The sequence below is a fragment of the Eublepharis macularius genome, chromosome 6, assembly GCF_028583425.1.
Source record: "Eublepharis macularius isolate TG4126 chromosome 6, MPM_Emac_v1.0, whole genome shotgun sequence".
In the NCBI taxonomy this organism is placed as follows: Eukaryota; Metazoa; Chordata; class Lepidosauria; order Squamata; family Eublepharidae; genus Eublepharis; species Eublepharis macularius.
This window is the reverse complement of record NC_072795.1, coordinates 100594837-100655588: the sequence shown is the minus strand read 5'-3', so window position 1 is coordinate 100655588 and position 60752 is coordinate 100594837. Positions and strand designations below refer to the sequence as shown.

The following is a 60752-nucleotide window of genomic DNA, read 5'->3' as shown; positions in this document are numbered from 1 at the left end:
TAAAACAAAAATTCATAGTTAAAAATCCAAACTATCTGAAATTTCTAAAACAGAATCAAAAAGAAAAAAAACTTCAACTCTTATATATTCTTGATTAAAAATCCCCAAGGGAAATCTTTAACTACATCTAAAGATATAGCCCAAACATTCTATGATTTTTATCAAAAATTATATAGATCTGAAACTCCAAAAGGAACTTTAATAACTGAATATCTAAATAAAATAAATTTCAAAACTCAACTCACATCAGAACATCTAGAATATCTTGACTAGCCTTTTAATAACACAGAAGTAGCCAGAGCAATCCAAAATCTTAAGCACAATAAAATGCCAGGCAAAGATGGCTTACCCATTGAGTTTTATTTTAAAAAATTCAAGTTACAGTTAATAGAACAGATAACAGCAACTTGTAATTATTTGATATTAAATGGGAAAATGCCAAATACTTGAAGAGAAGCAAACATTATTGTAATCCCTAAGGAGGGTACAGATCTCGCTTTAACAGAATCTTATAGGCCCATATCTATCCTTAATCATGATTTGAAAATATTTTCTACAATCATAGCAACTAGACTGAACAAAATCATAGCCCAATACATGCACAACGACCAATCAGGCTTTATTCCTGGCAGAACTTTCACAGACAATATTAGAAAATGATTGAATATCATTAACCCACTATAGAATCAACCAAATAGAATAATTACTTTTGGCCTTGGATGCTGAAAAAGCATTCGATAAATTAGAAATTTTATTTTTGAATCAAAAAGAGTCCAGTAGCACCTTTAAGACTAACCAATTTTATTGTAGCATAAGCTTTCGAGAATCAAGTTCTCTTCGTCTTAAATTTCTTAAGAACCATTGATGTGTTATATCAATCTCCTATAGCCCAGCTATGTTTTAATAATTATAAAACAGACAATTTATTACAGACGAGAAGTACAAGACAAGGCTGTCCCCTCTTACACATTTTGTTTGCGATTTCAGTTGAACCTCTAGCACATGCAATTTGTCAGGATCAAAATATAAAGGGAATCTCTATTGCTGCAATACCACATAAACTAAGCTTATTTGCAGACAATGTTGTCATTTACTTAAGTGATCCAACAGAGTCTTTAAGTAATCTTGTCCAAAACATCAAACTCTTCAGTGCTATTTCAGGATTTACCGTTAATTACTCAAAAACTGAAATTTATCCTATATTCTCCCAAATACCAAAAAAGCAATCACAGACAATTACCAGTTTAAATGGGTTTTGAAATCTTGGAGACACCTAGGTGTTACTATTCCAACCAACTTAAAAGACTTATCTGAATGTAATTTTAAACCCCTTAACAAACAAATACAAAATCTTTTAATGATTGATCAAAATCACAATTAACTTGGTTGGAGAAAATTGAACTAATAAAGGCCATAATTTTACTCAAATATTTATTTTTGTTCCCGAATATCGCTATCAAAATAAGTCCAAAGGAAATAAAGGTCCAACAATCAGAACTAAATAAATTCATTTGGTCAAATAAAAAGCCTAGAATAAATTTTAATTTATTGACAGGACCCACCAAATTAGGGGGTTTAGGTTTTCCAAATTTATTAAAATATTATGAGGCAGCACAACACAAAAACCTAATATTGTATATCACTCAGAACAAAAAACAAGCTTGGATACAGATTGAACAATTGTGTAGCTCCTAAAAATCTGCAGGAAATTATTTGGAACAAACCTCAAAAAATACCAAAGGGAATCTGGGATAGCTTTTTTTGAGAGATATGGGACATACATGGGACAACCATAGACACTTGTTAGTACCTGGTACCTCTCCTATAACGGCATTCTTAGGACAAAAATGGTTTATACCAGGTGACAACCCAGATACCTTTAAAATCTGGAGAAATAATAGGCATTTATAGATTTTGCTACATATATGGTAAGAAGCAAATATGTTCAAAAGCTTATCTAGAGATAAAATATAAGGTAGAACTTCCTCAGTTTCAATATCAACAAATCCACAATTTGATTAACAAAACTGGTATTAACACTCTATTGGACAGAACCTTAACACCATTTGAAACGCCAATAAGCAAAGACCAGAAAGGTGTTAAAGGATCAATCTATTCTTTACAAATGATTGATTCAAAATATCTGGTCAACAGCAAACCCACCACAAAAAGCTTGGCAAAAAGATTGTGGTAGGGATATAAGTGAAAATCAATGTAATCAGGCATGATCTTCCAAAATATACAGTACCAATGCTTTAAATATCAAACTGCAGACATACAAAATCTTTTCAGTTTTGTGTGCACAGGAACGTCTTCTGCATTGGTTTCTTTCCGTCAAGATATCGAAATAGCGCAATAAGACTTGCCTGTTTTTTTAAAAAAACTTAGAATCGTTCATCCCAAGGCGACCGCAGTGCTTTTGGGAGTCTTGGGTGGGAAAATCTCTTCCAAATGATCAAAAACTTTACAAAGGGGTGGATGGGTAAAGTCAGACATTGCTGTTTTGGCATTGGAAATTGCCGGTAATCGTTCCCGGACATTCACATGTAAGCCTTGAAAACAGAAAACAAGGATCACAAAGCGTAACAATTGGGAAATGAGCAAAATGCTAAGAGAATGGTTTTTCGCAGAAGGAGGTGAAATTCTTACAGAAATTACGCGGAATACAGTGCTAATTTGGCACTAAACTTGAGATGTGTGAAAACGGCCCAAGACTGCATTAGCTCAAAATTGGAAGACAGACAAGATCCCTACTGTCCATCAGTGGTTGCTGAAGGTTTGGGACCTGTTGATAATGGAGAAGATAACTGATCAGATAATGTCTATGAATAATCCCAATTATCAATCTTCATATATAGAAAAATGGTCCCCATTTCTTGAATATGTAACCAACTATGCAACAACTGACAACTCTGTACCAAAAAAAAAATAATAATTTTCTTTTATATTAATTGTATATAGTATAAAAATCTGTATATTGGGTTGTTTAGCTGAATATCTTAAATGTTGTTATATAAATCACTCATTTGGTGTTAAAAGTTTATATTTTGTTAATGCTGAAAAAAATTATAAAATAAAAATAGTTATTTTTTAAAAAAATAGTGACTCAGCAGGCATAGAAAAATCCTCCAGCTATGTTAGTGTGTCACACTAGGATCTGGGAGACTCAGGATCAAATCCCCACTCTGTCATCAAAGCTTGCTGGATGACTGTGGTCCAGTCAAACACCCCCAGCCTAACCTACCCCATAGGGTTGCTGAGAAGCTAAATTAGATGAGAGGAAAATGATGTAAGTTGCTGTAGCGGGACCTACTGCCCCTGGCCCCTAGGGCCGGATCTAGTGCTCCCAGCGCCCGGGGCAACACTTGCCGGCCCTCACGCGCACGCACAGCGCGCGCACGCTCCTGACGCGGTGTGATGATGTCATTTTGACATCAGAAGCGAATGGCGCGGTCGGCTTTGCAGCCCCCCACGCTGTCTTTTGCCTGCCCTGTGGGACAGGGGGCGACCGGCTTGCTGCGCGCCCTCTGTCCTGCGGAGCAAGCAAAAGACAGTGCGGGGGGCTGCGAGGCTGCCCGCACCATGCACCTGCCCCGCGGGACAGGGGGCGGCCGGCTGCCCCCTCTCCTGCAGGGCAAGTGAATGGCGTGGGCGGCTGTGCTGCCCTTTTCCTGCCCTGCAGGACAGGGGGTGCGCGGCAAGCCAGCCGCCCCCTGTCCTGCGGGGCAAGCAAAAGGCAGCGCGGCTGCCCATGCTGCCGCCTGCATGCTCTGGGAGCTGCTTCCGGTGCCCCCTCCCTGGCGGGGCCGGGGGCAGACTACCCCCCTGCCCCCCCTCTAGATCCGACCCTGCCCACCACTTGCAAATGGATGGAAATAGAGCCAATTTGGTGTAGTGGTAAAGAGTGGCAGGACTCTAATCTGGAGAGCCAGGTCTGATTCCCCACTCTTCCACTTGAAGCCAGCTGGGAGACCTTGAGTCAGTCAGAGCTCTCTCAGCCCCACCCACTTCACAAAGTGATTATCAGGAAGATAATAACACACTTCGTAAAACCACTCTGAGTGTGGCATTAAGTTGTCCTGAAGGGTGGTATATAAATTGAATGTTGTTGTTGTTATTAAATATGTTACACAGTTTCTTCATAAAGGCTGCCCTGAACAGGGTACCCTGACCCATCAAAATTTTCAGCAGCAAACCCACCTGGGCAAAGAAGTACAGTAAGGCTTTAGCCATCCCCGCAGTACGCATGTTGTGCAGTGGGATATTTTCAGGGTTCTGAGTGACATAGTTCATTATCAGGAGCAAGTATCAGAAACCTTTTGGCATTTGAGACATTGATGCAATGAAATCCATTGCAGTTAGTTCAAAGGATGCCTGCATTAGTGGCAAAGGGGAGATGGGTGCCCTTGGAGGGGGTTGAACCCTTTCACGTCCTGGTATACTGTAGGCCGGAAGAAGTGATCCAATATGCAGGCCAAGATGTTTTTGATCTCCTGGTGGCATGCCCAGGAGTGATCATGCATGAACATCAAGACCTCTACTTGGTAGCTGTAAGGGAACAGTAACTGTCTTTCCTCCTTGTCCTGAATCTTGGCCTCAATTGATCCCCTACCACATCCCTAGCCGTATGGATTATGCAAGGTACCTGGCCAGCCTTCCTGCTACCCTGCCAGCACCCACTGATGCATCCTTCAAGAATCGCTCCAGAGAAACACACATTTTAGACATCCAGAAACACCAGGGTTTTGCCCCACATCGGTCAGTGCCGTGCTCTCCCTGATCCTGGACATCGATGCTTGTTGGGGCTCATCTACATGGGGCTCTTTGGTCAGCAAAACCTGTAGGGTTGCTGTGACATTGTACATGGTGCACTGGTAGGGCAATTGGGCATCTGCACTAGTTCCATATCTTTTGTGAGCTCTTGGATACAAAAGCTCTTGGTCATTAGGACTCTGACAACTGTCAAGTGTATATACATGCCACAGTTGCAGTGCACCCAATGGGGAGGTCCAGGGCGCCAGGTGCATACAGATCATTACTTCTAGAATCCAATAACATTGATCTGTACAGCCAGTTCCAGCACCACCTGGTCCATAATGCAGATTTCTTTTTTTAATAATATCTTTTATTGGAAATTTCAACATAATTATAAAACATAAAAAAGGAGATGGAAATAACTAAACGGAAGTATACAAAACAGAAAGAGGAATAGAAAAAACAGAGAATAAAAGAAAAAAGAGAAGGAAAAACTAATTAGTAGGAATATATACCAATTTTCTATTTGAAGCAATCAAAAGTTGATACTTATTCTAGACTAAATTTAACTTTTAACACTTAACTATCTCTTCTTTCTTCCTAATCTTCAAAAGCGCATATCATTCTTCTCATTCTGTTTCAAGCATAAACTCAGTAAGAGGTTTCCATGTGATTAAATATTTATCCAAAGTCTTTTCTATAATCAAAGATGTTAGTTTAGCCAGCACAGCGTAGTCCATAATTTTCTCCCATCATTTTTCCACTGTAAGCAATGTTGAAGTCTTCCATTTCTGAGCATACAGCAATCTCGCTGCTGTTAACCATGTACAGAAACAATGTACCATATGTACTTTCCAACTGTTTGTTCATTAAACCCAGCAAAAACGTCTCTGGTTTCATTTGTATGTTGATCTTCAAGATTTTCTGAACAGTTAAATGGATTTGCTTCCCAAAATTTCTTAGCTTTATTGCATGTCCACCATAAATGGTAAAATGTCCCTCTTTCTTGTTGACACGTCCAACACCTGTTCGAAATATTCTTATACATTTTGGATAGTTTCTCTGGTGAAATATACCATCTATACATCATTTTATAAAAGTTCTCTTTCAGGACCCTTCAACCACATATTCTCCCATTGTTCCATAGTATTCACAGGGTCCACAATGCAGATTTCATTTTCCATGATGGGCTTCAGTCACTGGAAAGTTGCATCTTTCGTGGCTGCCACTAAGCGAATTGCACCATTTATACATGGTGGCTCAGAAGCAATGCAGATAGGTATTGTCTGAGATTTCATAGCAGTCAGGAATTGCTGAGTTTAGCTTGTTGTAATCAGCTGCCTCAGCCTCTGGCAATGCCTTTAACACTGCCTCAGCCTCTCCAGTGAGCTAGGGTCCTAGGATGAATGCCCACTGCTGCTGGGACCAATGCACAACCTCAGCAAATCTCAAAAATATTTTAAAGAAGGCAGAAATATCTTCTTCTACCACAAGTTCTGCCAATGGGAACCAAGAAGCACATGGTGCAGGTGGATCCCATGGTTTTGCTGGGTTTGGAGGCTTGGGAGGCATGGCAATCTGGCTGCTCTCTAAAGTCCAGCAAAAGTCCCAAATCAAAGCTACACAATTCTTGTGTTGTTACTGGCTAACCCATTCTTCATGTCCATCAGCCATTGTCTAAATTGGCTCAAATCCATGCTAGTGACTGCTGTCTTGAGGTTGGACACCACAGGACTCAGATGAACAAGCTCTGCTCTCATGAGTGTGGGGCTGGCCCACGAGGAGGGCATGAATAGCTACTGCTGCTGCTGCTGCTGTTGCTGCTGCTGCTGCTGCTGCTCCCTCCTCTGATTAATGTCTCCCCCCCGGGGGGGCTCTAAACAGCATCAACTACAACATCTGCCTTGCTTCTGGGTTCAATTTAAAGAACCAGTGGGATGCCCCGCCCTCTTGACTCTTTCCACCCTGTGTTAAGGGCTATGGAAGCTTCTTTTCAGTCCCGGGGAAACAATGTACTAATTATGCAAGTTTTCTACACTCCCAAGTGTATGGTCTCATTCCAGAATATTGTTTTTCAATCCCTTCTTTCCCATGTGCTAGAAACTTCCAGGGCAAAAGTGCCATTTTTCTTGTGGGGATAGAGACTATTGGAGACATATGCCACTTTTGTGATATTTGTTTCTTTACAATGCCCAACTTGAGACAAACACCCAGGTACATAATGTAAAATGTTAATGTAATTAAAGTGTTGTGTGTGTGTTATGTGCCATCAAGTCTCCTCCAACCTCCGATCCTATCTGAGAGGTATTTACTAGTAGCTACTTTCTTGCTTTAATTGGTAAATTGCTGTATTATAAAGCATAAAGGGTGACTGATATCTTCAACTTCTTTTTTCCTTCTGTATTATTTTTACTATACTAAAAAGGGAAGTGTAAACACCAAAAGCTGAAGTATCAGGAAGTAATTGTTTTTTTTAAAAAAAAATCACCTCCCATTGCCTCTATATAGTATACTGAAATTACTTTATTAACTGGCTACAGAATAAGTTAGGATTGCCCCCCCCTCCCCAAATCCACTTCAGATAGTGCTACTGTTCAGAATGTTACTCCATGGACTATATGTGTGTGTGATTGTGTATGTATACATACATTATTTTGATTGATTGCCTGGGCAGTTTCTTGTTTGAGTACTTTAAATTGTAGATCAGATACAAAACCCTAGTTTGTGTAGCCTAGATTCAAAGATTAAAGGAAAGCTGTATTTAGCCATAAGCACCCATATAGGTTTACCAGGTCACATGTGTTGTCTTTTTCCAGCTCTGCAACAGAGGATGATCGTACTGCTGTGGCTTTTCTTATCTGGCTACTCCTCTCTGCCCCCATATCCAGTGGCAGCTGGTATCTATTGGAACTAGTGGTGGTGTAGGTTGGACAGTGGTAGGTAAAGGTGGTGTAGGGTGGACTGTGGTAGGAGGAGCCAATTAATTCCAGCTTTGGTCCCATCCTCCTCCAGTGCAACACTGTAGAAGATAACGTCTTTAAAAAACATTTAGAAACATTTCTCTGTTGCATATAAAGGAAACACAGATCTGCATGGAGGTGCCAACCTAATACAGCCTCCCCCTTTGCAGCTGTTTACACCAACCATAGGCATAACCAGTACAGGAGAAAAATCCTGCTGCATGCTCACATTTCCTAAAACCTACTACTTAAAACATTATCAGAAGGTTAATATGTATGAGTCAGAAAAGGATATAAGAGCCAGTTTGGTATAATGGTTAGAAGTGGCAAGACTCTAATATGGAGAACTGGGTTTGATTCCCCACTCCTCTGCTTGAAGCCAGCTTGGTGAACTGGGTCAATCTCAGCTTTTCGGAGCTCTCTCAGCCCTACCCACCTCGCAGGGTGATTGTTGTGAGGATAATAATGACACATTTTGTAAACTGCTCTGAGTGGGTATTAAGTTGTCCTGAAGGGCAGAATACAAATCGAATATTATATGAGCACTGCAGGTCTCAGTATGATCAACTGTATACATTCCTAGGCCCAGAACTCATTGTCCATGTTGTACTGTAGCACGAAGCAAGGAGACCCCTCTATTCTGCACCAGGAAGTTTTCATTGTGAGACATTTACCTGTGTGAATCCTCTTCTCCATGCTTTCCCCTCTTACTAACAGAAAATGACTGCCTCTTTCTTGGTTTGAAGGGGAAACTGAAATGTCCTGAATAAAATGGGCATGTGTTAAAAAACAACATGGATTCATTCTCTTGTATTGGCCTGAATAAAGTCTTTAAAAAGACAGCACTAGGGTTGCCAGCCTAGTAGCTGGGGTGGGAGTGGGGACAGGAGGAATGTGGTGGCTACTGAAGCCTCAATGAACTAGTGTACTGTCTAGGGAGACCAGGTCTCCCACCAGTGTGCCATTGATGCAACACTAGGATTTAGGAAAAGCAGAGCATCACATAAGCAGCATGGCAGTGATGTGACATCTCTTCTGGGTGATTTGGCAAAAATGATATTCAACAGTGCAGCGCCATTTTTAAACCTTTTTCCTCAGTGGGCTAGCAGACAATGGAAAGGGAGAATAGGAGATCTCCCTAGACAGTGCACTAGTTCATTGGGATTCAGTAATAACATTTCTCCATATGAGAGAGGTCCTGATTGATCAATTTCCCCCCTCCTTTCTGGAAAAGAAGATAGACAATCCTGGTCAATGGTTCTTATGGATCCATTGACCAATCAGGGTTTCAGAGGAAGCCATGCCTTCCTGCCCAGTTTGGATGCCCTGGTTTAAAGGAGAAGAAAAGCCCTTTGCAGCTAGGTATTTGCATGTTGTGTTGAATTAAATGAAGACAACACAGAGACTGAGGCACTGTGCATTTGCCATCATGGACCAGACGCTGTCCATTTCTCTGTCCTCTGATCCCTTTTTGCTTGTGATGGAACAAAAGTGGAGTCCTGTTAGGTACAGCCACAGAAGTGCCCTCTTCTCCCCAAACTCCACCCTCCCCAGCCACCCCTCAAGTTGGAGTTGGCAACCCTTTCTGAACTTCACACTGGTAGTCATACTTGTTAATGCACTACACGAAATACCAGCACCATACCAAAGACCAGCTGTTTGTGGATTTTGGTCATTTCTACTTCTGTTGTTCAATGAAATATGAGTGTGGATTTATTTATAATTAGAGATGGGCACGAACCAGGAAAAACACTGAACCATGCAGTTCGTAGTTCATCATGTTTCACAAACCACGAACTTTCACAAACCTGCCTCAGTTCACGAACCGGTTTATTTGTTTGGTGAAAACGTTACTTCCAAGCCAGCAAATCACCACTTCTGGGTCAGCATAAGGTCTGCAGAAAGCCCAACCCCCATTGTCTAGAAAACTGATTGGCACCAGGCTGTCTGCAGTGACAAACCAAAAAACGAACCAAACGAACCACCCTAAAGTTCATGGCGGTTTGTCAGAAATGGACTCTGATGAATGGCTGGTTCGCGAACCACAAACCGGCCTGGTTCATGATGAACTTTGGTTTGTATTTTGGTTCATGCCCATCTCTATTTATAATCATTAGATATGTTCAACCAGAATTTACTAACATGCATGACATGGATGGATGTTTTTGTCCCCAAATGCCGCTGTGATGCTTTGAGCAAAGGAGGGTATCATTCACTTTGTTGCTGAAAATCTTTGAGAAGGAAATGGCATTGGAGTCCTCTAAGGGAAGACAGCTCTAGCTATCCTCCTGCAGGATGCCTTCAGAAGGCCAGAGACGAGTGCATACACCAACCTCACATTTGGAATATTCCTGTGCATTCAGGGGCATGATTTCTGGGGAAGAGATGTTCTCTTGTTGGCAAAGGATTATGGTGGTGAGACAAGCATGTAACTTGGGCTAGTCAATGAAGTTCCAAATGGCTCTGGCACATTTCCTCTTGTCTCATCTCAGTCTTAAGCCAATAGGCTGATCTACCAGAAGACAGCAATATAACTAAATATAAAAGCAATATAACTTCTGTCCCTCCCTTGTAAATGCTATGGCAGACCAGTGTTGGCTAGTATATCCCTGTTGTATAGCTTCTACTATTGATGTTGCTATGGTTTCAAATCCTCTCAACTCCAGCCTTTTTTCTCTCTGCATTTCTGTTGGTTTCTTTTTCCCATTCACTCCCACTTCTGTATTTCCTGGCTTTGCCTTATTGTTGATAAAATGGAGACAAATAGGGTGGATGATAAACCTTGAGAGCCCAGTTTGGGGTATTTTCCCAGGTTGCATCCTATTTAATTTGTCTTGTACAACACAGAAGCCTCTGAGAATCAAGCCATTGATTTAGGTTCATAGGCCCAGCTGTACAGCCCCAGCATGGATTAAGTTTCATAATCATGCCCATGTGATGTTACAGCAGGAGTCCAGAGAATTGTTGTTTACAAATATGATTTGTGTTGACTATGGCTGATGTAGTTGGTGAGAGCTGGACAGTTGCTATAGCTGGAGTGAGATTGGCTGTCACAGTTACTACAGATATGATGCTTATAATTTTGATACTATGTTTTTGAGTTGTTGCTTGTCATGCCTTTGAATGTGTTTTGGGTTTTTCCTCCCTAGGTGCTGTATAATGTACTTGAAAAAACCTACAGAAAGGATTTGATCAGTGACTACAGTGGGACAGAGACAATAAATGTATAACACCAATGAAACTTCTACAAGTGCATCATAGAAAAAACAGAATTTAAATTCAAAAATGAAAGGAAACTCCTGATAACATTGTTCAGATGGAGTATTAATAGAAAAGTCTTTTCCAAATGTGATAGATTCCATTTTGAAACAATGATTACCTTCATGCTTTAAGAGGAAATAGTAAGAAATTCAAATTGCTATCAGCAAATGAATCAGTCATATTACCAGAACTATTTATTGTCATATTTATGGTAAAACCTATATTTCATAGTGAAAGTCTATTGAAAGCAGTCTTTAAATTGTTTATTACAAGTTTGTAAACTTAAATTATATACATTTCAAAACAGGAGAGGGGGAACACAGCTTCCATTGTGTCATGCTATGGCCCTCCAATTTTACTAAAAGTAACCACTTTTTTTTTCAGATTATGTTAAACATTTGTATACACATACACTTAACAAATGTAGAAATTACCTAGATGTAAAAAAAACAAAACATTTGCAGAAACTAGTCTTATTAGGCTTTTCTAGTTAGTGAAAAAGTTTTGGTCCACACACAATAAAGAAAATAGGTGAAGTAGGCATGCAAACTCTTGTTTAGTTCAATTCCAAATGCAACGTTCTCTTGAAGGTAAATCATACTGTGCTCTATCATCCTCTTCAGATGTATAGTCTAAAGGCAAGCCATAATTGTAATCAATTGTTACAACTGGTACTCTTTTCTCTCGATCCATTTCTCTTGAAATTTCATGTTGAGGTTCCCTTCCACAGTCTGCTGAAACTGAACTTACTTTCTGGTGTGCAGATGAAAGCTGATGCGAGGGATACGGTGCAAATCTACTTTTCTCTCCTCTGTTAATTTCATCTGAAAGGCGGATTCTCCTGTAACCTTCAGAACAATTATTCCTTCAATATGAAAAAACAAACAGTTAACTTCAGAAACTGGTCAGGGATTTATTAATGATGGGGAGACATACTAAAAAAAGGCTGCTTTCTACAAAAAGAAGTACAAATGTAAGTTGGAAACACAGGAAACAATACATTGTCCTTTATTATTTCTCTTCATAAAACAGGGCTGCACTTACCTGTAACTTTTGTTCACCGAAGCCTGCATAACAAACAAAAAGTTGGACATCTGATCTAAATGATGCCATGCAGTTTAAATAAAAGAGTATAGCCTTACTCCTATCTAGAGTATGTAGTGTCCTTTCTACCTTGGATGTCGGAGAAAGGAAAAATATAGGCAGTATTAACTCCTGTGCGATGTGAAATTTGTTAACTACCTTCTGTAAGAATTCACTTACTCTCCTGGCAGAGGTGATGGCTTCCAGGAATGCTATTTTAATGGAAAGATGAAGAGAGCCCAACATGTTTAAGACTCAAAAGATATTCCAGGACAGAGGCTAAATGGCACATATACAGGTTAAGGCCTCTACTCTTAGACTATTCTACAAATTTATCCCATTTATGGGCAGAAGATCTCCTACTATTAGGCTTTCTAGTATTCAGTATAACTTCTGCTACCTCCTGAGGGAGACCGCCTACTGCAGAATCAACCATGCCGTCAGTCTGAGTTTGGGTATGTCGTGATATCTCACACCTCGGCATAGTAGGAGATCTGTTACCAACAGTGTGTCAAAATTTGCTATTAGAAACAATCTGTGAAACCATGCTTGACATGGCCAGAATGGTGCTATTATTTATGCAATCTGTTTTTTCCATCTGGATTTTGCCAATGGTGTGAGCTATGAGGGGTTTGGGTGGGAAGGTGTAAAAAAGATACCCTGACCATGTTAACTGAAAAGCATTCCAAGGGATCCTGAGTCCATGCCCCCTCTGGAACAGAACAATGGAGCCTTTCTGTTTTCCTCTGTCGCAAACAGGTAAATGTTCAGAAATCCTCGTTGCTGGAAAATCAGCCATATACATGATTCCTTCAGTGACTACTCATGAGTAGAAAAATCTAGCCTGCTCAGTCAGTCTGCAATTAGAATAGATGTTCCCAGAGCATGGATGGCCTAGAGGGAGACATTGTGTCGCACTGCCCAATCTCGGATCAACATGATTCCAGATAAAGAGTCCCAAAAGCAGCGTCTCTCTGTTTATTTATGTAGAACATGGTGGTACAGTTGTCCGTAAATATTTGGACATGTTTGTTTTGCATGATATCTGCAAAGGAGATAAGCATGTAATGAACTGCCTTCATTTCTAACACATTGATAGGTAAACTTCTCTCACCCTTCAGCCCAGTGAAGTGGGATGTGAGATGGTCACAGTGCGCCCTCCAACCTTCCATCAAAGCATTTGTAGTAACTGTGGCTTTGATTTTTGGAGAACCAAACAACCTCTCTAAATAGATGTGGATCTAGCAACCACTAGCATAGCGACTTAACCACCACTCTGGGAATGGAATACTTTCTATTCTGTGAGTGTATCAAGGGGTTGTGAACAGATAGAAACCATTGTTGTAAGCCCCTTATATGCAGTCTTGCTAGGGAAATCACTGCTGTAGTTGCAGCCAGTAGTCCAAGAAGTACCTGAATTTTCAGAGCTGATTGGAATCTATAGTTTATTACAGATTTGACTATGGTCTTTAGTTTTCGTGCTCTCTCCAGTGGAAGAAAAGCCTTATTTAAAGAGAAGTCTACTAATTGACCAATAAATAGCAGTTTTTTAGAGGGGCTGAGGTTAGATTTTTAAAAATTAATCATTAACCCCAAGTATTGACACATCTCTAAAACCAGGTTTATGTGCTCTTGTAAGGCCTCTTTATAATCGGCGGAAATCAACCAGTTGTCCAGATACAGGGAAATTGAACAACCTCTAGTTCTCAGGTGTGCAACTACTACAGTCATGCACTTGGTAAATACCCTCAGGGTCATGGCTAGTCCAAATGGTAGGAGATGGTATTGATATGTGGTCTCCCCAAAAAATTTTCTGTGATATGTATGGATAGAAATATGAAAATAAGCATCTTTATAGTCCAAGACAGCAAACCAAGAATCATGGGGTAGCAAATGCAGTACCATATTGAGTGTTACTATTCTAAGTCTAATATGGGTCGAAAACTCCTGTCCTCCTCCTGAGTTAAGAAGAACCTTGAGTAAAATCTCAGTCTAGGTTTGGATATTGGTACTCGTTATACCACTCTCTTCTCTAGCAGCGCTGACAACTTTTTCACCAGGCCAGATAATGTATCTCAAATAAGTTTAAGAGGAAGACTCAGACATGGAGAACTGCTAAACTCAAATTTATAACCACTGTTGGTAACTTCTAATACCCAAACATCTGTGGTGATGGATGCCCAGGCTGTGTAAAAAGTGAGTTAATTTATCACCAAAAACAATAGGTTTCTCCTACGTTAGTCAGAATTGTTTCTGACTTTGTCTCAGATCCTTGCTCCCTGTTAATGAGATACCTTGTCTTATGAGTGGGTTTATGCTTCTGATATTTCCCTTGACCGGTAGATGTTGGCCAATTGTGAGGATACTGATGTTGGTAAGGTTGTTATCTGGTATAGTGACTAGAGATGGGCATGAACTGGAAAAAACCCTGAACCATGCGGTTCGTGGTTCGTTGCATTTCATGAACCACAAACTTTCACGAACCTGCCCCGGTTCACGAACAGGTTCGTTTGGTTCATGAAAACGTCACATCCAGGTCAGCAAATTGTCACTTCCAGGTCAGCAGAGGGCCACTTCCAGGCCAGCAGAAAGCCACTTCCGGGTCAACAAAAGGTCTGCAAGAAGTCCATCCTCTGTTGCCTAGGAAACTGATTGATCGGCACCAGGCTGTCTGCAGTGACAAACCAAAAAATGAACCAAACGAACCAGCCTAAAGATTGTGGCGGTTGGTCAGAAATGAGCTCTGATGAACCGCTGGTTTGTGAACCACGAACTGGCCTGGTTTGTCACAAACTTTGGTTCGTGTTTTGGTTCATGCCCATCTCTAATAATGACTTCTTACTGTTGTTGTTGCTGCTGCTTGCAGAAAAGTCAAGAATTTGATTGCTGAGAGAGTGGTAACACTCCATAGAATTTTGCAGTTTGCCAATCATTCTGCATTTGAGATAAATTAAATATTCATCAATTTTTGAAGAGAATAATGTCTCTCCCTTGAATGGTAAATCTTCCACCATGCCTCTCGTCTTAATAGGTGGATCAGAGGCATGCATGCATCTGAAGAACTACTGCTAATGCTAGAGCCCTGGTGGAAGAATTGGCCACATGCCTTCTGACATTTATCTGCTGCTTTGAAAGCCTGATCGCCTCCTCTTGGATCACTCTGACTAGGACCTTCTGGTCCTCTGGCAGATTCTCATTATAAGCCACTATCTTATTCCAAAGGAATATCTGTTAAGCTCCCATAACAGCAGCATAATTCGCTATTTTTACGATGAGGGCTGCAGACATATAGACCTTTCACACACACACACACACCCTGGTCTATCCAGCTTCTTTCCTTCTCTGTCAGCAGGTGTAGAATGGTGACCTTGCCTGTATCTTCATTGCATCTCCTCTGTAACTAATGATGGTGGAGGAGGATTGGTAAATAGAAAGGGACATTTGTCTTTCTTGGTGTTCTAAAGCCCTTTGGCCTTCTTGAGGGGAATAGAAGCTGGCTTCTGACAATGTGTAGACAGCAAATCTATGAACCCCTCAACCACGGGGATTGCGCTGATGGCCGGGTTCCCAGAATAGAGGTAGAAGTGTCTTTGAGTCTTGGCTCAGAAGAGGCCATGTCTGAGGGTTTTGCCATTCGGAACATCTGCTCAGCATAGAGTCGAAAGTCATCTGTGGAAGAAACAGGTTGTCTATCTCCCACAGCCTCATCTGGTGACTCTTCAGATGGTGACACTTGGGCTCCGCTCCCCCAGGTAGGACTCCAGGTCTGATTCAGGTAGATGAAATGCCATGGATGACTTTGGACTGGTGTATTGTCAATGGTGCACTCTAGGTTGTCGGATGCAGATCCTACAGATTTTGCTCTGTAGGGTTCACTAAAGTTGACTCCCGAAGGTGGAAGTACTTTCTGATACCACATTGGATATTTGTGTGCCCAGCAGCTCTGGTGTGAAATTTGTTCATGCCCTCTGAGGGCCGTGTAAGAGGGTTTTTGAGGTAATTCCCCTTCCTCTTCTGAGGAATAAGCCAAGTGGTAACCTGAGTGAGGAGAGGAGGTAGGTGGGGTCTCCACTACTTCTAGATCTCTGACCTACATTCTATGAGAACTCTTATGTTTGTAGTGCTTTGATTTAGATTTGGTCTTCTTTCTAGGTGGTTGCAGAGACTCTGGAGTTGGCCCTTAAGCTCCTTCAGATCTATGCCCTATTGGGCTCAAAGCTGAATGTGGATCTGAATGCGGGTGTTACAGACACGGCTCATATCCTCTGATCTGATGGCTCTCTGGATTCAGAGTGCTGTTGGATCTGAGGAGCTGTTGAAGCCAATGGGCTACAAGTGCTTGAAGCTTGGTGTTGTTGTCGGATCTGTGACATTTCCGGATCCGGAGGGCTTGGGGTGCCCAAAACCAATTGAGGAGTCTGAGATAGAGTCTGATCCCATGAGCTCGGCACACTTGAGGCTGGGCCATGTTTCCAGATCCGAGATGTGTGGTCATATCTGAGAGGCTTGGGCTTCTAAGAGCAAGATGACTGATTGGGTCAGATCTGGTTGATCAGCAAGCTCTGCGAGGGCAGAGAACTTGGCCAATTTAGTAGATAGGCTAGCTGTGGCCGTCAATGCCTATTTTCATAAAGTGGCCTTGAGCCTGGTAGCTCTTTCTGCTCTGGCCTTAGGGGTGAAGCTCTGACAGTGTTTGCATGAGCTAACATTATGCCCCTCTTCTAAGCAGATGAGGCAAAGAGAGTGCCCATCCGTTTTAGTCATTTTTGAATTGCACTGAGTGCATTTTTTAAAATAAGGCTTTTCCAGCCATTCTGTTTCTCTCTCTTTCCTATTGTCTAGGAAAAAAAGGAAATTGATGGAAGATCGCCAAGAAGAACCTCTCCAACTGGCAGCAAAAGGGGTACTTAGGGTTGGAGGGGTTGCTCCTCCCAGAGAGCCAGTTGTATCAGCAGGAAATAAGCCATGTCTGTGTTCTGGAAAGGTGCAGGAATTTTAGCTATAGAACCTACCGATCAGCAGGCATGCACATTTGGAAAGAAGCTTGTTAAATTAAGTTTATAAAAGTAACATTTCTCCAAATTATACTTATATTCTGGTATTTGAGCAAGTGCCATTAAAAAGGAATTTAAGTGAGAAAATGAACAATGTTTAAGTTTCAACACATTTAATAGGATAAGGTTACTGGATGGATGTCTGCAGATGGCTCAGCCTCCAACCATGCAGTAATTTCTCCAAACCCTGATTTCTCTGATGGAGTAAGTTCTACAGATGTAAAGGGGGAAAAAACCAGAACATAGAATGGAAGATTTGAATCTCACTTATCGTGAAGCTTCCTTTCTAGGTGGTCTGGGAGTGGAGCAGTCCTCACTGTTAGGATGTAGCTCCTCCTCTCCAAAGCAGGGTCAGTTGACTTGATTGATTCTGGAGGGGAGGGGCTCATCCCTTGCTCACCAGTTCGTTTCCAAGCCATGATTCTCCGCGTGAGCCTCCATGTCGATACTAAGGTATTTTCCCCCTCCACCTTTGTATCTTGCAACTAGTAAACCTTATCTGTAACTCTAACTGTTACAGTTATTAACTGTTACAAAACTGTTATTGTTTGTGTTAACTATTTAGATTATTCTATGTATTCTGTCCAGTCTGACAACCTTGTTGCCTGGTGTAGTTTGTCAATAAACCTGGAGTTTGGGTACTTCTGGCACATCCCTTTTCCATAGATACCGAGTGTTGGTAGGACTGCCCCACTTCCGGACCATAGAGAAAGAAAGCTTCATGATAAGTGAGATTCTAATCTTCCATTGTCCGGTGGTCCTGGGAATGAGGCAGTCCTCACTGTTGGGACATATAAAAGCAGTGTATCCCGGGTGGGTTGTTTGGCTCCTGGATTCAAAGAATGTGTTGTAGTACTTTCCTCTGAAATGCCACCTCAGCGGAGGCTATTTTGTCTGTCTTATAATGTTTGGTAAAGAAGTGTACCGACTTCCAGGTTGCAGCTTTGAATATCATCTCCAGGGAAGGAAATGATCTATATGCTGCCCTGAGAGAGTGACCCGTGATATCTATTGGAGGTTCCAGTTCTTTAGCTTTGTATGTTTATGCACTCCCTGATCCACCTGCTTAAGGTGGATGTGGACATTCTGCCCCAGGGAACATTTCCTGAAGGACACAAACATGTTTTCTGACTTACGTACCTGTTTGGTTCTATTCATATAATAACTCAGCATTTGGAGCACATCTAGGCAGTACCTTTCCTTTTCTTTTTCGTGTTTCCAGTTTGGGCAAAAGGATGGTAAGACTATGTACTCCCCCCTATGAAACGTAGAATTTACCTTTGGGATCATGGCTGGATCAGGTCTTAACACTACTTTATCACTGTGTAAAATACAGAACTCTCTGTCCACTGATAATGTTCTTAGCTCTGATACCCTTCTTGATGAGGTAATTCCTACTAGAAAAATGGTTTTAACCATCAATTCCTTTAACGGGCATGACATCATAAGTTCGAAGGGTCCTTCTGTCAGTGCTGTCAGGACTAAGTTAAGGTTCCACGTAGGAAATCTGTGGATTTCAGGGGGATTAATCAATGCCGTTCCTCTTTGGAACCGTTTGACATATGGATGCTGGGTGAGGGATGTTCCCTTCCTTACCCCTCTTACGGCTGAAATGGCTGACACCTGATGCTTAACAGTGCTAGTGCTGAGCCCTTTATCTAGACCTTCCTGTAGGAATAGTAGAATCTCCTTCACTGAGGCTGATAAGGGGTTAGTTATCGTAACTCTTGTTTGTGGAGTATCTTCTAAAAGCTAACATGGTGGAAATCACCCCTCCCACGTAGCCTAACTCTTTTAACTGACTGCGCTCAATCTCCAGACTGTGAGCTTTAGGAGTGCCGGTTCTGGATATTGCATCTCCCCTTGTGTTAGTAAGTCTTCTCTGTGGTAGGTGCCATGGGTCTGAGGTCGACAGTCTCCTCAGTTCTTGGAATCGTGCTCTCTGTGGCCAGAATGGAGTTATCAGGATCACTTCTGCCTGTTGTTCTACTATCTTTTACACCACTCTGTGTACTAATTTAATCAGAGGGAATACGTATAGGAGTTGTCGAGGCCACTTGCTGTTCAATGCATCTGTTCTTATGGCTCGAGGTTCCATTCTCCTTGATATAACTTTTGCACTCGATGAGTGTGTGTATTTGCAAACAAGTCCACCTCTGGTATGCTGTATCTTTTGCACACGTGTCTAAATACCTCTTTGTTCAGCATCCATTCTGCTTGGTCTACTGTTCTGCTTAGCCAATCTGCCAGGACATTGTCTTGCCCTGCAACATGCACCGCCTTCAGGGATTGAAAGTTGGTCTCCGCCCATTTCAGGATTGCACTTGCTTCCTTGTTCAGTGTTTTGAACCTGGTTCCTCCCTGTCTGGTTTATGTATGCTTTGGCCATCATGCTGTCCGTCTGCACCATGACATGATATCCTGACAGTAGATCTTGGAATTCCAGTAAACCCTTTTTGATGGCTATGAGTTCTAACAGATTCATGCTGTTGGCTTTTTCTACTTCTGAGCAGCAGGAAGTCCGACAACTCAGCTCCTAAAAAGCAGTGATCCCAGACATCAGAAGATCCTTACTGATTTAGGTCCAAATTTCTCAGCCATGCATTACGTTTAGCCATGACATTGAACCCCATAGCTCTTGATGACATTTGGAGGACATCCAGGGTGGTGTCTGTGGCAAATGCCACTGCTAGACTTATCTTCTTGACTTCATCTTTAATCTCCTTAAACGCAGGGCCAGAAACAACTGGTAAAAAAAAGGGGCAAACCCCTCCTCTCCAGGATCGACCAAGTCGTCTGATCCTGCCTCGGAGAGGAGGAGCTATATCCCAACAGTGAGAACTGCCCCACTCCCAGGACCACCAAAGAAGCAGGTTTGTGGATAGAAGTGGCAAAGCATAAGCTTACTCCAATGATAGCTGATCTTGAGCCTTCTCTACCAAGAACTCATTTGCTACCTATTTCACAGCCCCTTGAAGCTATAGGACTTTCTGACCAATGTTGGTTTTGTTATCATTTTATTACATTTATCTGTCAAAATTGTGATATGGGATCATTAAAAAACCTCACTTTTGCCATTGCTGCAGTCCTGTGCCCATTTATACATAATAACTCAAGATGGGTAACTGATCTGATGAAGTGAACTCTAACTCATGAAAACTTATACTAGAATAAATTTTGTTAGTCTTTAAGGTGGAATTGGATGCCTGTTTTATTAGAAATAAATAAACAATCCTGAAACCAATGAGATCTAAGTACAGATAATTGGGTAGGCACCTGGGCTAATGCAGATGTGATTCCTTCCTCTTAGCCACAAATAAGAGAATGGGAATCATAACCTTCCAACCTGCCATACCTCGCCACACTTGGGAGAAAAACCTTCACCGTTCAGGGACATCTCTGAACTACTCTTAGCCATAGTTAATGTTAATCATAGTTACCATTTAGTTAAGATTTAAATCCATGGCTTGTTTGTTTCAACCCAGGTAAACAGGTAACTGTGATTCGCAGTGCCATCCTAAGCATAGTTGTACCCATCTAAAGCCATTGGATTTATAAGGGTGTAATTTTGCTTGGGATGGGGCTGTAAATTAGGTGCTGATATATCCTTTTGCTGCATTTACAGTGAAATCCTAAGAAGAGTTACTCCAGTCTAAACCCATTGATTTCAATGGGCTTAGACTGGCGTAACTCTGTTTAGGATTTCACTGTTACGGTGGGATGAAGGAATTCACTTTTGAATGAAGAGGTGGGGAGGGAGAACATGATTCCATAGTTAGGTACTAATTATGGTTAAGCAGGAGCCAGCATTACATCTGCATTGGCCCCCTAAGGAAATATCTTAATTCTCAAAGCTGACTTCCCAAGACCAAACTAATTAACTTTTTAACAAGGATTATTTTGTCCACAGGACGGCGTTCTGGCAAAAGAAAACAGCAGGAGCGTGTGTTGATTATTTTTCTGCCAGCTACTATATATTTCTGAGTAGGAATCAGTGACATGATGTATATAAAAGATACAAAAACTTTACCTGTAATTTTTATTAAAATCTTTATCAGAGACATAATCTCTGCTACATAAGGGAGAATCTTGGAAATGCTCATCAGGAGACTGAGTCTGACATCTAAAAGAAATAAAACAAATTAAAGACATATTAGTGTAAAGGAAAAAGAAAGACCTGAGAATGAAATAAATATATAAAATACTATATAAATGGTTCCCAACATTTTTAGTATGGTGACCCACAAGTCCAAATTTACTTTGTATGGTGATCCATCCAGTGCTGGTCCAATAGATTGAGAAGGCATGGGGGAGGGCTGTTGAGGAGGTGCATAAAGATGGCAGATATTGGCAAAAAGGTGGGTGGCAAGTGAATCAGGGAAGCACATTTTCCACAGCAGGTGGAGGGCAATGAAGCATTGCAGGGGGCTTGGCAAGAGGTTGGGCCGCTAAGGAGCAGTACTAGGACAGAGCCTATGCTTGCCCATGCCACTTTTTCTCCTCTCACTTTTCCATGTGCTGAACACTTTCCCCCCACTCTCCAGCCTTTTTTCCTTTTCTTCCACTTATTATTGTAAAGTTACTAGTTGCCAGGCAGCTTTCTCCCCTTGTTATTGTTGCAAAGGGGAGGGCACGGCAAGAATGTGAGAAGCTAGAAAGGAAGGAGAGAAAGAGAAGGGCAGAAATCACCAGTAGGGATGGCTGGCCTGCAACCCACTTTCAGAGTCTTTGTGACGCACTTTTGGGTGCCGATCCAGAGGTTGAGAAGCACTGCTATATAAAAATGTTTATAGTATGAAAGTGATCCAAACTTTATTGGCTTGCAAAAACACATGGAATTTAAAGAAAAATAGTATTTGTAATTTGTTTACTATCATCATATTTTGATTCTATTACAGTACTCACAAGATTACCATTCACCACTCCATAAACATAACAAACTATTAAAACTACCATTTTCTAACACGGATAAGCTCAGAGATTCAGGGCAGTATAAAAATACTGCTGCTGTATATCAGACTCCTCAGACAACTGAAATCTAGTCGTAAATAGAAATGAAAACTTGATGCTTTGAATCCAGGGTCTACTAATTGTGGGAGGGAAGACTGTCCCAAATTTCCACAGATTCACCCCTCCAGTTGCAATCACCTATGCAACATCCCATGTAACACCTGAGGCCCCCTTGAATTAGAACCAGCTTTGCAGGGAGGATGTAGGATCCTAGAGAAGCCGAAAAGGGAAGGCAATAGTATTCTGTTGCATGAACACAGTTCTGCTTGAGCTGTCTTGGATCCATCCTGAGAAATGCTACGTACTATTTTTCAGTTATAGCAGTTAATACCAACAAGACAGGAACATTTGGTTGCCATTCTCACCTTTCTAAATACCCTTCATATGACAACTCATCATGAGATGAATGGTCAAATGGCCTCATCTTTTGTTCAGGTCCACTGTTTACAAAATCTTTCAACTGTGCTGGCTCACTGAAATCATCATAGGATTGAGTGTCATGAAAAGGCCTGCATCTTGATTCCAAATCTCTGTTAGCAAAATCTTCTATTGCCATCTCTCTTCGTAATTCATTGTCATGTTGGCGGTCAAGGAAAGGTCGCATTCGTTGTCCACGGCCTCTACTAACAAACTCTAAGTCCCCCACTGGTGGCTGCATATCATCATGAGGACGACAGTTGTGAAAAGGTCTCATTCTTTGCCCACGCCCCATGTTGAGGAATGGCCGGTCTTTTAATTGCGTATGTGGTTGAAATTCATCATTAGATTGCTGGTCATAAAACGGCCTTTGTCTTTGTCCACGCCCCCTATTAAACTGCATGTCTACAGGCATATCACTGTCAGGAAAATGTCTCTGTTTCTGTCTACGGCCCATATTAACAAGGTTCCTTGGAGGAGCATTCTCTGGTGGGTTGTCATAAAACTGATGATCACGAAAAGATCTTTGCCATTGTTCTGAGTCCCTGATGGCCACATCTAAATCTTTCCAGTGCATTTCTTCTTGATAGTCATCATAAAATGGAGGTTCAGGAATATTTATTTGCATTAGTGATGGCAAATCCTCTTGAAACTGGAGGGCATGATATGGTTTTCGCCGTTGTCCAGGACCTTTGTTAATAAAATCAAATTCTCTCAATTGGATCTGTCCAGGCAAGTCATTGTGGGGGCGACCATCTTCATAACCTCTTAATCTTTTCTCAGGCCTGTTCACAAAATTAAAGGGTTCTCTTGTTATGAAGAAAAATCTCAGAATTAGAAAAACATAAGCATGCAATGCTGTAAAAATCTTTTAGAGTTTACATTTAACTCAATGAAAATCATCTTAAACAAGTTAAATCACTTTAAATATGTGCCCTTTAAAGTGGAACATACTACCAGGTGAGTATTTATTCTTTGGACATAAAGTTGTATTCAGAAATAACAATAGTCTCATTGTTTTAAGAATGAGCCTCAGAAACCTCACATATAAAATGAGCACTAACAAAAACTTTTGCTGAAATAAATATAGTTAATCTTTAAGGAGCCACTGAACTTCTGTCTAGTTTTCCTCCGAAGTACATGTCTTAGGATTCTCTTTCCCTCCCTTGTCTAAAATAAAGCACAGTTTGTCCTTATTTCTGAACAGTAAACTGTGGTTTGCTGTAAACCAGGAGTTTTAATCACAGTTCAGTTGGAATATAGGCAAGAAATAAACCACATGCCATTTGGTATAGTGGTTAAGAGCGCAGGACTCTCATCTGGAGAACCGGGTTTGATTCCCCGCTCCTCCACTTGAAGCCAGCTGGGTGACCTTGGATCAGTCACAGCTTCTAGGAGCTCTCTCAGCCCCATCCACCTCACAAGGTGTTTGTTGTTGTGGGGATAATAATGACATACTTTGTAAACCGCTCTGAGTGGGTGTTAAGTTGTCCAGAAGGACAGTATATAAATTGAATGTTGTTGTTGTTGTTGTTATTATTAATGACAAACTATGGTCTGTTCTGATTTAGAAAGTTTTCAATATCGAAGCTACATGTAAAGGAGAGGGAGGAGAGAGTGGAAGTGAGTGAGCATGAAGACTTTGAATGTTTTATAAAAGCAATGAACAAGGGTTTGTTCATTGTGTTTAAATGCAGTGTTAATGATTATATGGCAATTTTAATCAAAACAAATCTTTGGCTAGAATTTATATTACACTTCAGTATTTTCAAATACTGTTCTCATTTCAGTTAAAGCCTAACTCTAAGCACTGAAAATAGAACTTAAATTTCTTAGCCAGTATCTTTTCCCCTTGCCACTTTCCATTGAAGAAAAAAGAAATTTCTGCCAATTACCTAGGAAATTCTTCATTTGGAAATCTGCCAATATGTCCATCCATTTCATTTGGAAGTGGTATAATATCTGCATCAGCATCCCATATATTCATTCCAAGATTGCTGGAACAGATTTTAAAAGAATATTTAAAAAATTGTTACAGCTGGAAAGAAAAAAAATGTAACAGTACTCATTCCAATTAAGAAGGGGGGCATTTCTGGGTTGGTTCTGTACCTCATACAGGATGGTATGTTAGTATATTTTCAAATATCTGATTCGTACAATGCTTTGTAAATGAATGGCCAATATACTCAATCAGAATGCCTGACATCGCATATATAAATTGGGATTAATTAATATCTGTGTTAATTGGCTATCAGCAAGAGAATCCTGAATCCTATCTATATATGATCAGAAATAAACAATGTACAAAACTTATTATTCTCATCATACCTAAAGTCTAAAAAAATAAGTACTAGATCTGTATAAAATAAATAATTGACAATTATGAATAATTTACCTTCTCATTGGTTGGGTTTTCAGATCTGTCAAGTATCTACTACCATCCATATGATGACCCCGAGCCTCCCCGAAAACTAAAGAGATTTTGAGAACATTAGTATATATAGAATGTAGTTTTTGAAACAGGGGGCTGCTAATGAGGTCTTCACTTATGCTACCAACATGCGTGAGCCTGTCCCTATCCTTACACATAAAAGGTGAGCTGTATTGCCAATGACTTACCTTTTATGTGGCACAGGCAGCAATGCCTGGCCCGGATGCCCTGTGCTCCCTCTGCCCAGACGGGGCACAGGGGAGGTGCAATGCCTGGCCTGGCCGCCCTGCCCTTTCTAGAGCCCGTAGTATTTTCACCCACAACAGGCTTTGTTGCTAGTATACATATATTACACTACATTGTTTACTGGGTTGAAGTATCATTTGGTTATGGTAATTTCCGTGGGGCCAACATAACACTGGCTTCCTGTCAATTATGGTTAACAATTGCTAGATAGCATCAGAAATTCAAGCTCCTTCCTTTCAGCTTTTTTGCTCACTAAAGTAAATCCCTCCTGCCTGAGTTATGTTGAAGCATTTCAATCTTCAGCAATAGATTTTGGAGTTGTGGGGGTGTCAAGGCCACTTGTAGTCACAAGCAGGCCTGAGTGGAAAGTCAAGAGCAAAACACTAAGAACTGGGGAGTGAATCCTCACTTCCTAGGGTAATGTGCCCACACCAGTCTCTTTGGCTAATTCTCAGCTTTGAGACAAGTTTCAAGCCCTACAAGGTAGACTACTCTGCAAAAACAATTACTTGGGTAGCTGTGACCAAAATGGGCCAAAGTACTGGACTCAGATTGAAGCACTAAACCCCAAATAACACCACAGCAATATAATGAATAGAGTTTATTAAGAAGAGTGCAAAGAATACAATTATAGACGTGTGTAAACAGGAAAGAAAATAATAAAACTAAATAAACTTAACAATACTTATACAGGCTTTCAGTCCTCTGACCAGATGTTATCTTGTCAGGCTGGAACATAAAAGTCCAGGCAGGGCTTCAAAGTCCAAAATCCAAAAAACAAACGTTCTGGATTGACAACTTTCCTGGCAATCAGGTCTACAGAACAAAAACCATGCACTGGCAGGTATTCCAGCAAACACACAGCATAAAGGGAATGGTGGATAAGATAGAATGAAGACCCTTGCTTTTATTGCCAAGCTGGCTACAATGGCCTGATTTTGCTCAACCAATCAAGGATGTGGAACACGCTCACATTCAAGATCCACTGCACAAAAAAGATGCAACTTAAGTGCATCTCTGGCCTCTGCCCTTGAAGCTATGATTTCATTTGCACCTGTGCATTTCAGTCCCATCTCTGAAAACTGCAGTCATCATGACCGCACTCTTCCAGAGACAGGCTTCTGTAACTCTAACTAAATCCAAAACCGTGAGCCAAAATTTGAAAAAGGTCAAGGATCAGACTAGACAAAGTTAGTTTCCTGAGAGGGAGGGGCTGGAGGAGTGCTAGAAAAGTTCCAGTATATGTGTGTTCTACAGGTAGATCTCAGTAATTGATAAGAAAATGCAGTGTATGCAGAACATTAGATTCTGCTCCTGTAATACCTTGGATTGCGGTTTCTGGATCCCAGCCTTCAACATCAATCAGGTATCTAAAAGGAAATATAAATAGACATGGTTCACCAAAACAGAACATGTCAACAGAGTGAAAGTAATTATTTATTGTTAATATAATACTTACCTACATATAAGGTAACCGGTTCTATTAATTCCATTAGTACAATGTACTCCAATTAGTTTCTCTGTTTAAAAATCACAACATAAATTTAATAATTTTAATATAAAAATAGGAAGAATGCATCACAAAAATTAACTAAGAGAAGATGTTTTGAAATCACAGTTGCCCTTTACAGAACTGGTATACTTACAGTGTCATCCTAAATAGAGTTACACCCTTCTAAGTCTCTTGACTTCAATGGACTTAGAAAGATGTAGACCTTCTTAGGATGGCACTGTTAGACATCTCTGAAAACCTGGTCCTTGACACTGTAAATGTTAAACAAGTTTAACCGGAGGTGAATCAGTTGCTAGCTGATTTTATAAACTGAAATCAGTAATTTAGATGGGTTCTCTACTATTTATAGAGGTTCTAAAATTTAGGTTGCAATCCTGAGGACTTTTCTGGGATTAAGCCCCAATGAATAATATGGAGTAACCCCTGCTTAGGACTGCTTCCTTGGTTTCTTAAAAATCAATGAAAGACAACAATAAATGTTTACCTAATATTATTTCTGGTTGTACAAAGGAACAGATGACTTGATCTGAGCACTACACAAATAATTAATATATTAAATTATCCAAGAAGAAATTGATCATACACCTAAACAAGATTTTCTGGTAATCATAAGTGACTGTAATGCTAAAGAGGAGACAAAGCAGAATTAAACATTGTTGGAAAATTTGGACTAGAATCACGAAATGAAGTAGGAGAGTGACTCAGAGAATTTTGTGAAGCCAACAACTTATTCATTGCTAACACATGCTTCAGGCAACCTAACGGACAATTGTATACATGGAGATCACTGGTTGGCCAACATAGGAAACAAACAGATTACATAATCAGAAGCAGTAGATGGAGAAACTCTATTCTTTCTGCTAAAACAAGACAAGAGCTGATTGTGGTACATATGAACTGTTAATATCAAAAATTAGAATGAAGATGAAGAGAAACACTAAAAGAATAATAGTGCCAAAATATAATCTAAATAACATTGCTGAAGAATTTAAAGACCATGTAAAGAACAGATTTGCATTATTATGTTTAATTAATCGTGAAACAGAACAATTGTGAGCTGAAACCAGAGATATTATCAAGTAAGAATGTGCAAAGACTATTTCTATAGCCAAAAGAAAGAAGAAGCTTAGATGGATGACTGAAGACCTTAACATTGCTAAAAACAGATAAGAAGCAAAAACAAAAGGTGACAGAAATAGTATCAGAATTCTAAATACAGTTTTTCAGTGACTTCCACACAGAGACAAAGAAATCAAATAAAATAACCAGTGCAAAGAAACAGGATCAACAAAAAAGAAAGAAGAAGAGATCTGTTCCACAAGATCTAGAAAAACAAAGGAAAATTCAAACCACTGCTAGGGATAGAAATACAGTTAACTGATCAGGACAAAGGAAAGATGGAAACAATATACTGAAGAACTATACATAAGAGAAGGAAGGATGACCAATTCATACAAAGAAGAATCTTTTTAAAAAAATTATTTAATCATATCATATAAACAATAATACAAACCAAAGGGAACCATAAAACCATGAGATACAGAGAGGAATAAATCATAAAATTAATCCATGGAAAGCAGTAAAAGAAACTACACTTCACAATCTGTTACAAACCCAAGAATCACAATGGACAAACATCTAAACTTTGTTTCATCGAAGGAATTACACCTTTAGTACCTATAAAATCCAGAGCTGGTTTCCATATTTTATCGTACACTAATAAAAGAATTAACATACATAGGTAGGTCCCCAAAGAATGGATTATGCATAATCCTGCCCATTAAATATTGCTCCCAGATTTGCCGGTACAATTTTTTGAGCAATGGTCCTGTGAGGGATTTCCAATTCCTAGCAATAACCAGGCGAGCAGAGGCAACCAATATCGAAACCAGAGATTTAGTATTTTTATCAAGCAGAAAATTGTCCCAAAAATCTAGTAACAAAAATTCTGGAGAATATGGCAATGAAAGACCCACCATGTTGGATATCTCCTTATGAACTGCCTTCCAAAAATCCTGAACCAGATGGCATTCCCATCACATATGTAGAGCTGCGTTTTCCTGCTTACAAGATCTCCAACACAATGGGCTCAAAGACCAGTTCATCCGGCTCAATTTATGTGGTATTAACTACCAGTTGGACAACTTTAAAATTTGAGTTTAATGTTCCAACAGCAGGATTTGTTGGAAGGGGAATTCCATATCTGTTTCCAATGAGGTTCTGAAAAGGCCAGTTTTAAGGAGTCAGACCACTTTTTTTGGTATGGTAAAGGATCCTTATGTATTGCCATTAGTAAAAGTTTATAAAGGGTGGAAATCATGCCCCATTTACCATCATTCCCATTGCAAATTATGTCCTCAAATGGGGTTAGTGGCCGAAGCAAATCCTTGGACCTGATCAAATTAGTGATCAGATGTTTTAACTGAAGATATCTAAACCAGGAAATCCTTGGACCTGATCAGATTAGTGATCAGATGTTTTAACTGAAGATACCTAAACTAGGAAATCTTAATTCCAAATCTTTCCTCCAGTGTGCACAAAGAAGAATCTTTTGATAAAGAATCTGAAATCTTACAAAAATGAAGGAAAGATGTTCTCAAAGTAGCTGGAAGAAACAAATCACCAGAAGTAGATAGTTTACTAATAGAGCTATCTCAAGCTAAGTTTCTGTATGTTTCTGAGTCCATCAAAATCTTAAGAATAGGTCAGCAAATATGGAAAACTAAACAATGGCCCACAGAATGGAAACAATCAACATCCAAACATCCAACATCCAAAAAAGGGGATGCCAAACAGTGCAGCAACTATCAGATCATTGTATTAATTTCCCACACCAGCAAAGTGATACTCAAAATTCTACAGCAAAGAATCTTATTGTATATGGAATAAAAAATATCAGCTCTTCAAGCAGGACTCAGAAAAGGAAGAGATACCAATGATCATGCTGCAAATTTACAATGGCCAATGGAACAGATGAGGGAATTTCAGAAGAAAATCAGCCTGTTTTATATATTACAGCAAAGCTTTAGACTGTGGGGACTATGAAAAGCTATGGATGGTATCAAAAGAAATGGGTATACCATAGCATAAGATTGTTTGGATGTACAACTTGTACTCTGGACAAGAAGCTACTATCAGAATATGAGGAAACAGAATGGTTTCCAATTAGCAAAGGTGTCAGACAAGGATGTATCTCCCTATCAATTTAACCTGCATCCAGAACATATCAATGGATTAGATTTAAAAGAAGGTGGAGTGAAAATGGGTAGAAGGAACATTAACAATTAGAGATATAAGTCCAGTAGCACCTATAAGACTAACAAAGTTCAGATATGAAGAAGTGAGCTGTGACTCATGAAAGCGCATTCCCTACCACAAATTTTGTTAGTCGTATAGGTGCTACTGGGCTCTTGCCCTTTTCTGTTGCTACAGAGTAACACAGCTACCCATCTTGAATTTGAGATATGCAGATGATACCACATTACTGGCAAAAAATAGTGAAGACTTGAAATGACTACTGATGAAGGTTAAAAGAGAAAGTGTTAAAGCAGGATTACAGCTGAACATCAAGAAGACAAAATAGTAAGTTTATTTCAATTAGCTATTGGCTAATTGTAGCAAATTTACAATGAACAAATAAAATATATAGTTGATATTGACTCCATAAATTCCAAGGATGACAAAATACGTAAAAAAGAAGACAAAAGTAATGACTACTGAAGTATTACACAATTTTAAAGTAGGGCTTTTTTTTCAGCCGGAACGCGGCAGAACACTGTTCCGCCACCTCTAGAAAATGGTCACATGACCATTAAACTTTTTTAAAAAAAAAACTTGCTCCAGCCGACTGCCGACAGTCAGCTGGAGCAAGGGAGGGAATTTAGATCGCCCTCCTCACAGGAACAGAGGGCAATTTAAACTTAAAAACTCCCCTTGTTTCAGCTGACGCTGACTGCTGCACAGCGGCATGGAAAGGGGCATTTTAACCCAGCTGGCTCGCTTCTGCTGCCTGGCCAGCAGAAGAGAGAAGGGGAGGGGGCATAATGGGAGAAAGAGACTGAATGGGCTGGGAGCAGGGAGGTAAAGCGATGGAGAATGGGTGAATGCACTAAGAGAGAAAGAGTGAGAGGATGTGGAGGAATGGGAGAAAGAGTGAAAGGGTGGAGGGAAGAGACAAGTGTGAAAGAGACAGAAAGGCTAGAGAAGAGGGAGAAAAAGAGATGGAGAATGGGTGTGTGGATTAAAAACGGGAGGAGTGATTGGAGGTGGTGGGGGAGGGCGAAAGAGACAATGGATTTGAGGCTTAATGGGGCAAAGAGAAAGAATAGGTTGGGATCAGGGAGGAAACCTGAGATATAGAATAGGTGGAAAGAGGGAAAGAGTGAAGTGGAGCAAGGAAGAGTGAAGGAGGATTGAAGGGGGAATGAGAGAGAATGGGTGGTGGGGGTTAAGAGGGAAAGAGTGAGAGGAGGTAGCAGAGAGGGGGAAGGAATGTAGGGGTAGAGGGAAGAGACAATGAGGGGGGTGTAATGGGGGAAAGACTGAATGGGCTGGGAGCAGGGAGGTAAAAATGGAGAATGGGTGGGTCAGTTAAGAGGGGAAGTGTGACAAGAGGTGGAAGAAAGGGAGAAAGAGTGAAGGGGTGAAGGAAAGAGACAAGGGGGAAGGAGACAGAATGGATTGAGAAGAGGGAGGAAAAGAGATGGAGAATGGGTGGGTGGATTAAGAGGGAAAGAGTGAGAGGAGGTGGTGGAGAAGGGGAAGAGTGAAGGGTTGGAGAGAAGAGAGAAAGGGGCAAGGAAAGGTTAATGGGGGAAAGAGATGGAATGGACTGGGAGCAGGGAGGTAAAGGGATGGCGAATAGGTGGGTGGAATAAGAGAGAGAGAGGAGGTGGCAGAGAGGGGGGAGAGTAAAGGGTGGAGAGAAGAAGGGAAGGGGACAAGGGAGGGTGAATGGGAGAAAGAGACAGAATGGACTGGGAGCAGGGAGATAAAGAGATGGCGAATGGGTGGGTGGAATAAGAGAAAAAGATTGAGAGGAGGTGGCAGAGAGGGGGAAGAGTGAAGGGACGGACAGAAGAAGGGAAGGGGACAAGGGAGGGTTAATGGGACAAGGGAAAGAATGGGCTGGAAGCAGGGAGGTAAAGGGATGGAGAATGGGTGGGTGGATTAAGAAGGTAAGAGTGACAGGAGGTGGTGGACGGAGAAAGAGTAAAGGAGTGAAGAGATAAAAAGGTTTAAAGGAATTAAGAGACAGAATGGGTTTGGGGCAGAGAGATACTGAGATGAAGAATGAGTGGGTGGGTTAAGAGAGGAAGAGTGACAGGAAGTGAGGGAGGAAAGAGGGGGAAAGAGTGGTGGAGGAAAGAGACAGAATGGGTTGGGAACTTCCCTCCTCCTAACTCTTTCTGTCTCTTTTCCCCTTTAACACTCCTTCTCTCTTTCCTCCACCCCTCCCTTTCCCCCTCTCCACCCCTCCTGTCATGCTATCCTTCTTGATCAATCCACCCACCCTTTCTGATTCCTTACCTGCTCTTTGCCTCCTTGCCCTAAATCCATTCTGTCTTTCCTCAATTACCCCCTTCACTCTTCCTTTCTTAACCCATTCTTCATCTTTTTACCTCCTTGCTCCCAGTCCATTCTCCATCTCTTTACCTTCCTGTTCCTACTCCATTCTGTCTTTTGTCCCTTTCCCCTTGTCTTCTCTTTGCCCCTTCACTCGTTCCCCCTCTCCATCATCTCTTCTCACTCTTTACCTACCTGCTCGCAGCCCATTCAGTCTCTTTCCCCCATTATGCCCCCTCTCCTTGTCTCTTCCTTCCACCCCTTCAGTCTTTCTCCCTCTCTACTACCATTTAAACCCAGCTGGCTTGCTTCAGGTGCCTGGCGGGGAAGTAACTGCCAAGCAGCTGAAGCCAGGGTTTAAATGCCCCTTTCCGTGGTGCTGCACAGCGGCATGAAAAGAGGCATTTAAACCCATCCGGCTTGCTTCTAATTCTTTAAACCTAAGCCTGGCCTCCTTATCTTTTGTTTTTATATCCTCTGAGGGGTGGCTCCGCCCTGCGTGATGATATCACTTCCTGAAAGTGACGTTGACACACAGTCCTGGGAGCATGTGCACACGCAAAGCACGCGCACATATGGTACCAGTGAGTTCCACCACCTCTTTTCCCAGGAAAAAGCCCTGAATGACAAGAAATTGAAATTGTTAAAGATTTTCTATTCCTTAGCTCAATCTTTAACCAAAAGGGAGACTGCATCCAAGAAATCAGAAGAGACTTGGAAAAGCAGCCCTGACGGAACTAGAAAAGATCCCCAAAGATAAGGATGTTTCTCTGGAGACCAAAGTAATCCACACTGTGTTCTTCCCTGTTACTATGTATGGATGTGAAAGTTGGACAACGAAGAAAGCTGACAAGAAAAAAACTGATTCATTTGAAATGTGGTACTGGAAGAGAGCTTTGCAGATAACATGGATGGCCAAAAAGACAAATAAGTGGGTTCTAGGTCACATCATGCTTGAATTCTCCCTAGAACCTAAAATGACAAAACTGCAGCTATTGTACTTTGGTCACATGATGAGAACACCAAGACTCTCTGGAAAAGTAGAAGGCAGTAAGAAAAAAGGAAGACCCGAAATGACATGGTTTGACTCAATAAAGGAGCCCCATCTTCTAGTTTGCAAGATCTGAGCAAGGCTGTTAATGATAGGATGTTCTGGAGGTCTTTCATTCATAGGGTTACCATAAGTCAGAAGCAACTTGACAGCACATAGTGCGCACACACGTGATGTCATGTCAAGGACGTAAGGTGGGACAGAATTTTTAAAAACAAATAAAAACATGGAATAAATGTAAATCTTTTATATATAGCGGAAAACTTTGAAAAATGGTTCCATATTATTATACAATGAGGAGATAAGAAAATGCATGGTCATAGGCCTCACCTTTTAAATTATTTTCAGATACAACTATATTTACTTAAGAGATCTAGTGGATGTCAGCTCTAGGTTTCAGCAACTGGTGCTTGAATGACAAGTTAAAAGGTGATTTGACCAAAGTACATTACCTTTTATTGAAGACAGAAAATACAAATTCATGAAAAGTGAACTAAAATTTTTGGAGAAATTTTACCAGAAAATTAGTAATGGACTTGGTAAACCACACTGTCAAAACTGATACCCTTAGCATTGAAAAAAATGTTTGTATTGTGTAGCTGCTATAGACTTATGTGTTCCAGTAGATGTATGTTAGGGATGTGTTTCTCCAGAAGCAGTTTTGGTGGATATTTTCTTGTTCACATGCTATGTCCATACTGGTATCATGTCCTGGTACTGATTTATGTCATTATGGGATCTTGATTGCAAGCCAATCCTGTAACAATATTTTCATGCTATTTAGAAAATTAGGTTGACAATACAGATATTCATAGTGACATTCTGGAAGCCGTGGAAGACCCACATGCCATGGGTTAGTCAATTCAAGTTCGGAAGTTAGCCTCATGATAAAAAATGACTTAATACTGCAGATGGGAGATACAAATCATGATGCAGGTAGATTCACAGAGAAAGATTGTTTTTATTTATAATATTTTGGAATAACACCTTGACAGAACATGTCCATATGCCACTCCCCACTCCCCTGCCCATATTTTAACTTTCTGTAAAACAGCCTGGGGGTTTCTGTCATCCAAAGAAAACAGTCAAAAATACCCCGGGCCATGTCTAAAGCAATCTTTGGCCTTCAGCCAATGGCCACAATCCAGTAGGCCATGTAGCCTACGGCCACCATCCATGGTGTGGTGTGAGCTCAAACCATTTGGAATTCCTTTTATGGTATTTTCCTTCTAAATGGATCTACTTGCTTAACTACAGAGAGCATTGCAAAATCCACAGAGCATTATACTCTTGTGTTTGATATTACTAAGAAAAGAATTTAAATCCCCTCATATTCTTGATAAGATCTGAGAACCGTGGATCCATATTAAGAGACACCAATTGCAATTCATATACACTTATATGTAAATACCATTATCAATCTTTAAAAAAATTAAAAATGGTGTTCATTACCGTTTTCTGCATTTTCCCATAGGAACTTTCTGACCCACTTTTTGAATTGTAGAATAGTAGGATCATCTGGGACTTCAAGGCCAACAGTATACAGTTTCTTATATTCTACAGTTTTTGGCAAATCCTAACAATAAAATGTTGAACAAAAATGCAGAAAGTATTAGTATTCATTTTACTGTACACCTGTAAGATTAATACTGTATCTTTAATAAAGTATTAAATATAAGTTGAAGGTTCATGAGTATCTGTGATGGGAGGGGTTACTGGGACTCCACCCCCATCTCCTAGGATTCTATATTCTCTCAGGGGCTTGAGCAGGCTAATTTCCCTTGCCTTTTTTCTCTTTGACTCTAGGCTGTTCCCAGCATTCAGTAGTTCTGAAGCATCCTCATATGACTGTTTTTGGTTAGAGTTTTTTTCCCGTCTTTGTTAATTTACAAAGTCATGTTTTTCTCCATACCTAGGGAGCCCTCATCTTTGGATGGCCTTGTTTTCCTGTTTTTGTGATTGGCACATGAGCCAGAAACTTTATTATTAGATACAGTAATAAAGTTTGTAGCAATGAAATTTATGCTAACTGAATCACATTCTTATTCAATCAAAAATTTTGTTGGTACAAAGTAATCCTCAGACTCAGAAACTGAATGTTAACAATGTAAACTGTTGTTATCGGCTCCCAATCAGTATGTATGTATGTATGTATGTATGTATGTATGTATGTATGTATGTATGTATGTATGTATGTATGTATGTATGTATGTACGTACGAACGAACGAACATAAATAATAATAATAATAATAACAACAACAACAACAACAACAACAACCCTGCCCTCCCTGCAAGCGGGCTCAGGGCGAGGTACAACATTGATTAAAAATACAACATAAAAACAATAATCACAGCATAAAAACAGTAATCAATAAAACAGCAATCAATAAAAGACACATGAGAGTAGTAGAATTCTGAAATAAAACTTTCAGACTGCAAATTGAGATCTCACATTTTTAAAGCTTCTTCACAGAAAAACTCCCTACAAACAAAAAATTACCATGTCAGGGAGAATGGTTCCTTTACATGCTGTGATAGTTTTCCACTTACAGGGAATTATTAATGTCAGGGAACTTTGAAAAATAATGTCCCGCACCTATAGTCTGAAGTGGTATAGTTCATTCTAACTCCTCAGCACCCTGCGATTTACTAAGGACCTGGGCAAGCCCCACTCAAGCCCTGTTCCTTTTTCCCCTTCTATGAACAGCAGATCCTCATGCAGTATCACAAACTGCTTATGAAAATTACTGAAGTTGGTTTCCATGTGGCAGAGGAGGTTGCTATTCAAGAATTTCCAGGATCAAATCCCTCTTAGGTATACAAAATTAGTTGCATGGTTCTTTGGATCCTGATGATAATAATGATATTCAAAGTGTATACATTTAAGGACAATCAGTTAAAAGGAGGGGGCACATTTGTCTTGCATAGACAACTCATATTTATTATTAATTAAACAGAGCATTGTAACTTACGCACACACAATGAATGTTCTGATTATTGTGAAAATAAAAGCAACTACATTGACTAGTATCAAGCATTAGGAATGCACTGATCTGTATAAAAGATGGCCAGAAGGACTCTCAGTAAACAACCTCTCCATCTTCATCTCTCCCCCCCCCCTTTTTTGGAGAAAATCAGGGTATGTCTATGCTAAACTGAATAGAACTATTCAGAATAAGACAATACTATGATTAGCCTCTATTACTAATGGGCAAGGCTGTGCATGCTTTGCGCTAAAAAAATTAGTATCTTGATGCCAGACAATGTAAATTCTGTGGCAATCCTCCCCTTTGAGTTCTAAAACTGTTATAAATTATGCAAACAGAGCAAAGTTTATTCTGTTTTTGCTAACAGGAGGAGAAGCAAACCCCACTCTGAAGTACTAAAGATCTTATAAGCTGCCATTTCATTGGCTTCTGAGACTTCAGGAGGGCTTACCCCACACACTTTCAGCTAAATATTCAGTTCCAAAGTCTGGGGAATGCTGGCGTCATTATGATTGTCCGTGTCACATAAATAATATCAGCTGAAAATGTAACAGTAGTTCCTTTTGTATTCAACATTTTAATTCAAAATATGCATATTATTAGATCTAATTCCAAACAATAGTCTCAGGATGCAAATCAAAAATCCACACAATGGAACTATGTTCAGGAAGGAGGAAAAGGGCTGATGTGGAGGCAGAAGCGAAACCAAGTGAGGGACAAAAAAGGGAGGAAATAGCTGGTGGGTGGCAAGGAAAAGAGAACAAAAGATGGGACCCCCTTTTGAGTCCAGCAGAACCCTTCGTGTATTTATTGCTCTCATATCCCACCATTCTTTATTCATAGAACTCAAGATGGCTCGCATAAGATTTCCCAAAGGGACCCAATATCTGCTTAGCTTCAGTAAAGCTGGTAGATCATGTGGCTGGCAAGATGATAAAATTATGGAGTAACTCTCTTTTTCTGCTTTCAATAATTTGGGTACAGTCATTAAACAGTAAAATCTCATTATGAGGCAACTCATACCACCATGATCCCCTCACTGTATACTACCAGAAATACTTGAAATCTCCCATTCACAATGTTAAAATGAGTCAGCCCCTCCAGTGGTATGATGGAGAACCTCATCAACCTTCTCTACTAGCAACGACTGCAAACCATAAGGAAGACTTGTCTGTTTCTATATCAGCACCAACAATTAGGAAATAGCAAACATTTCTGCAAATAGTCATTTACCTTAACATTATAGTATCTTGTTGTATATGTTAAATCAATAATTAAGCCAAGCTCCACATTTAGACCTTTCACTGCAGCAATCAAATCTTTAAGGGTAAACTTCTGGTTTGGAGTCAGTCTCTGGTTGATTTCCTATGACAGGAAGAGATTATGTACAGGAAAATGTAATTCTGTACGGGAAAATATCCAATTTCCACACATATTATAGACTAAAAGCACCAGTCCTTTATAACATAATGCTAAGGCAAACTGAAAAACAAAATGTTTTCTTATAAAATGCTATGTATCTATACAGAAGCAACTTTACTTTTATCTTTACTATTAGAGGAAGCAATTAAACCTCATAGTTATTTAACCTGAACCAAAAGCTCCAGGTACTCTTGACAGATGACTAGAATTTCTGCAGATGTGAGAGAGGTTCCCATTCACTTCAATTAAGGAACTGCTTCTGATAATGCACCCAAAATTGTGTATCAAAGATAGATTTAATAATTATGCAGAGCACCACACTTTCCCCCTTTAGATACTTCAGAACAGGGGTTTCCAACTTTTTCAAGTCCGTGGGCATCTTTGGAATTCTGACACAGGGTGGCACAACCAAAAGAATGGCTGCTGCAGGGAACATAGCCAACCACAAAACATCAGGGAGCGAGCCCCGCTTTCTAAAAACATTTGGTGGATGCTAGGAAAAGTGTCAGTACGTGCCATGGCAGTGGTACCCGCTGGTACCACGTTGAGGAGTCCTGCTTCAGAACAATGGTTTTATTTTATAGAAGAACTATATAGTGTGTCTCATTCTTTCTCCATTTTGTAAAACTTAATAGGAGATGTAAATACTAATCTATGGAAATTTAAGAGGGTTCTTCCCCTTCAATTTAGCAAGTGTAGTTGCAAATTAAATCCCAAACCGATTCAGCCCCAAATGAACAAATAACCAGAAAAAGTCAATTTTGACAAACCCCCAACTTTCACTACAAGACTAAATAACTGAATTTAGTGTTCCAGCCTCAGTAGAGAAACTGGTAAGTAGAAAATAGGTGGAGTAGGTATTCATGGAGTAAACATCTCTTATCTATGCCATTTCACCCCTTGGAGAATCTCTCTCAGTTTACAACTTCGCATATTCTTGAGCAATACTACCCTTTATCAGATGGTAAACAAACAAACTGAACAGCCTGTTCTTGAACTTGTGAATGACTCCACCTACAGCTGGCAAGCTAAGATGCAATATTGGAACAAATGTGTCCTCTCTTGCCATCTCAGATTTAGTTTTCCTTCCTTCCTCTCAGTTTTAAGGAACAGATTACCCAGACAGAAATTGCAAATTGAATAAAGCAAGATTTCTGAAAAAAAATGTTCAGTGAAAGTATAACAAAGTAAGGGGTACCTGTAGAACAAGTCAATCAACTTATCTTTGACATCTTTTGAAAAGTAACTGTCTTAATTCTGTTCAAACCAAACTATGCATTGCAGAAATCCATTAATTAAATCCCCATGTCACTGTGACCCTAATATATAGCCACCCCAGGGGTGGGATTAACTCCTCCCCCTGTGCTATTTTCTTGATAACCCACCCCCCAGCCTTGAATTAGCCCTAGTACAGAGAGAAGACACACATCCTGTCTTTGCCTCTCTTCTTTGCCTATTGAGGCTGAATCAAATAGGAAAAGGACAAAGAGTCAAAGTATGGTGGTCCTGATCCAAACCAGACCCTTCACAACTGCTATTTTATTCTGGTTCTACCTTTATTTGCTAATGCTTTAAATGGTGTTGCCTAATATGAAACAAGTTAATAGGAACTAATTAGATAAAATGTACACAATATCTTGTATATTTTGTGATTAACAGAAATACAGGTAAATACATTTTTTATACGTACCCCTTTCAAAGGTACTTTGAAAGCAATGAATCGAGTTCCAGGTATAGGCTGTCCAACTGGAGATACATTTCGCCATCTGTTATAAATTTTTTTTAAAAGTTACATTTAATTTTGCATGTGTTAGAATACACAGAGTCTTACGATTATAGTGTTTTATAGAAGACTTTTAAAGCTCTAGTCAACAGAAATATGAATACTGCAAAAGACCCCCTTAGATGTCAGCATCAATCACCTGTGGATAGAAACAAACTCCAGGTACCCTGCCGTGGAGGTGGGGGAGCCTGGATTTTGTCCCATCAACAGATAGTTGACTGTCAGAAGCTCATAGTGTAGTCATTGGCCTTTTCTGTGCATGAAGCTTTCTGTCTAACATTATTGCATTTCAAAAGCCTTATGTGAAGACCTGCTGGTGTACTTGTGTACTGTAGGAATCAAAGTGTTAGTTATTTGTAAGGCAAACTATAAAAGTGATTCTCAGTAAAATATACAATGAATGATATTAACATATTAAAATAATGTTTGTAGTTTCACAAACTGGTCCTGAAGCAGAGAGATGGGGAACCAGCAGATCACACATACAGAATACCACTGTATACTGCACAGGCAGCAGCGGTACACCCTTGGGAAACCATGGTAGTAAGCAAATTATGTGAAAAACTTCACTGGAATAGGTTATTTACCACCAGCAAGAGAAATATATAAACATTTTGTCCAGTGATTGATAAAACAAGTCAATTGTTCAAAGATTATCTCATTCACGAGTAGGATTCCTGCTAGATCTTGTGTAGAAAAATCACTGAGCAAACAGGGAAGATAACAAAATTAGAAAACTGCTCGTTTTATTTCTCATTTTGTGTGGAGTCTACCATGACTTTCAAAATAAATAAATATGCTACACTTACTTAAATTTCAGACAGAATTAAGCCAAAGTTCAGCACGTCTGTCCTACTGATTTCAGTAGGAAATCCTAATCAGAGATTTAGAGAGCAATTGCAAGCAGATCTACTCAGAAGTAAGTCCAATTTTATTTAACGGGGCTCACTTTCAGGATAGTAGCCCTGATGCACTTCATTCTAACTGAATAATTCAAGTCCAATAGCTCATTAGAAACCAACAAACCTTTCCACAGAACAAGCTTTTGTGAGTCAAATCTTTCCTTTGTTCAGATACCAGATGTATTGTGAAGTGAGCATGGACTCATGAAAGCTTATACCCTGAAAAATGTTGTTGGTCTCTAAGGTGCTGGACTCTAATTTTGTTCTGCTACTACTGACTGCTACAAACAGCATATGGTTTTGTTATATAAAAAAACTGTATTTTAAAAAATGTTTAAGTATCTACAGCAAATATGTTACTATCCATTTTCATAGGCAAGTGAACTCAGTTTAGGTCATACAGAATGCATTTTGTTGAAAATACTTCATTTACTATACACAGGCATATGTCATAATAAATTTATTATTTTATTTATTTAAAATATTTGTATGCCACTTTTCCACCCCAAACAGGGTCTACAAGGCAGTGAATTAAATCTGTTAGTCTTTTAAGATGCCATTGGACTCTTGCTTTTGCTGCAACAGGAATACTTATTTTAAGAATACACCCTATCACATGTAGGGCTTTTCTCTACACCATTCTTTACAACAGGAATAACTCCTACTGCTTGCTCTTTACCATAAAACCAGAGAATGCATTTTTGGAAATTTAGATGCTAGCTTACTACACTGAGGTTTTTACTTGGGACAGAAAAGTTGATAACACAGTTCTAAAATGCCCGTGTAAAACTGAAGAAACGGCTACAGTAAGCAGATCCAATATATTAATTTTATGTGTGGCAATGAAAGGTAAGAGGAACATCTCATCAGTTTAAAAAAACAGCAGAAGGATTTCTTCAAATTGAAGGCTACCATGAGGAAAAAAACGTAGGTGTGTAACTGTAAGCTGGGAACAAAACATAGTCAATCGCCAATCCAAAAGATATTGCTCCAGCTTCTTCCTATGGTTGTACTCCAAATCCAGAGCTCTCCAACCTTTACTTTAATATCAGTTACTTCTGAATAGTGAAAACTATTCTGAGCAGGGGTCATTTTGTAGAAAAAGAGCAGCAGGAACTCATTAGCACAACTCATTAGCATATGCCACGCCCCTTGCCATCACTGGAAGTGTGCTATTAGCATAATTGATTTGCATATGTCACACCCCCTGACATCACCTATCCTGGCTGTTTTGGACCCAGTCCTGGCCATTCAGGGTTGAAATGGGGACCAAAATGGCAAAAAAGGGCTGAAAATGACCGAAAAGGGGCCCAAAATGGCCAAGACTGGACCACTGCTGAGTGGGAGAGTGGTCCACCACCCATCAGATGCCCGATCCTGGCTGTTTCAGGACAAATCCTGGCTGTTTGGGGCCTGATCCTGGCCATTTTGGGCCCGAATTGGGCCCAAAACGGCTGAAAGGGGCACAAAACCGCCAAGATCGGGCCTAAAATGGCTGAGATTCAGCTGCTGCCAGATGGGGGAGTGTTCCCCCACCTGGCAGTGGCCTGATCAGGGCTGTTTTTGCCCCAATTTGGGACGAAACCACCCAATCCATGCTGAAACGGCCCAGATTGGGTCCGTGCCGGGCAGGGGAGGGGTCCCTCGCCAGGCACCGACTCTGGGCCCTGATCCTGGCCCAAATGGGCCCCAAATAGCCGACCCGATACGGCCATTTTCCTGTGTCCATTTTTGTAGTCCCTTTTGACCCTAGAAAAGTAATTCCCTGGGTTGCTAGACCTGAGCAAAGGAATAGCCATGAGAGTCAGGGGGCTGTACTAAGGAGGCCAAAATGGGGCTGAAATGGCTGGGACCGGGTTGGTGCCAGGCAGGGGAGGGTTCTCCCACTTGGCACCAACCCGATCTGGGCTGTTTTGGCCCCGATCCGGGCCATTTCGGCCCCAATCCAGGCCAAAACGGGCCCCAAATGGCCAAAAATCAGGTGGACGGGGCCACCTGACACGTGACCTCTTGGGAGAACTGCTGGAACTGCGTTCCTCCGTGTTCCCCCTCAAAATGATCCCTGATTCTGAGCTACTAAAACTTACATAATACACTCACAGGACATGCCACACCAATTGATAGAGTCTTCCTGAATCTTCATGTCTTACAAGAGCTTTATCTCATTATATTTTCCTAGGTCGTCTACGGCTGCACAAACTACTAGCAGCGCACAATCTATGTGTTGGAGGTTTCTGCACTAATTCATACTCTCAGTTGCAGAGCTCAGTAACAGAATCGTAAAGTTTGGGGTGGGGGCAAAGAGACTATTTAACATGGTTTCTAATGTTGGCCGCTGTATATAATTTTGCTACAAATCTAAACTTTCAGCTTTCAGAAAAGACATAAACTAAGCATGCCAGAATCGAGATGGTAGTTTTGATGCGTAATAAATTAGAACTGTTATTATTGTCCAGGAAATTCAACAATCAACTTGGTTATGGCCAAGTAGCTCATTTTATGTTACAATTTTCATTGGGGTATTACAGTATACTATACAAAATACTCCACAATTCACTTCCCAGACAAAAAACTGGTCCAGGATACTATAGTCAATGGTATCAAACGCTTCCAAGCAGTTCAGGGAATCAACAAGAGAATCACTTTTTGCCCTCCATTTTGTAGCATAGAGCAAGTGTTGTGTAGTGGTAACTGTGTAGTGTAGTGTCAGACTAGGATCTGGGAGACCCAGGTTTGAATCCCCACCCTCCCACTGAAGCTCACTGGATGACTTTGGGCTAGTCATACACTTTACCTAAATCTATCTCACAGAGTTGTTGTGAAGATAAAATGGAGGATAAGAGAATAATGTAAGCCATTTTGGATCCCCACTGAGGAGAAATATGAGGTATAATTTACATAATGAAATAAAATAAATAGATCATGACCTGGCAGCCTGTCCCAAAACTGTCTTGGAAGCAAGAGAGTAATGGGAGAAAATAACCTGCATCATATCAAAATCATCCTCCCTGCAGTCTATATTCATCTTATTTCTGTTGTATGGGGTGGCATTAGCACTTGAAATAATGTTGACATTTTGCAAACTTAGATCACATTTTTAACAGTAAAAAAAAAAAGGAACACAATAGTATGGGTGCTCCGATAATATTTCTAGCAGTTCAGTGAACCAAGGCATACTATGTTGATGGCTGCAGCACTATGCCATCTGGAAACCTAATACAGGCTTAATACTTGGCTGGTCTTCAAGACTCGCATTTGGATTTTAATGAACCACATCTTACATTATATTCACAAACTTCTATTATAGGTAACTGTGGCTGTATAATGTGCTAGCAAGGTGCAATGTTTTCTATTACTAGATTACAAATTTGACTACATGGTTAAAATATCTCCTTGTAATTATCCCTTCCTCCAGTCAATGCAATAGGCAACACCATCAAGTTAACCACATATGAAGATATGTACAGAAGACATACAACTGAAGAATATCAAAATAAGTAGAAGTTTATAAAATTTATCAAATTATTCTCAATGTCTTTTTTATTGCTCAGGAATGAAGCACATACTTGCGTACAATAATTATGTTTACTAAGAGAACCCAAAGTAGTGAAATCTCTGCAGCGCTTTAGAGAAACCAGAGACCAAGCAATAGGAGTGCTGATGTGGAGTTAGAAAGCCTTGAGAAACAGCAGGCCACAAAGCAGCTACTTTGAGTCCTGATCAGGAACAAAAGCTGGATATAAGTAAAAAAATAAGCATACATAAAAAGTATGTGAGGCTGAAGAAAAAAATAACCGGAATATTACTATGCCACTGATCTTCCTACAGGATAGCCAATCCTTTGGGTCCAAGCGTGATAGACCAGATGAGTATTTGGGGAACTATCCTCTGTACTACTGTACTATAGTGAAGCACCTCTAGTATCCTATTCTGAATTATTTCAGGGAATTCACGTTGCCCATTGACTTGGGAGCACTGAAAAAATCCTGTTTTCCTTTTTTTAAGAATAAATGAAATGCTTAAGGAATATTACTATGCCACTGATCTTCCTACAGGATAGCCAATCCTTTGGGTCCAAGCGTGATAGACCAGATGAGTATTTGGGGAACTATCCTCTGTACTACTGTACTATAGTGAAGCACCTCTAGTATCTTAATTCTGAATTATTTCAGGGAATTCACGTTGCCCATTGACTTGGGAGCACTGAAAAAATCCTGTTTTCTTTTTTTTAAGAATAAATGAAATGCTTAAGGCAAGGTTTTTCTCAATCAAAATGTGTAACATGAAAAAAAACCTAAGGACTTCTTCAATTTTTCCAATAGCAACATTTAGGTAATTTGGGGGAGTATTGAAAAAGTTCCTATAATCCACCCTTACCCTGTTTTCTCAAAATGTGTAGCATGAAACATTTTCTGTAAGACAATCTACAACATTAGATAATAACAAGTGGGGACCTGCAAGAACTGGGCGGGGGGGGGGGGATTCTATCCAACCAACCTTTACTTTGCTGCAGCAGCGAAGTTGGGGTTGGATGCCTGTGCAGGTGGGAGAACAGAATACCGCCCCCCCATTCTCTCTGGTCCCTGTTCTCTCGCAGCCACCCCACAGCTTTGTTGCAGCAGTGAAATTTATGGCTGCCTTGCAGCTTCACTGTCTGCTCAGCAGCAGTGACGACTCTCCTGCAGCCTTACCTGCCTTTAGTTTTGTCTCTGCTAGCAACAACATTCCCTGCTGCCCAGCAGCTTCACCCTGGGAGCAGTGGCAATGACTCTCAAAGCCACCACACAGCTTCACTGCCACAGCACTGAGTGCTGCCAGGCCTCTGGTTGCTGTAGTGTCTTCCTCAATGCTTGGCCTGCCTTTGAGGTAAGTGTTCCCCCCTCACCCTCCTCTCCCTCATGCACCTAAGAACATTTTGCTACATTTGCACTGTGGTCTAGGTTTTTGGCTTTTTTGTAACCCAACTCCCCCGTTTAGTTTTACAGATTTTTCTGCAAGCTGGGATGGGGAGGGCTCCCCCAAGTTTGGAGAAAAAACTTCTTTGCGTCAAGGTGGCCCCAATCTGTGGATCTGAGTATCTGCAGATCAGGGCCACTAGGTTATTAGCGTATAATTCCTATGTATATTGCAGCAGTGTACATATTTAGTAATGTTTTTGTTTAAATTTAAGTAATTTTGGCAATATAGTATAATGCAGGGATCCCCAACGTAGTGCCCATGGGCACTATGGCATCCACCAAATGTTTTTAGAAAGTGAGCAGGGCCAGAGGGCTTTTGCCCCTGACCGGCAATTGGAGATCTGAGTGGCTGAGCAGATTTTTTCAAATGCTGCTTTGGAAGCAGCTGCCAGCACAGCATGAGGATCTTCATTGAGTAACTGAAGATAAGCTGTGTATATGCAAGAAAATATTTTAAAACAGTATATTCATTGTAAAAGGTATCCTGTATTTACAGAGCTTCTGCCTAAAATGTTGAAGCATTACTATTAGTTATGCATAACATCACTCCATGACATTTTGTGGTTGGCTCCATCTTCTGTGGTAGTCATTTTGTAGTTGTGCCCACTACCCTGTGCCAGAATTCCAAAGGTGGCTGCAGACACAAAAAGGTTGGGGACCCCTGCTATAATGTGTTTAAGACAATATTAGTGAAAACAGTGATTTCCATGTTACAATGTTTAACTTAATCTTCAAATATGTTGATAGTGCTATCACTTGAGACTGAGGCTAATCCCATATTGGTTATTTGCCCTGGGTGCAATGCTATTGGGAAGTGAGGTGCATTCACGCACCTCCCAGGGTTTCCCAGCTTTTTTACAATCTTTCTCAAACTTGCTTTGCTGAGAAGTTTTGGTAAAGATTTCAGTAAAGTCTGGATGGCTGACATGTGGATCATAAAGCATAGATTTTTCCACTGAAGATAATTTCCTCCCCTCCCCCCCCAAATCAAGGACTTTTTGAAAATCAACAATTGAGTATTGTTATGTTGATATACTGCTGAAACAGTATGTGCAACAGGTTCTCTGAATTCTCAGCTTTCATTAAAAAAAAGGCAAGGTGTCACCACAGCAAATGTCTGTTTCTTATCACTACCTGTTTCACCTCTGAAGACAGAGAGCAGGTCTTGAGAGGCAACCTTAACTGGCAGATTGGATAGCATGGGAGGAGATGGTCCTTCAGGCACTCCAAGCCATTCAAGGCCAGCACACTGAATTGTGCTCAGAAATAGATGGGTTACCAGTGCACATCTTTTAGCACAAGGGTAATACAATCCCTTTAACCAACCCAACAGTAGCCTGGCTGTGGCATTTTGGACCAATTGACATTTCTGCCCTGTTTTCAAAGGAAGCCTCACATTATAGTAATCTAACTTGGATGTGACTGCCAAACCAGCTGGAGCTGATAAAAGGCAGTATGTGTCATAAACAACATCTGAGTCTCCAACCATAGGCCAGGATCTAATAGCATCCCCAAGCTATGAACCAGCTCCTTCAGAGGGAGTTCAACTCCACAATCCCCAAACAGCTTCTCCATTGACCATCAGCACCTGTCTTGTATGGACAGGGTTCAGTTAATCAGCCTTCATCCATCCCCTTACCTTCTCCAGTCACCTACTCAGGACTTTCACCTAGCTTAGTTAAGGAGAAATAGAGCTGGGTGTCATCTGCATATGGGCTGCACCCCACTACAAAACCTTAGATGACATCTCGCAGCAGTTTCAGGTAGATGTTAAATAGCATGGGGGATAAAATGGAACCCTGTTGGACCTACAACATAAATGCCGTAGGACCAAGCACCAGTCTGCCAGAACCACCTTCTGGAATTGGCTGGTCAGGTAAACACAAAACCACCAAAGCACAGTCCCCCCTACTTCCAGCCCAGCCAGCCTCCAAGGAAGAGACCACAGTCGATGGTATCAAAAGCCACTGAGAAGACCAGGAAAATCAACTTTCCCTGTCATTCTCCCAGCAAAGGTCATCATTTTGGATTGAAACCAAGGCTATTTCAATCCAAAAACTAGTCTTGAATCCAGATTGAAATGGTTCTAGATAATCTATCTCCAAGACTGCCTGAAGCTTTGTAGCCACCATCCACTTGAGCACCTTGCCCAAGAATGGAATATTAGCCATAAGTGGTAGTTGTTTAGGTCATTTGGATCTATGGATGCCATTTGGGTACAAATCCCTTTCTAGTATGTAAGCTTAAGCCTTAACCCTCAATATGAATTCTCAGACACACACATACACACAGATAAGAAAGAGTTTGATACAATTGACTAGTGAAATGAGAGACACAGAAAAGATATATAAATCTCATTTTTATTGGACTGATTTGCCAGAATTAATACAAATTAAGCAATGTCTGAGGTCACAGGTACATTCTTCAGGCTAAAACAGTGTGTTGAGTCTTATTTCACAATACAAAAACTATTAGTGTTTAGGATGTAATGGCATTGAAATTAGAAATCAATCTTGTAAGTTGCAGGATCAGCAGGATATCAACACCCTCAATAACCGATAAAATAAATAAAGTATACAATACAGTAGTGCACCAGGAAGCTGTCAATACAATCTTTTTCTACAGAGCAAACTGTGATGGACGAACAAAGGAAGTTGAAGGCTAGATTTGGAAAACTTTGAGAATCTATAGAATTTAGCAGAAATGAAGATAACCTAATTTCCCACCCCACCCCACCCCAGAAATAAGGATCTGGCAGTAGCAACAGGCAGCAGATAATTCAAAGATACAGAAATAAATCAAAAACCACAAAATTCTTATATCTCATGACTTTTTAAAATGTGGGCATGGGAAATCAAGTTTTGTCTAGCATATTAGAAATACAAAATGTACTTTTAAAAAATTAATCAAAATCGAAATGCTTCTTAGAATCATGGCATTCATATCATTTCTAACTACAATGAATATCTTAAGAATAGTGGGGCAATTTGCAACATTTTCCCACAAAAGAAAGGTAATTTTGACTTCCTCACTGTGGGATCAGGTCTAATTGGTTTCACCGATTTTTGGCACTCTTCAAACTGAATGGGGAAGAAATCCAATTCCTATTCTTAGAAGGGAGATGAAGGCAGATTTATCAGATGTGTATAAAACTACAGCAGGCACCTAATGAATCCACGCCACCACTGGAGCCAAGTAACATACTTCTTTAATCTGTGCACTAGTTTTGCCACCGTTTGCAGAATTTCATGAATTTTTTCCAGGAATTCTAATAAATTTTTTAAAAAACAAAAATGCAAGAGCTACCTGATTCCCACACAGTAATGTGATGCCATTTAAATATTACTTATATTTTAAAGACTTTTCCACTATAATATTTGAGCAAACAGCTCAAGCTTTCAAAGGTATTTTTAAAAGCAAAAAGCAGCAAGATTCCCATTCTTATTATGTGTCTGGTTATTCAACTACCAAAGACTGGGGTTAAATAAGAAAGAGGAAATCACGCTGAAAACTAGGAAAAATTCCTAGTAAATATTCCCAAATTGAGACATCATACCAAACTGCAGCTTGCATTAATCAGTTATCTAAACCATCATTGGAGTTTCCAGATACACAGGCAACACATAGTTCAGAACTGCTTGACTATTTTCTTCTCGGCACCATGCTTAAGTTTACTCACAGGTGTGTAATGCAGCAACCTCTGGAAGAGCTATGGCCTAGGGTAATGTTTGTCAGCTAAGACATTGTATCAAACCATGGTTTGAACTATTTCAAAACTATAATTTTTATTCTGATTTGCTAATTTAGACATTGCACTAAATCAGTTAGGATTCCTTAACCATGATTTAATACAATATCTGAACTGAGTCTATTTTTGTGTGCGTTCATAAGTATCACTGATGTGATTAAAAATGCATCTGATGAAGAGACCTGTGTTTCTCGAAAGCAAATACTACAAATAAGGTGGTTAGTGTTAAAGGTGCTACTGGATTCTTTACTATTTTGCAACTATAGATTAACATGGCTAACTCCTTTGGATCTGTGACCATGGAAAGCACTCAAGGGAGAGTGTGAGAGACCTCTACCAACCCACAATGGAAGGGTTGGGTGAGGATACTACAGGTCTCTCTTGGAGCCTGAACGATTAAAACAACTGACAGTGTTGTGAGACAGGATGGCTGAAAACTAGCTCCTAGTAGGGAATCTTGGCTAGGGCATTAGACACATGAACACTGTGAAACACTATGAATAGGGGAGACATAGGTTAGAACCCAGAATTTCCTTATTCCACAGGTGGAAGTGCTGTACACTAAAAATGAGGCACCAGGGAAGTACAAAAAGTTAACAAGGGGTTACACCCCCACTTTAAATGTCTTTGGACATCCAATACAGAAAAGAAAAATTTACAGTGTTTGAATCCCATAGTCAATAGCACAAGAAGAAGGGTCCAAGTCCTGCTATAGCCTCAGTAGACTCTTACCCAGTTAGAGGTGCAAGATACGGTAGTCAAGGAACAGCAGTTGCCAGTCTACATTCTTTAAATGCAGTTTTATTCTTCACTAGAATGACTACTGATGGTTAGAAACTTTTAAAAGAAGTAATTCTCCTCAGCCTTAACGATGAACTGAGGGACAAGCAGAGAACAGCAATGGAAATCCTCTCTGTGGAAGCAAAAAGAGAACTGAAGAAATAGCGCCTCTCCTCCTGGACATGTGCTGATTTGGGCAAGAAAATGCAGAAGGGAGGAGGGGCGCTCCTAGTCCTCTAGAAAGCTCTGGATTGTACAGAAGCCACAATGAATCTATGTTTAGCTAGCAAAGAGACTAGGGGCACCTTTACCAAATTTGTAGTGACATAAAGGTTCATTACTACAGCTTAATTAAATTTATGGATTTTGTATCTACTACATTAGTTCTACACCTCTCTAACAATGTACTCCACGTAATTTAAGCTGTAAGCCATTAGCTTCAATTGTGAATGTATATGCTTTAAGAAGGTGCTTAAGAAGGTGTGAGGAAATCAGAAAAAATTGAAAAATTCAGAAACCACCCTTTTCTGAGTAATTTATATTTAATGGGGCTCTCTTAATTTGAGTAAGGATTTCCCGTTCACCTATAAAGCCCCTGTAGATGCACACACTACCCATGCAATGGAGGTATTGACTCAGGACCTTTATCTACACTGAATGGGACAGAGTCACAGCACGGTATATCTTTATTTAAAAAAAAATAGCTTCACAAAATACATGCATAAATACCTGAAGCTGTCAAAATAGAGGTATGAGAATTTAACACTTTGCCAAATATGGAAACAGTACAAATAATTTCAGTGACAAGAAACTAAACTGTGGCTGTATTCACAAGCTCTGATTTAGCTCCAATGAAACTCTAATTAGATGCACAGTTTGCGGATATGTTTATGCATGCCATTTGCTCCCACTTCCCTCCATTTGCAGAAAATTTAGTTTGATCAAGTTCAAATTGAATACATTGTCTAAATGCAGGACTCTGGTAGCTGGAGTTCATTTATTCCACCCAAGATGGGATTCTGAAATGTATTCACACATGATGATGAACTGGATGATAATCAGGCTGGCAGGAGCAAGGGATACACATAAGAACAAAAAAAAAAAGTGTTGATACCCTGGAATTCATTGGAGCTTGTTGTGACATGTGGATACAGCCCATAAATATTGTATTACTTGCATTTCTCACACTGCTGTGGACACAAATCACAAGACATTCACTCTAATACAGTTTTAGTAACAATTAGTCACGTGTAATAACTGTTAGCACCAGACAGGCGTACAAATCCCCATGTCAAAAGATGCAGCCTGATGGTCCCATAGTTTTTATAGGCAGATGCTCATTCAGATCTGCATCTATTACATGCACGGATCTCTCTTAGTTGACAGTCAAGTGGAATCAGTGACCTTAACATAACCATGTAGGAATTCTGGTTTCAAATTTCTTTTTTATTTCTTTGTCCGACACTCAATGGGATACAATACGTCAATGAAAGTTCTACACTTTAAATCAATCAATATTAAAGTCTTGTCTTTCACAATTATGGCAAGATGGTATATGACACTCCTCCGCATCAGCCCTAAAGTATACCCATTTTGCTGGAGACATTGTGACTTGGTCGGAGACTTCTTTCATTCATGGTGGAGCTGTCCCGAAGTTCAATCTTTTTGGGACTCAATTATAACAGCAGCCAAAAAATAGCAAGCTTCACAGTCTCTAAGCACTCAGAAGTGATCCTCCTATGCCTCTGGGAGGATCCCTCGATCCTGGTCATCAGGAAAAAATCTGGTTTTTATTTTTACTGACTTCCACTGCAAAAATGCTGTTAGCGTCTTCTTGGAAACAAGAGAAGCTTCCATCTATACTAACTTGGAATAAGAAATTATGGGACATCATCATGGATAAAATTTCTGATTGTCTCCCCTCAATGCCAATCCTGAACACTACCTCTCTAAGAAGTTCAATGTCTTATGAATTATCCCTCATGGAGTCTATTACCCTTCCTTTTTATTCTCTTTCCACAGAATTCCCTCTCCCACGAGTTTTTACTTTGATTTATTCCTATGCTGCAGTGAGCCATCCTATCTGAAAATGTTTTGAGAAAAGAACTGAAATCCCTAACTCCTACTCATCAACTAGAGCTGAACCTGAAATCTCTTGATTGCCTTGAGCATTAAATGGTTAAATAATCAAGCATTAAAGTGACTCTGCTGTGAATAGTAAGTAATGGTTTCTCTGATTCAAGCCAGGAGTATGGAGTCAAAGCAACTGATGAAGAGGGAGGAAAAGAAAAAACGGATCTGGGATTTGTAGCTCTCTTGCATTTATCTTGACACCAGGTAAGAACAGCTTTTCTCATACAAGGAGAGGAATACTAATACCTGTTTTAAAAGGTTAATATGAAATTCCTTGAGTTGTACATTCTTGGTTATCCTCTGACTACGATGGATATTCAGACAAATATCTGGGTTGTCCAGACCCAGAGGTACTACTGAAAGAGTGCAAGGTCATCAAGAAACAGGTGCTTGTCAAAGCAAGTCTACAGCCATACTGGATTCTTTTATCACTCTGGTCTCAATATGAATCTATGAATGCTGAATGGCCTTCCCCTGCCCCATCTATGTTTTAAAAATAAAACTTGCTTTAAACTTGCTGAAAGCTTTGTATCAGTTTACTCTTTAAATGAGTAAATGAACTGTTGGCCCTGGATGGACTTACACGTCCCCATAAGAAGCAAGAAATGCATCCTGCAGGTTCAGCACGGCTCCCATAAACATTATGATAGAGATATTCATTAAGATCTGCATCTATTATATGCATGGATCTCCTTTTGTAGACAGGGAGTATGGACCCAATTTGCTTTATGGAAATTATATTACAAGCAGGAGTATATATTACTGCATAGGTGTATGTTAAACATGAAAACATACATGTTGCTTGTGAAATAACATTAGACTCTAGAAATCACTGCAACCTTTTGGTGAATTGACAGAAATATTTCTGTTTCATAGTACATGCATCATCCCATCATAATTCCACTCCCCATCTAAAAAGTAATTTAAATTTATATTTAAATTACATTTCAAATTGTGCTACAAATCATACAAAAGCAAGGAAATGTTCCAGCTATCCTTCAATTACACTGAATGTAAAGAATGTAATTGAAGCAAATTCAATGTAATTGAAGCAAACTCAGAATTGTGAGCTCTTATAGCATTTGCCATAATTATTCTTCTCCAAAGGATTCTACAAAAACTGTAAGTAGTAATCAACCCTGTTATTAAAAGGAAAGAAGTACTATTGCTACTGTGCTTTAGGCACTACAATGAAATGTCAGAAAATACATTAAAATTGTGATTTCAATACATACATTAAGTTAACAGCTGTATCCTTAATTTCTAACAAAACAGAAACGCATTTTATAATATTTTAAACTCAACTGTCTTATTAACAAAATGCAAAAATACAGCTTCTTACTGTGGGGAAAGGAGAAGTTTATATTGTACAGTATTCTTCATTGTTACTTCACAAGATATATTCCTAATTAAATTAGACCCAAATTGTAAGTAAATGCATATCTACTTAGAAATAAACATCTATAACTGCCAGTGTTAAAAGTATAAAATTGCAGAGATGCATTTTCACTAATCAGATTCATCTATACATAAAGTATTGTTCTTTTAAAAAAAGTTTTATTAGAATACCAATGTACATGTTGAATTAGATCAAGCTGGATTAACAATAGGTTGAATCTCAGGATTCACTTCCGCTAAGAAAGGAGCTTCCCTGCATTAGAAGATTTATCATTTAGCAGAAGGTAATCCTGGGATCTAACTTAATATATTTCAAGCAATGCATATCAACACTTTGGAATAAGGATCATACTTTTAATTTATTGTGAAAGTTATTCTTTGTTCTCCGTCTACTATTTGCCTTAACTACTATAGCTCCTGATGTAAACAGAATATGTTGTTTTGATGCCTAATCCTTCCTAGTTTATAATTTACACTAGTAAGAATCTCTCAACATTATTTGCTTAGCTAAATATTTTTTAAAATAAATATCCTAACGAATTAATTTTGTTCTCTATGTGTTTAATACAGCGCCCCAAATCTCCACATTATCTAGTCTAATGATCAGGATCATTTACTCCAGCTGTTTTGGATCAAGTAGTGATCAGGGATCACTTCCATGTTTTGTTATGGGGAAAGAGAATACTCCAATAAATAGGTTATAATCTGTATTCTTCTCAGTTCTGTTCAGATAGTACAGTTCATGCAAGCCTGTTGCTTGAAACATCAAACCACAACAGTTACATGAGTACTGTAACTTCTAATCTTGTGCAAGGCAAAGAAGCATTCTAGAATGCCATATGTAGGTTATGACTTATGTACTCCCTGCATACGTACTGGGGATGCATAGAAATAAACACAGAAATTAATTGCAACAAATTAGGGGAGAGGAGACCAAGTCACATGACCTCTTTAACGCACAGCTGTTGCCAAAAACCTAGCCTGCCCTGAGTTCCTGATGAGTAGTAGGAACAGGAGAATTCACGTAACTACCACAAGCACACAATGAGCCCAGTACGGAAAGGCTTTTAGCACAAAACATACATCCAGTTATTTCCATACTAGAAATTTCCATGCTGAGTTCAATGCATGATAGTGACACACATACCCCTCCCCACCAAACTGAAATTCAACTGGTAACAACACACTGAGGTCATGCAACATGACTGAAAGCAGAAAGTCAAGATCACAATAAAAACAAATGAAACAAAATATAGTTTTAACCTATTTGAGTGAACATCAACCATGTTTTAATATAATAAACTTATGTATAATAGTTATGGACTGCTACAGAACTTTTTATGTATCTAAATTATAGATTTCTATCTATTGTACATACTTTAGTTTAATATTCAGAACATGTACCCACCTTGTAGTTAAAACTGTACAAATAATGGTAACTTTTTGCATAGATAACTTCTCAATAATTCCTTTCTTTAAAAACATTAATGGACAGGTAATTTTATTTTTCCCCCTTTATTCATTATGTATACATCAAGTTTTTACATGAGACTCCCTGTGACATCTCATCCTGACTACTGATCATCCTCTGTTCATCTACTTCTTTATTCAAGATGCCTCTACACCAGTCATTGCGACCTCAGTTCCTTTCATTTTAGCTTACTGCTCTCAACTCTAAAATTCCAGTTCCGTTTTTCCTCTATACTACTTAGTTCATTTCTTAAAAATTTATGTATTTCAGCTACCAATCTGAAACTCTCAATCCCTTATTAATAAGAGGGCAAACCGTTTGGAAAACGTGTATTTTAAAGGTGTCCTGAATTTCTATACTATTAATTAAAATCACAGTAATTTAAAAAAACCCAAACATTTCAAGTTAATTTAGTACCAGGTTACTAACTAGAAAGAAGACTGGAAACATTCAAAAGGTGCTCAAGTGTGCCAACCAACTTTGCTTTATAATTACCATAGTAAAAATAGAAAAGAGTCCAGTAGCACCTTTAAGACTAACCAACTTTACTGTAGCATAAGCTTTTGAGTACCACAGTTCTCTTCATCAGATTAGCAAAAATAGTTCCCTGTTTATTCTCTGGAATTGTTTCATTATTAGCAGAAATTGCTACTTACAATAGCATTTATATGCGCTTTTTTCTAATATTACTTGCTGGAGAGCTATGATTAAGGCACCCAAATGTCAAGACTAAGGGAAGCAAATCTGAAATTAAGTCCTATGTTCATCAGTGGAGCTTACTCACAGGGAAGCGTCCTTACTATGGTGCTCCTTGTTACTTACAGTGGTTCTGAAGTTTAGGCTGCAATCCTAAAAACATTTCCAGTAGAGTATGCAATTTTCTTAGGTAGCTTTGACATATTTTTGCATGTCACAAACATAATGAAATAGAAAAATGCTGTGGATTTAGTGATCAGAAGTACTGGCTTTCTAGATATAAGATTAATCACACTCATAAACCTGAGCTCATATCTACAAAATTCGAGCTCAGTAGCACCTTTCCATGTTTGTGAATCAATGCTCACATCTTTCCATGTTTGTGAATCAATGCTCACATCATCAGATATCTCACAGAAGCTGAAAAGTTTTATTGGTCTTTTAAGGCGCTACAGGACTTAAATTCCGTTCTACTACTACACACTAACATGGCTACTCACCTGAAATGATCTTATCTACAGGATTATGCAAACATTATCCCACATTCATAGAAGGGGCAAGGGTGTTTACCTACTACATAACTTCTCAAGGCCATCTTGGCAATATGAAGACACCATGTTATTCTGTGGTAACCATTACATCAATCTATATTGTCATTTAATTGACATGTCTTCTCAGCCCCTTTTCATTTTGCACACATCTGAGCATAACAAAAAAGGGAAGAGGGACCATATGTAGCTGACTGAGCATTCATAAAGAGAATGGGATAAAATACTTACCTGGGGGATGGTATGCCACATCTTCTCTGTACTGTTGCAAATACTTACCTTGCCTTACTGTAGCTGGCTAAGATGCTGACATAAGAGAGAGTAAGTTGGGCTATCAGCCCCCTCCCTGTCTCTCAACAGTAAAGGATACTTACCCAGGAGGGATAGTATTCTTCCTTACCATGCTGAAAGCAGGAGCAGGCAAGAGCAGGAGGCAGCAGAAAAAAATGGCAGCACTGCAGCAAATGAGAGAGAACCGTGCAGTTAACCGGTGTCAATCTCTTCCTCCAATCGTCACAGAGCTACCCTGAGGACCACATTAGCTGTGACAGCAAAGGCCTCATTTGGGGCAAGCTCTGACCAGCTAAATGAAGTGTAGAACAGGAAACAATTTTTGGAGCAGGACAGGCGGGCAGCTGAAGGTCCCCCATAGCCTCACCCCCAGCCAAGCTCACTTCTGGTACTGAAGTCTGGCTGAGGAAAAAAAGCACCTGGGCAGGTTTAAATAAGCCAACGAAGGGGTTTGCCACATTTAAACCTAGCTTTCAAGTACGAAAAGCCAGAGGAGAGAGAAAATGTGCTGGCATCATTGGTGGGTACACCTAGTAACAGCCGCACGTCCTATAGGTTTCAAGGTAAGTTAAATAGCTTGTCCGCTGCCAGTGACCTTTCACGAGCCGTTGCGAAGTACAGCCGAAGCAGCAGCAACAAAGAAAAGCACCTGTTCCTTTCTTCACCTGGCCGCCAGAAGCGAGGGAGGGGGGAGGAAGGCTCTGCTAGCGGCCTAGAATGAGAGCTGCCGCACCAGACCCTTTGCTTCAGGCGCCGGTTCTTATCCCCACGAAGGCCAACAGCACTCAGTTTCGGAAGCAAGAAAAAAAGACGCAGAGGACCTGACGAAGAGCACTGCCCTGTGAAGAACCTCATACCCGCCGGAGATGGCGGCCGCTAGCCCCTCTCAGGCAAGGGGGCGTGGAACCGTTTATTCCCCCACCCCTCTGCCTAAGAAGCTACTAAAGCATGGCATGAAGAACTACCAAAGCTAGCCTCAATAGGGCCCAGCTTCGCGTGACGACCGCGGACGGTTAGGACTGCGGGCAGCTCGTACCCTCCGGTATGATTTTCTTCCGAGAGAAAAACGTCAGGATGCAACGGCATAAAATCTCCCCCAAACCCCTTGTACTGAGCATGCTCGGCAACCGGTCAGTTTCGCGAGATGTGAAGGAAACGCCGCTCCTAATGCGCATGCTCAAGTGGTTGTTTGGTTGCTATATCCCCTAGGATTCGGCGAGCGCAAAAGGGCGCTGTATCTGCGCACGCTCGGTAAAAAATTTTGCTCCGCGGAGGAAGGAAGTTGTCACGGTCAACGGCACGGCGGAGCGTCAGCGCGCATGCTCATTTCATCTAACGGCAAGATAGGCGAGGCTCTAATAGGAGAACAAAAGCAAGGAGGGTGTTTAACAGTTTATTCCTCTCTAGTTCGCTCGGGGAAGTGATTTTCCTTTCAGATATCAAGTGAGACATGATTCAAGAAAGCTCATATTGAAATAAACGCTGTTAGTCTTTTAAAATTCAGCTGGATTTTAAAAATGTCTTAACCTTTTGACAGACTAGTATGGTTACGACTTTGTAATCATAATGGGAATGACAGCAGCCCAGTGAAGACTGTGTTGGCTGCCGGCAGTGTGAGCGCTGGATTGACTTTTCTTCGCCAGGCAGAGGCCTGGCCTCCTCCCCGGTAAAGTTAATCTAATAAAGATGTCAGTCCTGTCATCTTTTTGATAACATTCCTACATTACTTCAGGATAAACAATGAAGGTACTAAAACTACAAAATAAAATTGGGACAATTAAATAACTTGCAAAGAGTCATGAGAGCCAGTGTGGTGTAGTGGCTAGAGTGACAAACTGGGCTCTGGCCAATCCAGGTTTGATTCCCTGCTCTGCCATGCAAGCCCACTGGGTGACTGCGGGTCCATCACACAATCTCAATCTCACCTACCTCTAGGGTTGTTATGAGGATAAAATAGAAAAGAATAATGTATGCTGCTTTGGTCCCCATTGGGGAGAAGGGTGAGGTAAAACAAACACTGGGTGACATTAGGCCAGTTATACACACTCAGCCTAACCTAACTCACACGGTTGTGAAAATAAAATAGAGAAAAGAATGATGCGAGCTGCTTTGGGTCTCCATTGGGGAGAAAGGAAGTAAATAAGACAATTGGTCAAAGAAAGTTGAGGTATGCTTTGAATATAGATTCATAATCATGCTGTTTGTTTTTCCTAGATGTCTAAGAGCAGGGGTCATTTTGTAGAAGAAGCTGGAGGAACTCATTAGCATAACTCATTAGCATATGCCACACCCCTTGCCTTCACCAGAAGTGTCATTAGCATAACTGATTTAGGCCCAAAATGAGCAAAATTGGGTCCAAAATGGCAAAAAAGAGCTGAAAATGGCCGAAAAGGGGCCCAAAATAGTCACGATCGGGCCACCGCTGAGTGGGAGAGTGATCCACCACCCGTCAGAGGCCCAATTCGGGCTGTTTCAGCCCCAATCCAGGCTGAAACGGGCCCAAAATGGCTGAGAGGTGGGCTGGGCCACCTGATGTGACCTCTTTGGGGAACTGCCGGAACTCTGTTCCTGCACGTTCTCCCTCGAAATGAGCCCTGTCTATGAGAAATCTTAAGCAGGTCTGCTCCTGGAAGGTGTTTTTACTATTGCAGTCTAAATGGATGCACAGAGAATAAGATCTTTCTTTAACTCAAATAAAACAACATGTTAACATTCAACTTGATGAATTAGTTCTGTGATCCATATTTTTGCTCTATTGTGGCGCCATGATGCATCCAATCCATATTTTTGAGGTGCTATTGATTGAAGTTGATATGATGAGTGAATTTGTATGAAATGGTTTCCATTTTCAGATCATGGAAATCCAGAAGAATCTGTACCTCGAATGAATATTTTTGAGCCAATGTAGTGTTACAAACCAACAGAGCCTTCCATTTTTGTGCAGTCATTGGGGACGTAGTGCATGATATGAAAGTCATGAGGATCCACATCTTGGTTCCATGATTTTGCACCATGAGTCAGTGAATCCATGTTGCTTTTGTCATTCAGTCCATGGACATTGAAATATATAATGTGTGATTTAACAACAAGTTTGGAATTCCATTTAAAAATAAGGAAAATCTATGTATCTGATGTGCTGTTTTTTGGGGGGGGGCAGCATCCATGAAGCACTGGACCAATGATTTTTATGGAATATGCAATATGATTTTTTTTTGTTTTCAGAGTAAAAATTATATCAATTCAGGAAGATAACATTTAAAATGATCTACATCCATGTTTTACCCAGTCCACCTTTTGACAACAGAACAACGAAGTTTTTCTAGTAAATTTTTATTTTTAAATCTCATGGACTAATCTATAATGTGAAAGTTTTCTTCCTTGGTTGCTTAAACCTTAATGTCATTATATATTTTCCTATCCCCCTAGCCACAATGCCTACTTTGTTTGAGTAGAAATCGTTTTAAAAGAGACTAATCATATTATCATTATCATTGATCTTTTTCACTGACATCCAAGGTGGAGTACACAGTACAAGTGAAAATACAATTTAATCAACAGCTAGGACATTCACTGAGCAAAGTATAATAATGAGTTAAGATGTTCAATGAAAGTGATACAATAGGATAGAGTATCAGAAAATTTGAAAACAATCATAAAGCTGGAGCGCAAAGATGAATTCTTTCTGAAACAAATCATAGCTAATTTACATGGCATTTTTAGCAATGTGGAAAGTCCCTAGTACGTGCATGTCTACATCAGCAGACAGTACCTAATGGAGTAGTGTATAGTCCCTGTCCCTACCAATGCGTCTCTCTCAACTACTTATGACATAGGCCTATTATCTGAGTAGAAAGCTGTCCTGAATAATTCAGTTTTGCATAGTTTGTGGAAAGCCAGGAGAGTAGGACCTTTGTGAACCTCCTCGGGCAAACCATTCCATAAAGTGGGGGCTACTACAGAGAAAGCACATGTGCTGACAGCTGTTGATACTATCAACTTCAGAAGGCCCTCTTCAGATGAACAAAGCTGCTATGGCAGAACATTGGGGGAGAGGCAGTTGAACAGATATGAGAGGCCAAAGCCATGAAGGGCTTTGAATGTGATAGTCATCATGACCTTGAGTTGAGTCCAGTAATTGATGGGGAGCCAATGGAGTGACTGCAGAATGAGTGATATCTGTGTTCCGCCTAGTTCCTGAGATTCACTGAGCTGCAGTGTTTTACACCATCTGGAGTCTCCATTGTCAGCTTTGAGGAGAGACCTATGTAAAGTGCATTACAGTAGTCTA

General features: G+C 40.2%; 1 protein-coding gene across 2 annotated transcripts; it reads right to left on the bottom strand.

Moving 5' to 3' along the window:
• Positions 1–11157: 11157 nt before the first annotated feature.
• On the bottom strand, positions 11158–57573 carry LOC129331866 (uncharacterized). Of its 2 annotated transcripts, XM_054982491.1 has the most exons (12): positions 57501–57573; positions 56548–56628; positions 39447–39522; positions 37568–37699; positions 34799–34922; positions 26677–26737; positions 26541–26587; positions 24936–25011; positions 24436–24537; positions 22489–23325; positions 21144–21236; positions 11158–11841 (listed from the first exon to the last, which is right to left on the bottom strand). In XM_054982491.1, exons 1-12 carry the CDS (start codon positions 57548–57550, stop codon positions 11538–11540), a joined length of 1983 nt encoding a protein of 660 aa, XP_054838466.1. In that variant the 5' UTR covers positions 57551–57573; the 3' UTR covers positions 11158–11537. The 2 variants fall into 2 exon arrangements, with proteins under 2 accessions (XP_054838466.1, XP_054838467.1); XM_054982492.1 differs by lacking the exon at positions 56548–56628 and having other exon boundaries at positions 57501–57553.
• Between the last annotated feature and the right edge of the window lie 3179 nt (positions 57574–60752).

Coding starts and splice junctions, on each gene's coding strand:
- LOC129331866 (XM_054982491.1), bottom strand. CDS start 57,550: ATGCCGTTGCATCCTGACGTTTTTCTCTCGGAAGAAAATCATACCGGA. Junction 23,326..24,435: donor CCAAATGAAGAATTTCCTAG/GTAATTGGCAGA, acceptor TTTTGTGAACAG/GCCTGAGAAAAGATTAAGAG. Junction 11,842..21,143: donor GATTTTAATAAAAATTACAG/GTAAAGTTTTTG, acceptor TTCATATTGAAG/GAATAATTGTTCTGAAGGTT.